The sequence below is a fragment of the Phyllobates terribilis genome, unplaced genomic scaffold (genome assembly GCF_046119375.1).
Source record: "Phyllobates terribilis strain yellow unplaced genomic scaffold, ASM4611937v1 Scaffold_305__1_contigs__length_2280687, whole genome shotgun sequence".
Taxonomy (NCBI): Eukaryota; Metazoa; Chordata; class Amphibia; order Anura; family Dendrobatidae; genus Phyllobates; species Phyllobates terribilis.
Genome location: NW_027363065.1, coordinates 549583 through 621671, shown reverse-complemented (window position 1 = coordinate 621671; position 72089 = coordinate 549583). Strand labels below are relative to the sequence as shown.

At 47.0% G+C, this 72089-nt stretch overlaps 1 pseudogene; it reads right to left on the bottom strand.

Moving 5' to 3' along the window:
• Positions 1-22502: 22502 nt before the first annotated feature.
• Positions 22503-60770, bottom strand: LOC141220975 (forkhead activin signal transducer 3-like; annotated as a pseudogene).
• Between the last annotated feature and the right edge of the window lie 11319 nt (positions 60771-72089).

Below are 72089 nucleotides of genomic sequence, written 5' to 3'. Positions count from 1 at the left end.
CATTGTGCGGCTGCATTTGTAGGTTAAGGAAAAGCCGACGCAAATTAATTGCCGTTGACTTGGCTGGTATAAATCCCGTCTGATCTTCTGCAATCAGGTGCGTAATAACCGCCCCCAATCTGGTAGCCAGGATCTTAGCTAGAATTTTTACATCTACCGAGAGTAAGGATATTGGCCTATATGATTCAGGGTTTAGGGCATCCTTTATAGGTTTAAGCAAAAGAACTATGTTAGCCTCCCTCATTGAAGTCGGCAAGGTCCCCCTCTCCTTTGCTTCCCTAAAGACTTCAAGTAACCTGGGAAGTAAAACCCCCCCAGCCTCCTTATAAATTTCCTCGGGAATCCCATCCGCACCAGGGGCCTTGTTATTTTGAAAATCTTTTAAAGCTTCCTGCATCTCCTCCAGTGTAATTGGTGCATCTTATTGTTCTCTTTGGCTATCTGTTAGGCATGGTATTTGCATATTATGAAGGTATAGATCTATGTCCCTTTGCTCGTTAGTCTGTTTGGAGGCATAGAATTGTCTGTAAAACTGAAAAAATTCTTCCATTATAGCTTTTGAGTCAGTAATTACCGCACCCCTAGTATCCCTGATGGCTGCAATCATAGGAGCCCCAGTCTGGGCCTTGGCTATAGTGGCCAGCAAGTGTCCTGCACTTTCTCCCTCCACATAAAACTGTTGTTTAAGAAAGAATCGTTTATATTCTGCTTGATTTAATATATGATCGTTCAGTGTATCCTGTGCCCGTATCCAGTGTTCCCTATTCTCTATAATTGGGGACCCAACATACCTCTGTTCCAGTATGTCTACTTCTCTCCGCAACTCCTGGGTACGAGCCCTGTGTCTGGATTTAACCACGGAAATCTCCTTAATCAGGATCCCCTGTAAGAACGCCTTCATGGCTTCCCATACCATATTTAAAGGAGCAGAGCCTATGTTGTCTTTAAAGAAATAATCTAATTTCCCTGCTAAATCCAACTGTTCCCCAAACACGTCCAGCCAGTAGGGGTTAAATCTCCACAATATTCTTTTATTTGTAATGCCGGAATCTACCCCCAAAACTACCAATAATGGGGAATGATCGGATAACATTCTTGTGCAGTATTCCACTTTAGTAACTAAAGGGACTAGATGACTATTTCCCAGAGCCAGGTCAATTCTGGACAGAGAAGAATAGGATGCTGAATAACATGAATACTGCTTAACATTTGGGAATCGAGCCCGCCACACATCTACCAAGCTAATTTCCTGTAGGACCCTTGCCAATGATGTCTCTTGAGAAGCCTCTCCCTTCACGTTACCCCTATACTTATCAAGCTCAGCGTGTAGGTACATATTAAAATCCCCGATGACTAACAGGGGTATGGTAGCAAATTCCGTTATCCATGGGAATATTTGGTGCAAAGTCTGTATAGAGAAAGGTGGAGGAACATATAGAGCGATTAGGCAAATTCTAAGCCCAGCCACTCTGCACACTAGACATACATACCTACCCTCCCTGTCACAGATACTTTTTTCACATTCAAAGGGTAAATTCGGATGAATCAATATACTAACCCCCCTAGAGTAAGTACTATGTATAGAATGATAGGCCGGCCCCCTCCAAAGCTTGCTCAGTGCCGTAGCGGCCTCCATATTGCAATGCGTCTCTTGCAGACAGATTATCGAGTCCCGATATTCCTTAAGATGTTTAAGTGCCGCAAATCTTTTGCTGTGATCTCCCATACCTCTGACATTCCAGGATACTACGTTAATCTGCCTGACCATGCTTCAACAATTGAAAATGGACTGTCACATGCACCCCCCCGCACCCACTCGTGCGTCTGACCATCAGGATTATAGTATTGTATTAATACACAGTTTGTACCAAGCAAATTAAATTCTGTTCTTTTACCCCCCCTCACTACCTCATTTAACATCCCCCCCTTTAATCAAATGAATACCAACAGCCGTACTATGTAGAGTCTGGTGTTTAGCCTCATGCAGCCTAATAAACCTTAAGCACACGAGGCGCCGCAGCATGAGTTGCATCAGAGACTCCCTCATTTCCGCCCCACACAACGCTCCCAGAACATTCAAATGGCAGAGTGTCTTATCCCTGCCTATACATTGTAGGTGAAACCAGCACCTCAACAACCATATAGGTATATTGGCCTGCCCGAGGTATATATGATAGCCAGGCTATAAGCAGTATACAATAACTGTAGGATAACAATCATAACATTTATGGACATAAATTCAGTAGGTAACAGAGGAGTATTATCCACTAGAATTCAAAATCCCTGGATTATTATATTATTTTGTCAAGGATCTTCTCAAAATTGACGTCAGCCCGTCCGGATCTGTCTCTCTTTTAAGTCCAGCCACTATACAGCCTCCTTTGATGAATCAAAAAAATGAGTTTCACCCATTGCTATGACTCGCAGCCGTGCAGGATATAACATTGCATAGGGTACTTGAAGTGCTCTCAATCTGCGCTTGACATCTTAAAAGTGGGCGCTTCTCCTTTGAACCTCCACAGAGAAGTCAGGATAGAAGGACACTCTCGCCCCCTCTATACATAAATCGTTAGTCGACCGCGCCAATTGCAGGATTTTATCTCTATCACGAAAATGCAGCATTTTAATTAAGACTGTACGTGGCATTGCCCCACGAGGTGGAGGTCTGGTGGGGACCCTGTGTGCCCTCTCAATAGCGAACATTTTAGAGAATTTATCTTTTCCAAAGGATTGCAGCAGCCATGTCTCAAAAAAATCCACCACCTCTCTACCCTCTGCTTTCTCAGGCACACCCACAATACGCACATTATTTCTTCTTAGGCGATTTTCAAAATCATCCGCTTTGTTGAGTAAGTAGTTGATAGAGTCAGTAGCTGTTTTAAGTGTTTTAGTCATAGGAGTCACAGTATCTTCCAAATCCCCCACTCTGCCTTCTGTTGCAGTGAGGCGCTCCCTTATTTTCTGCAAGTCATGGCGTATATGAGATATGTCCATTTTCACAGACCCTATATGTTCAGTGAGATCTGCTTTACTGTGTGAGATGGCCAGCAGCACATCCTTTAAAGTAGGCTCATCATCCTCTGTCACTCTGTCAGCATCACTGGTAACCTGAGCCTTTCTGCTGGGGGTAGTAGTTAAATTAGGAGTCTGTATTTTCCTTTGATGTGGCTTCTCTTGTGCCTCCCCCGCTGCCCTCTCCACATCCCCCTCCGTTACCGTGCTTTTTAATGACTGCACATTCTGATCGGGTGCAGGCTCCTCAGCTCCTCTGCCGTGTGCATATTTGGAAAGCCGGATCGCCGTCTCCATGCGCTTCTCCCGCTGCCTTGGAGTCTCGGTCCCCGCTTCAGAGGCCGCGGCGCCATTTTGGCCCTCGTGCTGCGATGTGCTGGCCGCCTGTCTCTGCTTGCTGTCTCGCCGGGTCATCCCGCACTGCACCGCCGATTGCTCCTCCGCACTCCTGAGACCCCAGGCCACCTGATATGTCCTCTCAAAAGCAGTAATTCCCTCTGGCAGGAAGGATTACAGGACAGGGTTACAGGAGCTCCTCTGCCTCACGTCTGCTCACATACTCGGCCAGGCCACGCCCCATAACAGACTTTTTTAAATAGATATAATTGCGGCTGAACAGTGAGCGACACACTCAAACTGTTTTTTTTTTTTAGATACAAATGGCCCAAAAGTGGATAATGCAGAGATTTGACCCGTGGAACTGCAAAACCACACTGGGATTTGGCGAGCCTACACCAGACTATTTTCAACAGATATATTTTTGTGTCACAACAGTCAGGAGACACTACTGTTTTTCTTTACGTAAAAAATACCAAAACCTGAATAATAGAGATTTTTTACCGTGGGATGGCAAAACCACAGTTATTGTTTACTGGTGTATACCAGACTTTTTAAATAGATATAATTGCGGCTGAACAGTGAGCGACACACTCAAACTGTGTTCTTTTTTTTAGATACAAATGGCCCAAAAGGGGATAATACAGAGGTTTGAACCGTGGAACTGCAAAACCACACTTCTGTTTCTCTAGCCTACACCTGACTATTTTCAACAGATATATTTGTGTCTGAAAAATCAGAGACACCCTTTTTTTTGGGGGGGGGGGGACACCAAAAGGTTAATAAGACGGGTATTTGTACAGTGTGAAGGAAGAAAAAAAAAAGAGGATTTAGATGAAAAAAAAAGGATTTTTCCTGGCCCCCGAGACCTGGAGCTAAGTCTAGCAATTTCAGCAACAGGAGCAGCACACAGGACTGTAATGCAGCGTTTGCTGGTATAACCACTGCGTCTCCTATACAGCCTGCCTGCCTGATATCTGGGATGGATATTAGTCCTGAGAAGGACTGTTTGATCTGGCAGCCTTTACAGACCCTACACTAACTATTTCGCAGTTTATATCTCTCCCTAAATCAGCAGCGCTGTCCCTACACTGTCTGATCCGGAGCGACTGTGTCCAAGATGGCGGCGCCCGGTTTTAAATACTCGAGGTGACGCTGTGCGGCCAGCCAATCACTGTAATACCCACAACCAACATGGCTGCGGCATTACAGTGACTGGCTGGCAATCCCTGCATGTTCATGCAGGGCGGAGACCCGAGCTCCCGCCCGAGTAACCCGGAAATGCTCGGTGGTCACCGAACATCCCGAGTAGCGTGATGCTCGGGCGAGTACCGAGCAGTGTCGAGCATGTTCGCTCAACACTAGTGCATAGGCTTTCCATGTTGAGGGTGGAGGAGAGCGCAGCTCTGGCAGTTTCAGTCCATATTTTGAGTTATTGATCAATTAGCGCGAATGATTTTTGCTCATTTCCATTGAGTGGATTAGGAGAGCCCTCAGAACATGGATAGATAGACCAGTGGCTCCCTGATGTAATTCACGTATATTATTTCTTGTAGACAGAAGGGACAGCAAGGATTTCACATATGATCACTAGTAAATGCTGCTACAGTATTGTTATATTACCAGAGTCCCTTACTACCTAGTGTGGCAAGACGACTCGCTCGGCTCTCCCGGAGGCAGACTCAGGACACACGTTCTCAGGTTACCTTTCTGCTGCTTTATTATCTGGCATAAACTCATGAAGGGTTCCGCAGGAAAAATAAACAAGACCCCCCTGGGTTAAAGAGGAAAACAAAACAAAGTATAGCTCAGTCCATAGGTGAGCGGGTTCCGCCCGCTCTCGGTAGCATAAACTGCACAGGTAAAGTCCAGGTAACAAGCTCTGCAGCTTCCACAATACTGTCTGGAGACTTCCCTCTCCAGACCACACTCCAGAGAAAAAAAAAAGGACTGAGCTTTTACACATTGCTCAGCCACACCCTGAGGAGAGTTAGGGGGAATGGTGTCCCGCCCTCTTTGCCATTCCCATAAAACCGCACACCCTTTAACAGAGTAAACCTACCAGCATATAACGCGCTGGCAGAAAAATAAAGTAGGTCTTAGTTCACACAGGAGAGCATCCTGAGTGACACCTACCTCCCCTCACATATAAAACCAGTGACACTGTCACACTAGCTACAACTATCACTAATAGAGTGTCACTATACTGGTCTTAGATGCTGCACTGGCAAATTATTTCTAGAGTAGAGGTCTCAAACTAAATTGGAGTCCATGGAGACTTAGAAATATCCTGTCAAGGTGTGGGACTCCTTGTAAAATTCAGGCTATGGCTACTTTAACCTTGATAAAGACAAAATCCCCAACCCTCTGAATACAGATATGCACCACACCATTAATATATAGATAGCCACTGTATAACCCACCATTCAGGTGATAAGCCAGCATTGTGCTCCACATTAACTATAGCGACTCTTCCCCTGGCCAATAAAAGTATACATTAATTAGCCCCTGTGCCTTTCCCACTCCCTAATTCATTTTAAGTCCCTACCCCCCCCCCAAGTCATTGCAGTTTCATGGCCAATCTCCCCCACTCACCCCCACTCATTACAGTTCCATGGCCAATCTTCCCCACTCACCCCCACTCATTACAACTGCATGCCCCACCCCCCAAAATCATTACAATTACATGTCCTCTCTCCCATCCCCACACCACCTGCCCCATGCTCTCCCCAACTGTGTGACTTGCCTCTGAACGCTAGCCCCCATTGCATTCATTTTATCTATCCTTGGCTACAGTCCATTAGAAATTACTTTGCGGGCAGGGTCTAAAACACGGGGGCCCCATGCAGCCCTGAGGCTGCTTTATGCGGCCCGCAGGCACAGACCCCTTGATGAACCTGACCATGTCCAGGAGGAGCCGCCGACAGCAGCGCTGAATTGCCACACAGAGACAGTCTCCCAGCACAGCATTTCCAATGCCAGCCGCCGGCCAATCAGAGGCCAGCAGCTGATATCTGGGTCCCAGCGCAGCGGCGTATGACGTCACTGCCATGCGCAGATATCAGCTGTTGGCTTCTGATAGGCCGGCGGCTGGCATTGGAAATGCTGTGCTGGGAGACGGTCTCTGTGTGGCAATGCAGCGCTGCTGTCGGCGGCTCCTCCTGGACAAGGTCGGGATCGTCAAGGGGTCTGACTCTGTGGTGCCTGCGGGCCACATCTGCAGGAAGGATGCCGAGGGAACGGAGGACAGGTGAGAATCATCTTTTTTTTTCTATTTTATATGTGTGAAGAACAGCACAGGGGGCACATAGCCACAAGATGTGGACCTGAATGGGGCACATAGCCACAAGATGGGGACCTGGATGGGGCACATAGCCACAAGATGGGGACCTGGATGGGGCACATAGGCACAAGATGGGGACCTGGATGGGGCACATAGCCACAAGATGGGGACCTGGATGGGGCACATAGACACAAGATGGGGACCTGGATGGGGCACATTAGTACAAGATGGGGACCTGGATGGGGTACATAGCCACAAGATGGAGACCTGGTTGGGGCACAGAGCCACAAGATGGGGACCTGAATGGGGCACATGGCCACAAGATGGGGACTTGGATCGGGAACATTGCCACAGGATGGGGACCTGGATGGGACAGATAACCACAAAATGGGGATTTGGATGGGGCAAATAGCCGCAGGATGGGGACCTGGATGGGGTACATAGCCACAAGATGGGGACCTGGATGGGGCACATAGCCACAGGATGGGGACCTGGATGGGGCACATAGCCATATGATGGGGACCTGGATGGGGCACATACAGTTAGGGCCATATATATTTGGACAGAGACAACATTTTTCTAATTTTGGTTCTAGACATTACCACAATGAATTTTAAACAAAACAATTCAGATGCAGTTGAAGTTCAGACTTAAAGCTTTCATTTGTGGGTATCCACATTAAAATTGGATGAAGGGTTTAGGAGTTTCAGCTCCTCAACATGTGCCACCCTATTTTTAAAGGGACCAAAAAGTAATTGGACAATTGACTCCAAGGCTATTTCATGGACAGTTGTGGGCAATCCCTTCGTTATGTCATTCTCAATTAAGCAGATAAAAGGCCTGGAGTTGATTTGAGGTGTGGTGCTTGCATTTGGAAGGTTTTACCGTGAAGTAAACATGCGATCAAAGGAGCTCTCCATGCAGGTGAAACAAGCCATCCTTAAGCTGCAAAAACAGAAAAAAAAACATCCAAGAAATTGCTACAATATTAGGAGTGGCAAAATCTACAGTTTGGTACATCCTGAGAAAGAAAGAAAGCACTGGTGAACTCATCAATGCAAAAAGACCTGGGCGCCCACGGAAGACAACTGTGGTGGATGATCGCAGAATAATCTCCATGGTGAAGAGAAACCCCTTCACAACAGCCAACCAAGTGAACAACACTCTCCAGGAGGTAGGCGTATCAATATCCAAATCTACCATAAAGAGAAGACTGCATGAAAGTAACTACAGAGGGTTCACTGCACGGTGCAAGCCACTCATAAGCATCAAGAATAAAAAGGCGAGACTGGACTTTGCTAAAAAACATCTAAAAAAGCCAGCACAGTTCTGGAAGAACATTCTTTGGACAGATGAAACCAAGATCAACCTCTACCAGAATGATGGAAAGAGAAAAGTATGGCGAAGGCGTGGAACAGCTCATGATCCAAAGCATACCACATCATCTGTAAAACACGGCGGAGGCAGTGTGACGGCGCGGGCATGCATGGCTGCCAGTGGCACTGAGTCACTGGTGTTTATTGATGATATGACACAGGACAGAAGCAGCCGAATGAATTCTGATGTATTCAGAGCCATACTGTGTGCTCAGATCCAGCCAAATGCAGCCAAACTGATTGGTCCTCGTTTCATACTACAGATGGACAGTGATCCAAAACATAAAGCCAAAGCAACCCAGGAGTTTATTAAAGCAAAGAAGTGGAATATTCTTGAATGGCCAAGTCAGTCACCTGATCTCAACCCAATTGAGCATGCATTTCACTTGTTAAAGACTAAACTTCAGACAGAAAGGCCCACAAACAAACAGCAACTGAAAACCACCGCAGTGAAGGCCTGGCAGAGCATCAAAAAGGAGGAAGCACAGCGTCTGGTGATGTCCATGAGTTCAAGACTTCAGGCAGTCATTGCCAACAAAGGGTTTTCAACCAAGTACTAGAAATGAACATTTTATTTACAATTATTTAATCTGTCCAATTACTTTTGGTCCCTTTACAAACAGGGTGGCACATGCTAAGGAGCTGAAACTCCTAAACCCTTCATCCAATGTTAATGTGGATACCCTCAAATGAAAGCTGAAAGTCTGAACTTCAACTGCATCTGAATTGTTTTGTTTAAAATTCATTGTGGTAATGTCTAGAAGCAAAACTAGAAAAATGCTGTCTCTGTCCAAATATATATGGGCCTAACTGTAGCCACAGGATGGGGACCTGGATGGGGCACATTTGTACAAGATGGGGACTTGGATGGGGAACATTACTACAAGATGTTTGCCATTATTACTATATGATGCTAATTGTAAGACAATATTACTGTATATGTGGCCAATTGGGGGAAACAAAATTGTAAAAATCAAAAAAATTAAAATAAAGCATGAAAAAATATTGGGCACTAAAAATGCTGTTTTATATGTAAACTAAACACAAAAAAGTGCACGTTTATTATCGCCACATCCATAACGACCCAAGCTATAAAAAAATAAACACGTAAAAAATGTTCAAAAGGTGTATACAAAAAAAATGGTATCACTAAAAATGTCACATTGAACAAAGAATGTGGCCCCCCCAAATTAAAATTTTTTCCATGTGCGGCCCATATACCCAGCCGAGTTTGAGACCCCTGATCTATAATCTATTTATCTATTATCCATCATCTATGTATAATCTATCATCTATATAAATACCAGTATGTGTAATAATTTTTGTTGTATTATTGTTCATATTTTATATATAATTTGTGAAATACTCACTTTAAAGAGCGTTTCCCTGCATGTAATAGAATTATGACAGAATAGACTGAATCCATTGCATTTCCCTTATATTCAGACAAATCCCATTTCTCGCCTTTGGTTCCTCCGGTGTTTAGTGCAGCAGCAGACGGTGGTGGCATCCCGCGCATGGCGGTAATAAATGATAGACATATCAGAGACTGTGTGACAACCAACAAACACCGGCCGAAAGCCAGGCCGAGATATGAGAGTAAATCTAATGCCCAACATTAGTGTTGAGCGAACATGCTCGACACTGCTCGGTACTCGCCTGAGCATCACGCTACTCGGGATGTTTGGCGAGCACCGAGCATTTCCGGGTTACTCAGGTGGGAGCTCGGGTCTCCGCCCTGCATGTTTGGCAGAGCCAATAAACATGCAGGGATTGCCAGCCAGTCACTGTAATGCCGCAGCCATGTTGTTTGTGGGCATTACAGTGATTGACTGGCCGCACAGCGTCACCTCGAGTATTTAAAACCGGGCGCCGCCATCTTGGACACAGTTGCTCCGGATCAGACAGTGTAGGGACAGCGCTGCTGATTTAGGGAGAGATATATCCTGCAAAATAGTTAGTGTAGGGTCTGTAAAGGCTGCCAGATCAAACAAACAGTCCTTCTCAGGACTAATATCCATCCCAGGTATATCAGGCAGGCAGGCTGTATAGGAGACGCAGTGGTTATACCAGCAAACGCTGCATTACAGTCCTGTGTGCTGCTCCTGTTGCTGAAATTGCTGGACTTAGCTCCAGGTCCCGGGGGCCAGGAAAAATCCTTTTTTTTTATCTAAATCCTCTTTTTTTTTTCCTCCTTCACAATGTACAAATACCCATCTTATTAACCTTTTGGTGCCCCCCCCCCCCCCCCAAAAAAAAAAGTGTGCCTCTGATTTTTCAGACACAAATATATCTGTTGAAAATAGTCTGGTGTAGGCCAGAGAAATAGAAGTGTGGTTTTGCAGTTCTATGGGCCATTTGTATCTAAAAAAAACAGTTTGAGTGTGTCGCTCATTGTTCAGCCACAAATATATATATATTTTAAAAAGCCTGGTATACACCAGTAAATTATTACTGTGGTTTTGATGTTCCACGGAAAAACATCTCTATTATCCTGTTTTTGGCATTTTTTGCTGTATAAAAATAATAAGTGTCTCCCTGATTTTTCAGACACAAATATATCTGTTGAAAATAGTCTGGTGTAGGCCAGAGAGTCAGAAGTGTGCTTTTGCTGTTCCACGGTAAAAAATCTCTATTATCCTGCTTTTTGCATGCATTTTTTGCTGTAAAAAAAAAAATAGCGTCTCCCTGATTTTTCAGACACAAATATATCTGTTGAAAATAGTCTGGTGTAGGCCCGAGAAATACAAGTGTGGTTTTGCAGTTCCACGGTACAAACCTCTGTATTATCCACTTTTGGGCCATTTGTATCTAAAAAAACAGTTTGAGTGTGTCGTTCACTGTTCAGCCGCAAATATATATATATTTTAAAAAGCCTGGTATACACCAGTAAATTATTACTGTGGTTTTGATGTTCCACGGTAAAACATCTCTATTATCCTGTTTTTGGCATTTTTTGCTGTATAAAAATACTAATAGTTTCTCCCTGATTTTTCAGACACAAATATATCTGTTGAAATAGTCTGGTGTAGGCCCGAGAAATACTAGTGTGGTTTTGCAGTTCCACGGTACAAACCTCTGTATTATCCACTTTTGGGCCATTTGTATCTAAAAAAAACAGTTTGAGTGTGTCGCTCACTGTTCAGCCGCAAATATATATATATTTTAAAAAGCCTGGTATACACCAGTAAATTATTACTGTGGTTTTGATGTTCCACGGTAAAACATCTCTATTATCCTGTTTTTGGCATTTTTTGCTGTATAAAAATAATAATAGAGTCTCCCTGATTTTTCAGACACAAATATATCTGTTGAAAATAGTCTGGTGTAGGCCAGAGAGACAGAAGTGTGCTTTTGCTGTTCCACGGTAAAAAATCTCTATTATCCTGCGTTTTGCATTTTTTGCTGTAAAAAAAAATAAAATAGTGTCTCCCTGATTTTTCAGACACAAATATATCTGTTGAAAATTGTCTGGTGTAGGCCCGAGAAATACAAGTGTGGTTTTGCAGTTCCACGGTACAAACCTCTGTATTATCCACTTTTGGGCCATTTGTATCTAAAAAAAACAGTTTGAGTGTGTCGCTCACTGTTCAGCCGCAAATATATATATATTTTAAAAAGCCTGGTATACACCAGTAAATTATAACTGTGGTTTTGCTGTTCCACGGTAAAATATCTCTATTATTCAGGTTTTGGTAGTTTTTTCCGTAAAGAAAAACAGTAGTGTCTCCTGACTGTTGTGACACAAAAATATATCTGTTGAAAATAGTCTTGTGTAGGCCCTACATCCCAGTGTGGTTTTGCAGTTCCACGGGTCAAATCGCTGTACTATCCAATTTTGGGCCTTTGGTATCTAAAAAAAAAGCAGTTTGAGTGTGTCGCTCACTGTTCAGCCGCAAATATCTCTATTTAAAAAAGTGTGGTATACCCCAGTAAACAATAACTGTGGTTTTCCTCTTCCACTGTTCTAATCTACTCTTTATTACCCTTTTTCCATTGATAGTGCAAGTGTAAGCTATTTTACTTCATTTACAATGTGCAAGGCGCGTGGCAAGGGACGTGGAAGTGGACGTTCTGGTGATGGTTCGTGCAGAGGACGGGGCCGTGGCCAAGGTGAAAATGTGCCACAACCAACAGCCACATCTTCTCGCTCCCACTTCTTGACCGAATTACTAGGGAAGCACAGAACAACACCAGTATTGAGAACTGATCAGTGTGAACAGGTTATTAATTGGATAGCAGACAATACTTTCAGTTACCTGGGCACCACCACCTCCGGTCTGTCTTCCACACGGTCAACTCTTAGTAGCCGTGAGTCTCGACCGCATACTCCTCCTCACCCTGATGCTCCTTCCTCCCACCATGCCGAGTGTCGTGAGACAGCAAGTGATCCCACACTTGGACACTCTGAAGAGCTGTTCACTGGTCCATTTCCATATTTGGGCCCCTCGCCTGATACGCTTGAAGTGGTGGAAGAGGAGATCCCATGTTGCGATGCCCAAATATTTGAACAGCCACGGCCACAGGAAGTCGACGTTGGCAATCTGTCACAAGAGGTGGACGATGACGAGACACAATTGCCAGGAAGTGAGGAGGAGGATCGTGGTGCGCAAGTGGAAGAGGAGGAGGTGGTGGATGATCTAGTAACTGACCCAACGTGGAAGGAGGACATGCAGAGTGAGGCCAGCAGCACACAGGGGGAGGGAGGCAGAGTACCCCAACAGGCAGGAAGAAGCAGTGTGGTGGCCGCAGACAGAAGGCAGGCAACCGTTCCCCGTAACACCAACACGAGGGACGTTGCCAGTACAAGCGGTAGGTCTTCCAGAGTCTGGAATTTTTTTAAAGACTCTGCTGATAACCCCAAAAAGGTCATATGTTCCACCTGCCATGCCAGCATCAGCAGGGGTGACAAAACTACCAGCCTGACCACCACCAGCATGATCAGGCACATGGCAGCAAAGCACCCGACTTTGTGGGGCGAAACCCAGGGTCCACGACCAGTGTCAGCGGGTGTCACCACTGCTTCTTCCACTGTTGTGCGTGCAATAGAACCCCCTGTTGTGTGTGCAAGGCAATCCCCTGTCCATACTGCATGTAAAGATGCCCCCTCCTCTCAGTCTTCACTTGTTATGGCAGTTTCTCAAGAAACAGCATCAACGTCCACGTCCCACCGCAGCGTTCAATTGTCCATATCCCAGACCTTTGAACGAAAGCGGAAATTCGCAGCTAACGCCCCACAGGCCACAGTCCTAAATTCGCACATTTCACGACTGCTTGCATTGGAAATGCTGCCTTTTAGGCTGGTGGAGACGGAATCCTTCCGCAATCTTATGGCGGTGGCCGTCCCTCGGTACTCGGTCCCCAGCCGACACTATTTTGCCCGGTGTGCCATCCCCGCACTACACAAGCACGTGTCCCAAAGCATCTGCCGTGCCCTCAACAACGCAGTTACTGGGAGAGTCCACCTGACAACGGACACGTGGACAAGTGCTTGTGGCCAGGGACGGTACATCTCTCTGACGGCACACTGGGTAAATATAGTGGAAGCCGGGACCCAGTCGGACCTTGGGACGGAACACATCCTTCCCACACCGAGGATTGCGGGCCCTATGTCAGTCAGAGTTGCCCCCACAGTGTACAGCTCCTGCGCATCCTCCTCCTCCTCCTCCTCATGTTCAGCCTCCATCTCAGATATCACCACATCAGTTACAAGCTGGAAGCATTGCAGTACTGCCTCCGCCAAGCGGCAACAGGCTGTGCTGAAACTCATAAGCTTAGGTGATAAACCTCACACTGCTTGTGAGTTGTGGACAGCTGTGAAAGAGCAGGCAGATCTGTGGCTGAGACCGCTGAACCTACATCCCGGCATGGTCGTGTGTGACAATGGCCGTAACCTGGTGGCGGCTCTGAGGCGAGGTGAGATCACACACGTACCATGCCTGGCTCATGTGCTTAACCTCGTGGTTCAGCGGTTTCTTAAATCGTACCCCGAGTTGCCAGATCTGCTCGTGAAAGTACGCCGCCTGTCAGCTCATTTTCGCAAGTCGGCTACAGCTTCCGCCGCCCTTGCTGTGTTGCAGCAGCGTTTTCAGCTTCCGGCACACCGACTGGTGTGTGATGTCCCCACACGTTGGAACTCTACCCTCCACATGTTGCAAAGGATTTGTGAGCAGAAGAGAGCAGTTGTGGAGTACCAGCTGCAACAAGGCCGTCGATATTCAGGTCAGACTCCACACATAAGACCTCAGGAGTGGACCTGGATGTCTGACATATGTACCATCCTGACAAACTTTGAGGAGGCCACCAAGATGGTGAGTGGCGATGACGCCATCATTAGTGTCAGCATCCCACTTGTCTGTCTTTTGCAACGCTCTCTGCATAGAATTAAAGAGGAGGCATTGCAGCCAGAGTATGATGAGATGGATCAAGAAGCCGTAGCGAGCGATTACACACAGCCCAGCCTCATCTCATCCCAACGTGCATTGGGGGACAATGAGGGAGAGGAGGAGGAAGAACAGGAGCTGCTATCATGCGTTGTAGACGGTAGTACCTGTACATGTGTCATACCGTCGGTTCAGCGTGGGTGGCCTGAGGACAGGGGGGAGGAGGAAGAAGAGGAGGAGAGCATGGTCAGTCGTCATCTTGGTGAGGACACGGAAATCTTGCCCGTTACTAGTCTGGCACGCATGGCTGACTTTATGTAACGCTGCCTTAACCGTGACCCTCGGGTTGTCAAAATGTTGGGTGACAGTCATTACTGGTTGGTGACACTTGTAGACCCCCGCTACAAGGAGAACTTTCACTCTCTTATTCCTGAGCTGGAGAGGTCTACAAAAATGGGGCAATACCAGAAGGCCCTTGCTGCAGAACTCTTAAAAAAATTCCCATCTGAACACGCTAGCGGCAGAGGTCACAGTTCGTTGCCTAACCAAGGCGTACAGGCGAGAGAGATGCAACTCCAATCCAGCAGAGGCAGGGGAACACTGTCAACGTTCTGGGACAGTTTTCTGACACCCGCCCAGCTTACAGGCCCTGAGGCGCGGGGTACTCTCACAAGGAGTGGAAAGTTTCAAAAGATGGTGAGTGAGTACCTTGCCGATCGTACCAGCGTCCTCCGTGATTCCTCTGTGCCTTTTAATTATTGGGTATCCAAGCTGGACACTTGGAATGAACTCGCTCTGTACGCCTTGGAGTTCCTGGCCTGCCCTGCCGCTAGCGTGTTATCGGAGCGTGTTTTTAGTGCCGCTGGGGGAATTATAACTGATAAGCGCACTCGCCTGTCAACTGACAAGCTGACCCTTATCAAAATGAACAAGGGCTGGATTGGGCCAGACTTCTCATCACCACCAAATGACAGCAGACTAACATAAAGTCAAATCCACTGTGTTATTTCGGGAGGTGTATTCACATGCACCGCTTCACACCCACACATGGGCATACGCTTCCTCGTTTCGGATGTTTAATCTTCTTCTCCTTGTCCTCAGCCTCCACCACCACTATACCACCAGGGTGCCAGCATTGCAAGTTCCTCCGTCCTAATTTTTGGCAGCTTTTGCTGGGAAAGCATAAGCAAATACCATGGGACACCCACTACCCAATAATGGGACTTATGTTTGTAATATGCTGTACTGCATGGCTCTTGTAAGGGGCATTGCAAGTTGCTCCATCCTAATTTTTGGCAGCTTTTGCTTGCAAGGCATAAGCAAATACTATGGGACACCCACTCCCCAATAATGGGACTTATGTTTGTAATATGCTGTACTGCATGTGACGCGCCCCCTGGGCCGTGTGTACACGTGTGTGGGATACCCGGTGCCGGGTCTCTGGGGTCTGTAGTCTCCGTGGCGGTGACCCGGTCCCGTGGCTCAGGCTGGTCAAACCAGTGGCAGTCTTTCTTAGGTTTTGAGGTTAATTGTCCGACTGCGCCACCCGTGGATTGCGGTCAGGGAGTACCACCGCTGCGAGGCAGACCGCTGAAGCTGGTGTTGTGTACGCAGCATAGAATGGGATAACTCCCCTCGGGAGGAGTATAGCCTCAGGGCAGTGAGTGTGGATGATGGGGGTGATGGTGCACGAGCGCAGCAGGAACGACTCAGAGTCTTTGCAGTGCAGTTCAGGGTCTTTACTGATGATTATAAGGTAGACCCTCCCGGGAGTACTGGCTAGCATAAGAGGCCTGGTCAGTCTGTGAGCAAGCAGGAGTTCCCCTGGCCAGGTGAAGTTGTAGGCCTCCCCGTCTGTCTGCACTCTTCCTGGCTACCTTGCTGTAAGCGGGTAGAAGTAGCCCACGTCCCTGAGTGTACCGTGTAGTGCTCACCCGTATGGCTGGTGACTTGGGGCCTTCTGTTAGCCTCCGCTCCACGACGGCGGTGCTGCTCCCTTGCTTGTGACTGAGCCTCCGGGCTTCTATGGCCAGAGGACCTGAAATCCCCTGCCGGCTGGTTTCTGCTGCTGGATATATAAGTCCTCACAGCTTCGGACCCTCGCATTGTCAAAATGTTGGGTGACAGTCATTACTGGTTGATGACACTTTTAGACCCCCTCTACAAGGAGAACTTTCACTCTCTTATTCCTGAGTTGGAGAGGTCTACAAAAATGGGGCAGTACCAGAAGGCCCTTGCTGCAGAACTATTAAAGAAATTCCCATTTGAACACGGTAGTGGCAGAGGTCACAGTTCGCTGCCCAACTAAGGCATACAGGCGAGAGAGACGCAGCTCCAATCCAGCAGAGGCAGGGGAACACTGTCAATGTTCTAGGACAGTTTTCTGAGACCTGCCCAGCTTACAGGCCCTGAGGCGCAGGGTACTCTCACAAGGAGTGGAAAGTTTCAAAAGATGGTGAGGGAGTACCAGCGTCCTCCGTGATTCCTCTGTGCCTTTTAATTATTGGGTATCCAAGCTGGACACTTGGAATGAACTCACTCTGTATGCCTTGGAGGTCCTGGCCTGCCCTGCCGCTAGCGTGTTATCGGAGCGTGTTTTTAGTGCCGCTGGGGGAATTATAACTGATAAGCGCACTCGCCTGTCAACTGACAATGCTGACAAGCTGACCCTTATCAAAATGAAAAAGGGCTGGATTGGGCCAGACTTCTCATCACCACCAAATGACAGCAGACTAACATAAAGTCAAATCCACTGTGTTATTTCGGGAGGTGTATTCCCATGCATCGCTTCACACCCACACATGGGTATACTCTTCCTCATTTCGGCTGTTTTTTGCTCTTCTCCTTATCCTCAGCCTCCACGACCACTATACAACCAGGGTGACCGTGGTCCATGTTGCCAGCATTGCAAGTTCCTCTGTCCTAATTTTTGGCAGCTTTTGCTTGGAAGGCATAGACAAAGACTATGGGAGACCCACTCCCCAATAATGGGAATAATGTTTTTAATATGCTGTACTGCATGGCTCTTGTAATGGACATTGCAAGTTCCCCCTTCCTAATTTTTGGCAGCTTTTGCTTGGAAGGCATTGGCAAAGACTATGGGAGACCCACTCCCCAATAATGGGAATAATGTTTTTAATATGCTGTACTGCATGGCTCTTGTAAGGGGCATTAAAATCGTCTTGATAAGCTACTGTGACCTCCACGTCTCTTCCAAGGGTCGTTAATATTGTCTTTTTTTTCCACTGCGACCTCCACCACTTTTCCAAGGGGCATTAAAAGAGTCTTGTTAAGCTACTGTGACCTCCACGTCTCTTCCACAGGGCGTTGATATTGTCTTTTTATTCCACTGTAACCTCCACCACTCTTCCAAGGGGCATTGATATTGTCTTTTTATTCCACTGCGACCTCCACCACTCCTCCAAGGGGCATTAAAACCATCTTGTTAAGCTACTGTGACCTCCACGTCTCTTCCACGTGGCATTGATATTGTCTTTTTATTCCACTGTAACCTCCACCACTCTTCCAAGGGGCATTAAAACTGTCTTGTTAAACCACTCTGAACTCCACGTCTCTTCCAAGGGGCATTAAAACCATCTTGTTAAGCTACTGTGACCTCCACATCTCTTCCAAGGGGCATTAAAACTGTCTTGTTAAACCACTCTGAACTCCACGTCTCTTCTAAGGGGCATTAAAACCGTCTTGTTAAACCACTCTGAACTCCACAGCTTTTCCAAGGGGCATTGACATGTTGTTTTTAATTACCTCTAACCTCCACGACTCTTGCAACGGGCATTGCATTTCCTCCTAATTTTTTTCAGCTTTTGCTTTTCAATGCATAGGCGAACACTAAGGGAGACCCACTCCCCAATAATGGGTAGAAGGTTTTTAATATGCTGTAATCCACATCTGTTTCAAGGGGCATTGCAGTGCCTAATCATTTTTGGAAAGCCTTCCATTCCCTGCTTAGGCCAACAGTGTACAGGAGACCCAGTTGCTATAAATGGAAAAAAACGGTTTAGTTAAGGCCCTCTGACCTCCATGTCACTTCCAAGGGGCATTGGAGTGCCTCGAAATTTTTGGTTGGCATTGCATTCACTGTATGCCTTATAACTGTGTAGCTGAACCGCTCCTTTTGGTACTGAAACATATCCTACAAGACATGTGTGGTTGGCTGGCCTGATATTGATGTGAATGGTCCCTGTTCCTCCTGCTCTTTCTCCTTTGCAACCACCTCATCCATCATTCATCACCTGAAGCTTTGTTTTAACGGGAGTCATAGAACTGGGATAGTAGCAGGAAAACATCCAGCAATCCTCGAAGGAGGTAGAATATGCGCCAAAACGCTGACCACCTCAGGCCTAGCTGCTACTACATACATGCGCTTGCATTCCAAGGAACAGAAAGCTAAGGAGGTGGATGGCCTCATGATCATGAATAATTTACTCGTTGTGTAGGAGGCCGACCACTGCTGCTGTCTACCTTCTGAACTTTGTGTTGAAGCCTGATTGACCCAGGACCCACAATCCTCTATGTCTGGAGGACGTGTTGCATCCCAGTGCCCAACTGTGTCCCGGCTTCCACAATATTAACCCAGTGTGAATGCGTCAGTGAGATGGACCATTCCTGGCCACATTCACTTGTCCACGTGTTTGTGGTTAGGCTGTCCTTCCCACTAAATGCACTGGGGAGGGCACAGGTAATGTTTTGGTATGCGCGCTTGTGTATAAGGCGCACCGGGACAAATAGGGGCGGCTGGGGACCGTTTATGGACACCCGGCCACCCCCGCGCGGCTGGGGACTGTGTGTGGGCACCCGGCCGCGGGGCGGCTGGGGTCTGAGTATGGACACCCGGCCGCCCCCTGGCGGCTGGGGACCAAGCGTGGACACCCGGCCGCCGGGCGGCTGGGGACTGAGTATGAATACCAGGCTACCGACGCAGCCATGACGTGGTGGCCAAATTCCACCTCCACATGCCTAAAAGACCCAATTTCAAGTGCAAGCAAGCTAGCAGATGGTATTGCAGCCTGGGGGTGGGTGGGTGGCAGGCTGCATACTTGCGCTTGTATTGCAAGTTATGGGGGAGGTACAATTGAACACTGCCCTGGGACAAGGACTTGCACGGGGATAGTTGCAAGTCTGCATCTTCTGATGCGGCAAGGATCACTTCTGATGGGCACACTTTTAGGCAGTGACCTGGGTGTCAGAGATGCTTCCAGGGGTCTTCCCCATGCTGTTCTCATGTCTTTTTAGCACTGTATGCATGTGTCACACAGCACATGGCCAGATAAGGTTGTAAAATGTTAAAATGACATTTCCCGGTGAATGCATTTGTCACGGTTGAAAGCAATACAAAAGTGGAAAAACGCATAAAAAATGCTACTTGTGAACATAGCCCAAGGTGTGGAGGAGTATTTTTGTTTTTGGTTATTTATTTTACCTTATACACAAGTCTTTACCCTGGAAAGGGTGTTCCTTAACCCCTTTCCGACCTGGTCAGTAATAGTACGCACCAGGTCGGGAAGGCCGGTTCAGCGGGGGCTCCGGCGGTGAGCCCGCACTGAAGCGAGCACATGTCAGCTGATTATTGGAATCGCAATCCACCCGCGGCTGTTAACATGTTAAATCTCTGACAGTGGCATTTAACTCGCGCTTCCGGGAGTCCTAAGCCCCGCCCATCAGTGACCCCGTCACGTGATCGCGGGTCACCAATGGGTGGGCATGACAACTCAGGGTCTGCAGCAGATGCCTGTGGTTGTCATGTCTCAATTGCTATGAGCGCCACCTAGTGGTCAGCGCTCATAGCAAGTGAGCATTTCTCCTGCATACAAGCGATCTGCTCATCGCTTGTATGCAGTAGAAGCAATCAGACAACTGCTGCTTCTAGTCTCCTCTGGAGACTATAGAAGCAAGCAGAAAGTGTAAAAAAAAAGTTTTTAAAAAATATATAAAAGTTTAAGTCACCCCCCTTTCGCCCCATTCAAAATAAAATATATATATATAAAAAAAAACACATACACAAATTTGTTATCGCCGCGTTCAGAATCGCCCGATCTATCAATATAAAAGAAGAATTAATACAATCAGTAAACGGCGTAACGAGAAAAAAATGTTAAACGCCAGAATTAAGTTTTTTTGGTCGCTACAACTTTGCAATAAAATGCAATAACGGGCGATCAAAACATCGGATCTACCCCAAAATGGTATCAATAAAAACGTCAGCCCGGCACGCAAAAAATAAGCCCTCACCTGGCCCCAGATCCCGAAAAATGGAGAAGCTAAGGGTCTTGGAAAATGGCGTCATTTTTTTGTTATTTTTAGCAAGCTTTGGATTTTTTTTCACCACTTAAATAAAAAAGAACCTATACATGTTTGGTGTCTATGAACTCGTAACGACCTGGAAAATAATGATGGCAGGTCAGTTTTAGCAATCTGTGAACGTGGTAAAAAAAGGACCCAAAAAACAACTGTGGAATTGCATTTTTTTTTGCAGTTTCACTGCACTTGGAATTTTTTTCCCATTTTCCAGCACACAATATGGTAAAACCAGTGATGGTGTTTAAAAGTACAACTCGTCCCGCAAAAAATAAGCCCTCACATGGCCATATTGAACAAAAATTAAAAAAGTTCTGGCTCTGGGAAGAAGGGGAGCAAAAAAGGAAAACACAAAAACAGAAAGACCCATGGTCGTTAAGGGGTTAACATATTTCACAGGAAAGCACTTTCGTTTTTGAACGTTTTATTGTGAGCCTGTAAAAGTGGCTTAATACCTCTGACCACGTTGTTGACAGCAGTGACCTGGGGGTCAGAAATGCTTCCTGGGGCGATCCCCATGCTGTCCCCATGTCATTTGAGCACTGTCACTATCGTTTTGGGCACTTTTTAGGCTTTCTACAGACTGCCGGGGGAGCCGCCGCAAAAATGTTCGGGTCTCCGATAGACTAACATTGGGCTCGTTGCTCGGCCCGAGCTTCGAGCACCCGAGCATTTTAGTGCTCGCCCATCACTACCCAACATGTCTGCCTGGCTGATAATCGACTTCTCCCTGCTGAATGAATGGAGCGGACGGGTCTGGATAATAAAACTGCCTTATCTGTAACACTTGATCCGTGTCCCCCGTGTCTGCACTGAGGGTGATAAGTCCTTCACTCTATCAATAAATCCGAGACCACCCAGGAGTGAATGCAGGTAATATAGTACTATAGTATTCTGTCTATCGGATGGAGAGAGAAAGACCTTAGAAAGATGGATGATGGATGGAGATGGAATAGATAGAAATATGTCGATAGATAGATAGATGTAATAGAGATAGATGTAATATAGCTAGATAGATATAATATATAGATAGATACGAGCCAAATATATAAATAGATATATAAATATGGATATGTAATAGATTGACATAGGATAGATCTTAGATAGATAGATAGATATGGGATAGATAGATAATAAATAGATAGATGATACATAGATCAATAGATAGATGGATATATAGATGTCCAAATATTTTTTTCTTAGATATATAGATGGATAGATAGATAGATGTAATATAGATAGAGATAGATGTAATAGATAGTTAGATGTAATAGATGTACATAGATATGGAATAGATATATAAATACGGATATGTAATGGATAGATATGGGATAGATAGATAGATAATAAATAGATATATATGGGATAGAGAATAGATAGATATATAAATGAATAGATAGACATAAAATTAAAGGTGAAAAAGTGGACTTTATTAACTCATACGTGCCACACCATATAAGCTAATGAAGTCCACTTTTTCACCTTTAATTTTTGGAGTGCTGCCTGCTTTTATTTTTATTTGTATTACAACTGGACAATTGTTTGGGAGGCTTTGCACCCATAGTTCTTTTTGACGGTGCTGATCCAAGTTTCTGGATAGATAGATAGATAGATAGATAGATAGATAGATAGATAGAGATACAACTACCCTACCTAATCTGGGTTCAGATCTTCAGTTCACTCAAAGCTTCCCTGAGAAATGTGGAGACCAGAAGATGGGCAGCGTGCTCTTTCTATTGAATACATATTGCGTTCTGTGTGCTCCCAGACATGAGCTGTCCGGTGCCGGTCTCCCGATCAGTCCGGTACCGGTCTCCCGAGCAGTCCGGTGCCGATCTCTCGAGCTGTCCGGTGCCGATCTCTCGAGCTGTCCGGTGCCGGTCTCCCGAGCTGTCCGGTGCCGGTCTCCCGAGCTGTCCGGTGCCGGTCTCCCGAGCTGTCCGGTGCCAGTCTCCCGAGCTGTCCGGTGCCGGTCTCCCGAGCTGTCCCGGTGCCGGTCTTCCAGTCCCTCCGAGCTGAGCACTTCTTGGAGGTTTCAAGAAACGGACATCCCCAATCTGCTTGAAATTAAACATAAAATATAAAATTTTCAGCACAAATGTTTAGTTAATCTATAAGGGCAGAATTCACATCCTCTTCCTGTTGCTGCAATTTAGGCACTTTTGTATGGATATATGTTTGTTTAGATACCATAGGAGCTATTGATATAGTAGTCACCATGTTTTTTTCTCTGTATGATGTTTTAAAAAAAAATTCCAAAACTAATTTCGTCTCTGAGATGAGAAAAATGTAAAATAATTAAGAGACCTCAGAATTTATTTATAATTATAATTTTCATAAACATGAATATATAGATATAAATCTACATGTATATACAGTACAGACCAAAAGTTTGGACACACCTTCTCATTTAAAGATTTTTCTGTATTTTCATGACTTTGAAAACTGTACATTCACACTGAAGGCATCAAAACTATGAATTAACACATGTGGAATTATATACTTAACAAAAAAGTGTGAAACAACTGAAAATATGTCTTATATTCTAGGTTCTTCACAGTAGCCACCTTTTGCTTTGATGACTGCTTTGCACAATCTTGGCATTCTCTTGATGAGCTTCAAGAGGTAGTCACCGGAAATGGTTTTCACTTCACAGGTGTGCCCTGTCAGGTTTAATAAGTGGGATTTCTTGCCTTATAAATGGGGTTGGGACCATCAGTTGTGTTGTGCAGAAGTCAGGTGGATACACAGCTGATAGTCCTACTGAAAGACTGTTAGAATTTGTATCATGGCAGGAAAAAAGCAGCTAAGTAAAGAAAAACGAGTGGCCATCATTACTTTAAGAAATGAAGGTCAGTCAGTCTGAAAAATTGGGCAAACTTTGAATGTGTCCCCAAGTGCAGTTGCAAAAGCCATCAAGCGCTACAAAGAAACTGGCTCACATGAGGACCGCCCCAGGAAAGGAAGACCAAGAGTCACCTCTGCTTCTGAGGATAAGTTTATCGGAGTCACCAGCCTCAGAAATCGCAGGTTAACAGCAGCTCAGATTAGAGACCAGGTCAATGTCACACAGAGTTCTAGCAGCAGACACATCTCTACAACAACTGTTAAGAGAAGACTTTGTGCTGCAGGCCTTCATGGAAAAATAGCTGCTAGGTAACCACTGCTAAGGACAGGCAACAAGCAGAAGAGACTTGTTTTGGCTAAAGAACACAAGGAATGGACATTAGACCAGTAGAAATATGTGCTTTGGTCTGATGAGTCCAAATTTGAGATCTTTGGTTCCAACCACCGTGTCTTTGTGCGACGCAGAAAAGGTGAACGGATGGACTCTACATGCCTGGTTCCCACCGTGAAGCATGGAGGAGGAGGTGTGATGGTGTGGGGGTGCTTTGCTGATGACACTGGGGATTTATTCAAAATTGAAGGCATACTGAACCAGCATGGCTACCACAGCATCTTGCAGCGGCATGCTATTCCATCCGGTTTGTGTTTAGTTGGACCATCATTTATTTTTCAACAGGACAATGACCCCAACACATCTCCAGGCTGTGTAAGGGCTATTTGACCAAGAAGGAGAGTGATGGGGTGCTACGCCAGATGACCTGGCCTCCACAGTCACCAGACCTGAACCCAATCGAGATGGTTTGGGGTGAGCTAGACCACAGAGTGAAGGCAAAAGGGCAAACAAGTGCTAAGCATCTCTGGGAACTCCTTCAAGATTGTTGGAAGACCATTTCCGGTGACTACCTCTTGAAGCTCATCAAGAGAATGCCAAGAGTGTGCAAAGAAGTCATCAAAGCAAAAGGTGGCTACTTTGAAGAACCTAGAATATAAGACATATTTTCAGTTGTTTCACACTTTTTTGTTAAGTATATAATTCCACATGTGGTAATTCATAGTTTTGATGCCTTCAGTGTAAATGTAACAAGAGGGGATTGTAGGGAGAGAAAATAGGAAGCGCAGGCTTCTAAGTGTAGTAGTTAGATTCCAAGGGTATATACTCAGTATAAATCCACTCACCTATTTGGTATCTTGAGGTAAAGCATGTAAATCCAATCAGTGGATCACTCCATTCCTCTTTCCATTCAGTTTGCTGCAGAAATCTGGGAGCTGATGAGAGCACTGGACAGAGCTTTCATAGGCAATACCACTTTGTAAATGTTTTTTCCCAGCAATATGCGCTCCTGAAGTATGATGATGGAACTTGATATTCACATTCAAAGAATTTTTATTTCAAACTAAAATACAACCGGTTTCGACTTCTTTGAGTCTTCCTCAGGTATAACATCATGCATATAAACAGATCTATCTACACACATTTTATAGCAGATATCCTTGCTTGTCATTTTGGGTGGAGACTGAAAGATCTGTTTTTCAGACACACCCAGATACTCAGATATGCAGGATTTTGCACTCTGAGGAATCTAACAAAACCCATATACTAAATGACTTTCATACAGTTTAAAAAAAAAAAAAAATTTTACACACAAATTTTTTCTTTTTTTTCTCCTTTCCTTCCTTCCTTCACACAGAAAGTATTTTCTTTTCTAAAAACACTATAAATATAATTATAATTTTACCATATATAAAATGTCTTCTAAAAAAGAAAATACTTTCTGTGTGAAGGAAGGAAGGAAAGGAGAAAAAAAAGAAAAAATTTGTGTGTAAAATTTTTTTTTTTTTTTAAACTGTATGAAAGTCATTTAGTATATGGGTTTTGTTAGATTCCTCAGAGTGCAAAATCCTGCATATCTGAGTATCTGGGTGTGTCTGAAAAACAGATCTTTCAGTCTCCACCCAAAATGACAAGCAGGGATATCTGCTATAAAATGTGTGTAGATAGATCTGTTTATATGCATGATGTTATACCTGAGGAAGACTCAAAGAAGTCGAAACCGGTTGTATTTTAGTTTGAAATAAAAATTCTTTGAATCCGAATATCAAGTTCCATCATCATACTTCAGTGTAAATGTACAATTTTCATAGTCATGAAAATACAGAAAAATCTTTAAATGAGAAGATGTGTCCAAACTTTTGGTCTGTACTGTATATATTTTTTTTTCCACATTTAGATAAAGCAATACATTTTGTTTAACACAATTTATGCCAAATAAATGTTCTTGTTTGTTCCCAGCTTTTAATCTGTCGTTTTCTCCCAATTCACAGAATATAGGATTCATCGGGATTTCCTGATTGATCAGTTCTTTAATAGCCTCAATGATTCTTTCTAATAAATTATAAATCTTTGGTCATTTCCAGACAAAATTGATAAATTCTGCAAAAAGGAATAATCTGAAAAGCCTCACTGTGTGAATGGAGCTGCAGAGCCAGAAACGTGTCAGATCACAATGATCTTTAATCCTTGGATATCCCTTTTTTTAACCAGATGAAATAAAAATGAAGTTTTCTCTACGGATGTGCTGATCCAGTTTTCCTTTGGATAAATTCTGACTATTCCTGGCCACATTTAGGACAAACTTTTTTTTAACTATATTAAAGTTTGTGAATTAAGAAACTGGATTAAACAATGAGAACATTGTAATATCCGATTAGATTTTCTTTAAAAAAATTTGTCTAATGACACTTTTACATAAATTTCCCATTTAATTTATTTTACTATAAAATGTATATGTTTCTATCCCTGACACAGGGAAGTTGTAGTAGAGGCTGGAGATATTGGAGTGTAACCGAAGAACAATCCTATCGCTCAGTTTCCCCCAGATATGTTTAATTTGTAAATCGCTGTATAATCCAGAATTATGGATATAAACCCCTTTGTGCCCCATGATATATTACTTCATGATGAGGGTATGTTGAGGGCGCAGGAGCTGGTACTGTCTGCGTTATATAACTGACACCTGCTTCTAACCGCAGCGATCAGAGCCAGGTCCGATCAGAGCCAGGTCCGATCAGAGCCAGGTCCGATCAGAGCCAGGTCCGATCAGAGCCAGGTCCGATCAGAGCCAGGTCCGATCAGTGCCAGGTCCGATCAGAGCCAGGTCCGATCGCTGCTCTTAACTGTCACTGTCATTTTAAGAGTAAAGCGTCGTAAACAAGATGGGGCCATTCAGACGTCCATTGTTCTTCCTGCGGGGTGAACTATTGCAGTATAGAGACAAATCGACCAAATCATTGTAGCGTCAAGTCAGCAAGAGAGCAAAAAAATAAAAAGTAGACATAATAATAATAATCTTTATTTATATAGCGCCAACATATTCAGCAGCGCTTTACAATTCAGAGGTTCATATTCAACAATCATAAGTAACATAGCTAAAGATAATACAATATTTAAAGCAAAAATAATGACGACCCTGCTCGTAAGAGCTTACAATCTACAATGAGGTGGGGGTGACACAAAGTACAATGACTTATATACAATGATGGTCCAGCCATCTTGAGGGGATGAGGGATAGATAAAGGCTGCATGAGCTCATCCCCAGCCAGTATCTGTAGTGCTTTTGGGTTCGGTGGAGACTTATGTTTGGAGAAATAAGGGACGGGCTGTAAGAATATAAAAGGACTTCGATTAGGGAACGTGATAGGCCGCCCTAGACATTTATTTTAACCTCTTTCCCCATTTAACCCCTTACCGCTGAAGCTTGCTTTCACCTTCCTGACCAGGCCATATTTTTTCATTTTGATCAGAGTCACTTTATGTGGTAATAACTCCAAAATGCTTCAACATATCTCAGTGATTGAGACCATTGTTTTGTGACACATTGTAGTTCATATTGGTGACAAAATTAGGTCAATTTGTTTTGCGTTTATTTATGAAAAAATTGGAAATTTGATGAATTTTAAAAAACTTATCAATTTTCAAACATTTCTATTTTATGCCCTTAAAAGAGATGGCCTTACCACTAAACAATACTCCTTCCTTCCTTCCTTTCCTTCCTTCCTTTCTTTTTCAGACTTTTTTTTAAGGAATATAGAAGGGTTTAAATTTAGTAGCAATTTTTCATTTTTCCAACAAATGTACAAAACCTATTTTATTAGAGACCATTTCACATTGGACCTTTAAGGGTTCGAATGTAAAAATACTACTTTTTGGCACAATAGGGGCTTTGCCAATATGACATGGTACTTCCGAACCATTCCAGCAAAACTTGAACTCCAATATGGCGCTTCTTCCCTTCTGAGCTTTGCACTGTCTCGGAAAGGTAGTTTTTGATGACATATGGGGTACTGGCGTACTCAGGAGAAGTTGCATAACAAATTCTACTGTTCATTTTCTCCTATTGGCCCTTTTTAAAAATTAAAAACTTGGGCCAAAGCAACATTTTAGTAGAAAAAAAAGTTAGTTTTCCATTTACTAAGCCTAATGTTATATAATTCTGTTAATCGCCTGTAGTAGTTCTCCACCGCATATGGGGTATTGGTCTTCTCAGGAGAAAGTGCACAATAAATTGTACAGTACATTTTCTCCTGTTACATTTCAGAAAATTAACAATTTTGGCAAAACCAACATATTCGCAGGAAAAATTTATTTTTTCATTTTCACGACTCAATGTTATAAAATTCTGTGAAGCACCTGTGGGTTTAAGATGCTCACCACACCTCTAGATAAGTTCCTTGAGGGGTGTAGTTTTCAAAATGGGGTCACTTCTGAGGGGTTTCCATTATTTAGGCACATCAGGGGCTCTGCAAACACGACATGGCATCCGCTATTGATTGCAGTCAAATGAAGCTGCGTCCCTTCCGAGCCCCATCGTGCCACCAATCAGCAGTTTTCCACCACATTTGGGGTATTGTTGCAGTCAGGAGAAATTGAACAACAAATTATACTGTCCATTTTCTCATGTGTCCCTTCTGAAAGTGCAAAATTTGATGCTAAATCAAAATTTTTGTGGGAAAAAGTTAAAGTTCCATTTTTTTTTTCACATTGCTTTAATTCCTGTGAATCACCTGAAGGATTAATTAACCTATTGAATGTTTTTTTGAGCACTTTAAGGGGTGCAGCTTTAAAAATGGTGTCACTTTTGGGTATTTTCTGTCATATAGGCCCTTCAAGGTGACTTCAAATGTGATGTGGTCCTTAAAAAATAGTTTTTGTAAATTTTGTTGGAAAATTGAGAAATTGCTGATCAAATTTTAATCCTTCTAACTTCGTAACAAAAAATTAAGTTTAAAAAATGATGCAAGTGTGAAGTAGTCATGTGAGAAATGTTAATTATTTACTATTTTGTGTGTTATAACTATCTGGTTTAAGGGCATAAAAACTAAAATTTTGAAAATTGCTAAGTTTTCCCAAAAGTCAGATTTTTTTTCACAAATAAATGTTAAAAATATCGGCCTAAATTTACCACTACCATACAGTACAATGTGTTGTGAAAAAAACATTCTCAGAATCACTGGGATATGTTGAAGTGTTCCAGAGTTATTACTACATAAAGTGGCCAGGAAGGTGAAAGCAGGCTTGGGGGTGAAGGGGTTAAGAGGCTAAATGTTAGGCGTCGGTCTGGTGCTGGATTCGAAATGGGTTCAGGACCTTCTGTGGTCTCCCATTCTGGTCCAGCCAGGGCTGATGCTGCTCAGCATCACCGTCAGCCTCAACACCTAGCTGGTCCGCGAGCACTGTTTATTTCCCAGGTAGCTGTGCCTAGCAATGTTAAGCCTGGGTTGCAGAGGGAGACAGGGCTTGTGGAATCTAAGGCCAGGATTTGCCGCACTGAGCATGTTTTTTGACCTGGCGGATCATGATTGGTGGGTTGGCACCCACCTGATCCGGTGACCTGGCACCGCCTGATTGGTCCACGGGTAACGTCACCAATAGCGCGTCGGTGGGCAGGGCTTAGTCTTTAAAAGGCCTGCCCACAAACATGGCGATGCGCTCAGATCATTTGAGCAAGTGATGCCGTTGTGTGGACAATTCTGTTCCACGTGCTCCCTAGCTGTTCACTCCGTGACCTGCCGATGCCAGAGTTCGCTCGGCTAATTAGCACAGGTCGCTTAGGCAGGTTAGCTCCATAGAGGCAGGTAGCTTCGTCTAGCAGCCTGGCTCAGCCAAAGGGGTCGCCTATCACCCCGAGCAGCCTGCAGACGTCCTGTGCACGGCTAAGGCCTGTCCGTCATGTGGAGTTGAACCCTTCAGTCCAGTAGCACGCCGGCTGGGGGCACGTGTACCCGTTGGCGTAGTCACACACGCATCCTAGCTCCGCCACTGTAGTCCCTGTGCTGTAACAGAACTACAGATAGTTTTTCTCTGCCTATCTCTCGGGCAGCTAACGGAGATAGAGCATACCGCTATACCCGTTCCTGTGTGGAGAAACAAGGAAGGGTTTAATATTTAAGTTGTCGCTTTCCTTTCCACCCGGAAAGTGTTCGGCAGCAGTCCTCCAGGCTGCATTGCGGACCCCAGGGTTGGTTGCCTTCCATTAAATTAAAGTTGTTTGCAACCACCCTCCTAACAGTATCTGAGCGCCAGGGTCTTGCCGAACATGGCCAACAGTCAACAACTGCAACGTTATATACAGCAACTGGAGACCAGACTTAGAACTCTGGAACAAACTGCTCCAGTCTCTGATATCACTGCAGTAGCTTCCCAGGCGGCTACTCTAGCAGCCAATATCATTAACTCGGCTGCGGTGAATACTGCAACCACTGCAAGTGCCCCATTATCCCGGTTTGCTCTCCCGGAGAAATTTTCTGAGGATAGTAAACTTTGCAGGGGTTTTATTAATGTATGTTCCATTCATTTGGAGATGATGGAGGCACGGTTCCCCTCCAAAAGAGCCAAAGTGGGATATATCATCTCATTGCTTTCCCACAGGGCTCTGGAGTGGGCTACTCCTCTATGGGAGCGGAACGACCCGGTTGTAGTAAATGCTGGTCTTTTCCTTAAGACCCTAAAAAGTGTTTTCCTGGGTCCTCAGGTCACGCATGATACGGCTCTTAAGCTCCTTGCGTTGTTCCAGGGTCCGGCCACCGCCAGTCACTATGCCGTCCAGTTCAGAACCTTAGCGGCTGAACTGGATTGGTCTGAGCAGTCGCTTATTCCGGTGTTCTGGAAGGGTCTGGCCGGGCATATTAAAGATGCTTTATCTACCAGAGAGATTCCAACCTCTCTGGAGGAGTTAATATCTCTCGCTGACCGTATTGACTTGCGTCATGCAGAACACAGGTTAGAGCTAGAGGTTGGCAGACCTCAGTATCTGTTGGCACCAGGCGTCTTTAGATCCAAACCCAAGACTCTCGACCCGGAGCCTGAGGCTATGGATATATCCTGGACTGAGTCTAGTCCCTCTCGTTCCCGACCTGCACATCTCTTGGAGCACCCCGTAAATAAGGGTTCCAAGCAGTCGGTAAAACGAGTAGGTCTTACCACCGTTGGTGGAGGTATATTAAATTCCGAGTCTTCTTCCTCCAAGTTATCATATGATGTGACATTGTCCTTTGGTAAATCCGCAGTTACTGCCAAGGCTGGGGTGGACTCTGGTGCTGAGGGCAATTTTTATCATCTTCATTTGCCCAGAGGCATGCCATCCCTATTGAGCTACTCTCTACTCCAATGAACATTAGTGTTGCCAATGGTTCACTCCTGGATGTGCAAATCACCCATCAGTCGATCCCTCTCACCATGTCATTTCCTCAGGGTCACCGGGAGGTTATTTCTTTTCTTATTATTCCCGGTGGATTAGACGAGGTGTTATTGAGTCTCCCCTGGTTACATTGTCATACTCCACACATTGACTGGAATACAGGGAGAATTTCTTCCTGGAGTGAGAATTGTGCATCTCAGTGTTTGGTCAAAGTCACCCAGAGGGTAGTCTCTGAGCCTCCTATCATTGCAACATCCAGTACAGATTCCTTGTCTGTTACCAGGACCCGGGTCTTGTCAGATTATGTCGCAAAGAACTCTCAGGAAGAGAGGGTGGCTGCAGTGTCCTCCAACCCGGTTCCGTCGGGGAGGACGTTTGTTTCCCCTAATCTACGGAGTATGGTGCTCTCCTGGGCTCATGACCCTAAAACCGGAGCTCACCTGGGGGTCAAACGTACCACTAAGTGCCTTCAACGGTCCTATTGGTGGCCCCGGTGGCGCCAGGATGTCAAGGACTTTGTTCTCGCGTGTCCCGTCTGTGCGAGAGATAAATCTTTCCGCCAGGGACCGGCGGGTCCTCTCCCTCTGTCGACCGTGAAGGATCCCACACATAGAGAACCGGTTGTCACCTCTTGCCATCCTGCTTCCCTCCCTAAAAAAGGGTATCCTGTACACCGGAGGGGTCACAGTTTCGTGAATCCTCTCTGTGACCCGATGGACCACATCCTTGCTCCCTGGCTCATGGAGGAAAATGAGCGTCAAGTGGAGGGGGATAATGTTAGGCGTCGGTCTGGTGCTGGATTCGAAATGGGTCCAGGACCTTCTATGGTCTCCCATTTTGGTCCAGCCAGGGCTGATGCTGCTCAGCATCGCCATCAGCCTCAACGCCTAGCTGGTCCGCGAGCACTGTTTATTTCCCAGGCAGCTGTGCCTAGCAATGTTAAGCCTGGGTTGCAGAGGGAGACAGGGCTTGTGGAATCAAAGGCCAGGATTTGCCGCACTGAGCATGTCCGTGACCTGGCGGATCATGATTGGTGGGTTGGCACCCACCTGACCCGGTGACCTGGCACCGCCTGATTGGTCCATGGGTAACGTCACCAATGGCGCGTCGGTGGGCAGGGCTTAGTCTTTAAAAGGCCCGCCCACAAACATGGCGACGCGCTCAGATCATTTGAGCAAGTGATGCCGTTGTGTGGACAACTCTGTTCCACGTGCTCCCTAGCTGTTCACTCCGTGACCTGCCGATGCCAGAGTTCGCTCGGCTAATTAGCACAGGTCGCTTAGGCAGGTTAGCTCCATAGAGGCAGGTAGCTTCGTCCAGCAGCCTGGCTCAGCCAAAGGGGTCGCCTATCACCCGAGCAGCCTGCAGACGTCCTGTGCATGGCTAAGGCCTGTCCGTCACGTGGAGTTGAACCCTTCAGTCCGGTAGCACGCCGGCTGGGGGCACGTGTACCCGTTGGCGTAGTCACACACGCATCCTAGCGCCGCCACTGTAGTCCCTGTGCTGTAACAGACCTACAGATAGTTTTTCTCTGCCTATCTCTCGTGCAGCTAACGGAGATAGAGCGTACCGCTATACCCGTTCCTGTGTGGAGAAACACGGAAGGGTTTAATATTTAAGTTGTCGCTTTCCTTTCCACCCGGAAAGTGTTCGGCAGCAGTCCTCCAGGCTACATTGCGGACCCCGGGGTCGGTTGCGTTCCATTAAATTAAAGTTGTTTGCAACCGCCCTCCTAACACTAAACATATTTTATCTTTATTTTAGTGTTTTCAACCCCAACTAACTTTTTAAGCCCTGGGAGATTGTTTTTTCTTTTACCAATGTGCTTTTTCCTTCTCTCGAGCCATAATTTTTCTTCATTTATATGCCGTCGTAGCCGAATGAGGCTCGTTTGATACAAGTTGTAGTTTGGGTTTTGTTCTTACGGCGTACATTACATGTTGATGGAGCAGTTTAAGGGAAATTGTTTAAACATCAAAATTATATATCTACTGACACCACTTTGGAGCACATGCAAGATTTTGAACAATTTCTGCAGTGACCAAAAATTGACAGTTCTGTAGTTTAGATCTTGTTTCCCGTTTTGGTGTTCACAATTTGGGGTGAATATTTGAATAATTAGTTCAGGCAATTACACACACTACATGTGGACTAAGGTTTGCTGCCCGCATCCAATAAGCGTATATGGCCGAAAATGATACACAATAGAGCACATTATGACTTCGTCTGCATCATTATAGTCAACATCCTGAATCTAGTTTTGCAGGGGTTCGGACCTAAGTCTTGACGGAGCCACTCACAATAGTTGTAAACTGTAAACCCAGGCTTAGGGGAGGTGCACCAACCGAAAAATTTCAAATCTGGGGATTCAATTTATTTTTTTAACTTATGGGTTATATAGTTTAATATCTTGATTAGTGATGGGCAAGCACTAAAATGCTTGCGTGCTCGATGCTCGGGTCGAGCAAAATGGAATGCTCGGGTGCTCAACTCGAACAACGAGCCCAATGTAAGTCTATGGGAAACACAAGCATTTTCCAGTTGGCTCCCCCCGGTGGTCTGCAGAGGGCCTAAAAATTGCCCAAATCGATGGGAACGGTGCTCAAATGACATGGGAACAGCATGGGGAAGTCCCCTGGAAGCATTTCTGACTCCCAGGTCACTGCTGTCAACAACGTTGTCAGAGTATTACGCCACTTTTACAGACTCACAATAAAACATACAAAACTATCCCAGAACTTTGACAGTGTCCCCCTACCTCTGCTGGATGGGAGTTGTGTCTCTCTCGCCTGTACTCCTTGGTTGTCCAACGAACTGTGACCTCTGCCGCCGGCATTTTCTGATGGGAATTTTTTTAATAATTCCGCAACAAGGGCCTTCTGGTACTGCCCCATTTTAGTAGACCTGTCCGCCTCGGGTATAAGAAATAGAATGTTCTTCTTGTAGCGTGGGTCTAGAAGTGTCATCAACCAGTAATGACTGTCAGTAAAATTTGGAGAACGTGAGGGTCACAGAAAAGGCAGCGTAACATAAACTCAGCCATGTCTGCCAGACTGCTAACAGGCAAAACTTCCATGTCCTCACCAAGAGGACAACTGACCATGCTCTCCTCCTCCTCTTCCCTGTCCTCAGGCTATCCACGCTGAACAGATGGTATGACCCCTGTGCAGGTTGTACCATCTATCGCGCATGAAGCTAGCTCCTCCTCCTCTTTCTCATTGTCACCCAATCCACATTGGGATGAAATGAGGCTGGGCTGTGTGTAATCACCCTGTATGGTTCCTTGCTCCATCTCATCGTGCACTGCCTGCAATGCATCCTCTTTTATTGTGAGCAGAGAGCGTTTCAGAAGTCAGAGAAGTGGGATGGTGACGCCGCTCACCATCTTGGTGGAGTCCTCAAAATTTTGAAGCATGGTACATATGTCTGACATCCATGTCCACTCCTGAGGTCTTATGTGTGGAGTCTGAACTGAATACCAACGGCCTTGTTGATGCTGGTACTCAATAACTGCCCTCTTCTGCTCACAAATCCTTCCCAACATCTGCAATGTAGAGTTACAACGCGTGGGGACATCACACATCAGTCGGTGAGCTGGAAGCTGCAAACGCTGCTGCAACACAGCAAGGGTGACGGAAGCTGTAGCCCACTTCCGAAAATGAGCTGACAGGTGGCGTACTTTGACGGGCAGATCTGGCAACTCGGGGTTCAGTGGTTTTAGCCCTAGATCTGCCTTTTCTTTCAGAGCTGTCCACAACTCTTCAGCGTTTTGTTGGGTTTGTCACCTAAGCATATTAGCTTCAGCACAGCCTATTGCCGCTTGGCCGAGGCCGTCCTTCCAGCTTGCGACTGATGTGGTCATTTCAGAGATGGATGCTGAAGAGGAGGAGGTTCAGGAGCTGTACAATGTGGGGGTAATCCTGTTTGACCTAGGGCCCGCAATCCTCAGCGTCGGGAGGAAAGGTTCGGTCACAAGGCTCGACTGGGTCCCGGCTTCCACTATGTTAACCCAGTGTGCCATCAGTGAGATTTACCGTCCCTGCCCACAAGCACATGTCCATGGTTAGGTGAACTTTCCCAGTAACTGCGTTCTTGAGGGCACGGCTAATGTTGTGGGACACGTGCTCGTGTAATGCTGGGACAGCATACCGGGAGAAATAGTGGTGACTGGGGACCTGAGTACTGAGGTAGGGCCACTGCCATCAGGTTGCGGAAAGCTTCCGTCTCCGCGAGCCTAAAAGGCAAAAATTTCGAGCACAAGCAGTCGCAAAATGTATAAATTTAGTAGTGTGGCCTGTGGGGCATTAGCTGAGTATTTGCGCTTGTGTTCCAAGGACTGGGGTAGGGACAACTGACCGCTGGGGCAAAAACGTGGACGTGCTTGATGATGGTGCTAGTTGATAGTGTGCAACAACAGGTGCAGGACAGGAAGCATCTTCGCATGCACCATGGACAGAGGATTGGCTTGCACGCACAACAGCGGAAGAAGCAGTGGTGCCACCTGCAGACACTGTTCTTGGACTCTGAGGTTTGGCCCACTTAGGTGCTTTGCTGCCATGTGCCTGATCATGCTGGTGGTGGTCAGTCTGGTAGTTTTTCTACCCCTGCTGATCCTGGCCTGGCAGGTGGTGCAAATGGCCTTTTTAAAGAAACAACCATACCGGGGAAGACCTATCAGTTGTACTGGCAACTTCCGTCGTGTTGATGTTACGGGGAGCGGTTGCCCGCCTTCTGTCTGCGGCCACCACACTGCTTCTTCCTACCTGTTGTGATGCTATGCCTCCCTCCCCGTTTTGTTCTGCTGTCGTTACTCTGTATGTCCCCCTGCCAGGTTGGGTCAGTTACTATATCATCCACCACCTCGTCTTCCACTTCTGCACCCTGGTCCTCCTCCTGACTTTCTTTCAATTGTGCCTCATCATCGTCTACCTCTTGTGACAGTTTCCCACCGTCGCCTTCGTGTGACTGTGGCTGCTCAAATATTTGGGCATCGCTACATGCGATCTCCTTTTGCCCCACTTCAAGTTGACCGAGAGAGACCCGAATCTATAAATTGAAAATTGAACAGCTCTTTGGATTGTCCAAGTGTGGGCTCAGTTGTCTCCGGGCACTCGGCATGGTGGGAGGAAGGAGGATCAGGGTGAGGAATATGCAGTCCAGACTCACAGCTACTGAGACTTGACCGTGTGGAAGACAGGGTGGTGGTGGTGGTGGTGGCTAAGTGACTGGGAGCATTATGTGCTATCCAAGCAATAACCTTTTCACACTGCTCTGTGTTCAATAGTGGTGTTCTGCGGTCCCCTATTAATTGGGACAGGAAGGTTGAGTGAGAAGATGTGGGTGTTTGTTGTGGCACAATTTCAGCTAGCCCACGGCCTCGTCCTCGTCTTCTGCATGCACCATCATCACCATCACGTCCAATTCCTGGTCTCTTGCCACGCGCCTTGCCCATTTTAAATGGAGGACAATATTTTCCACATTCACTGCAAATGGCTGGATTTGAACCGCAGTGATATGTGATACGTGTATCGGAAAACCACAGTTTTAAATACCTGGCCTGTAGGTAACTATTTTTAGCAGCCAACTGGTGTCAATAACTTCGCTAATACACTGCACCGAAATTTCAATGGAGGCCAGAAATGGCAGAATTTACAGCGCACTTATATGTGATCCGTGTGACGGACAAACACAGTTTTAGATAGCTGGCCTGTAGGTACTATTTTTAACAGTAACCTTGTGTCTATAACTTTGCTAACACACTGCAACAAAATTTCAATGGAGGCCAGAAATGGCAGAATTTTCAGCACACATATGTGATCTGTATGACAGACAAACCATAGTTTTAAATAGAAGGATTTTTAGCGCTGTTATATGGAAATGATCTGGCTGTATTCTGCAGTGCCATCAAGCAAATGGAGCAGAAAAACGGTGTTCTCTGGATTGCTTTTTAAGCATATAATCAGGATTAAGATCCAAAAAAAAATTATTCCTGACCCCTGATACCTGGGGCTATTTCTAGAAATATCTGTAAAAGCACCAGCAGCAGACAGAACTGGAACTCTATTTTATTCTAAAAGTATAAAACAAACCATAAATAAATACTATACAAAGAACAAAAACACAAAACCCCAACAAAACACAACCCAAAGGAAACCCCAACAATTATAATGTCCAGTATACATAAAGCAAAAATGTCCCGCATAAAACATAAAATGTCCAGCATAAAACATAAAATGTCCATACTTCCACAAAAATCCTTATTCCCCCCAGCAAGGGAAGACCTTAACCTCATTTTTTTTTTTTACCCAGAAAAACCCCTTCCAACATTCACTCTCATTCATACCTATACATTTATAATTAACACCCCAAAGAAAATAACAAACTGGCCCACTGCCAAAAACTTAAAGAAAAAGGCCACCTGGCCGAAAACTTAAGACACAGCAAACTTTTTTTTTTTGTTTTTTTTTTTTGTTTTTTTCCCCACCACCATTTTTTAAAACACCCAAGGTCCCACGAAAGTCTGTGGCCTTATCACAGCAAGAACACATAACGGGTCCTTTTCCCCGCATCCCGTAGGACGTCCATTTTCCCTAAACCCCTCCCCCCACCCCCCCCTGAAACCTCCCACCCAACCTACACTAAACCCCCCCGCGCGCAAAACCACATACATAAAATACACAAAACTATACATGTATATACACTACACAACATAACCAAAGCAATAAACACAACATAACAATAATAACAACTGACCATAGCCATGAACCAAAAGTCAGACCCAAGTTCAGTGCTTGCAAGCCCTATATTCGGGTTTCCAATACCGTAAAACAAAAAACTATAATGTGAGGGGAGCAGCCCACCACCAGGAAACTGGAGACTACCGAGGCTCTCACCCTAATCTAACACACAACACCCTATCCCTCTCTAATAAAGAAAAAGGAAAAAACTGTCCCTACCACCCTACCAATCTTTCCCTACCTGTCCCTCACTGACCCTCACTACCAACCTAATGCTAACTACCTATCCCTGAAGACTGTCCCTGTCTGTTCCTCCCTGTCCCTACACATCTATCTGACCCTACAAATAAATATAAAATATAGAAAGGGAATAAACTAACCCTATCACAGACACACATACCCTAACTCTCCCTAGGGCACACTAAATGAGAACCCCCTCCATAGAAGGGAAGCCCTCCCTGCACCCAGCCTCTCAGACTCCAGCGAGCGCACTTTTGCCAGGTCACCCAGGATGTTCCTAATCACCCCTTCCCGAGGGAGGGCTTTCTGCTGGGTGGACACTAAACACCGTGCGTTCCACGTGTAAAACCTAGTCACTAAGCTAACTAAGAAAACTGTGCCCCGATCTCGGCCACCAAGGGACCTGAATGCCCCATAGGCCCACTCCGCATAGGAAAGGCCTGCCAGCCTAGGCCAGCCAATGGAAGCACCCACCCTACTGTAGACTTCTGTATTAAAGGGACACTGAAGCAGGAAGTGCTCCATGCTTTCAAGCATGCCACCACACTCCTCGCGGGAAAATCCCGGTCATCAGAGTTCCTGTACTTCAGGTTGCCCCTCACATACAGTCTCCCATGGAAGCAGCGCCAAGTCAAGTCCCAAAACTTCAAGGGGATCCGCTTATAGTTTAATAACCCGAGCCCTACCTCCAGATCCCGGCTTGGGCAATCCTTGAGCGCCAGGGGCTTCTGGAAGTGGGTCAACAGAACTCTATTGTCAAGTAACCTCCTTGACAAGGTTCTGATCTCCCACACTCCCAGATCACCTTCACAACCAGGGTAACATAAGCCGGTAGATGCCCATGAGGCGTGCGAAGGTCCTTCACCCGCCCTCCTGTCTCCCATTCCTGGAAGAAAGGCCGAAACCACCCCCTACAGGAGAATACCCACGGAGGAGCCCTCTCTAACCAGAGGTTGGTGATTTTTGCCTTAAGAAAGGTGTTTACTAGAAACACCACTGGGTTGACCATACCCAACCCTCCTAGTCTCCTCGTGCGGTACGTGACCTCCCTCTTTATTAGGTTCAGCCTATTCCCCCATAATAGTTGGAAGAACAGGCTGTAGACCCGTGTCCAAAGAGGTTCTGGCAAGATGCAGACGCTGCCCAGGTATATTAATAAAGGGAGCAAATACCCCTTGGCCAGGTTAACCCTTTCCCTCAGGGTCAAGGACCAACCCTTCCACTGATCCACCTTCTGGGCGGCAATCTTAAGTCTGCCCTCCCAGTTTTGCTGGGGATAGTCCCCTGGGCCGAAACTGATGCCTAAAATTTTTGCTGTGGCCTGAGGCCCTGGAAGGGTGTCCGGGAGATCAAAACTTGGATCTCCCCCTCCCAGTCAGAGACTCTCACACTTTTCCCGGTTGATCATGGACCCAGATGCCACAGAGTAGCGCTCAACCTCAGACATGACCCAGTCTGCCTCCTCTCTCGAGGATGCAAAAAGGGAAACGTCGGCGTACGCCACTACCCTCAAGGTAGTCTCTGGCTCCGCCCGGTCCATCCCGACTCCCACCAACGGTCCGCGTTCCACTCTCCTTAAAAAGGGGTCGATCGCGAACATGTATAACAGTGGGCTCAGAGGACAGCCCTGGCGGACACCAGACTTCACCTCAAAAGGGGGTCCGACCCAACCGTTCACAAGCGGAAAAGTCTCTGCCCCATTGTATAATACTCTCAATCAATCAATAAACCTCCCTGGCAGACCGTACCTCAGAAGGACGGACCAGAGGTACTCATGGTTAACCCGGTCAAAGGCCTTCGCCTGATCTAAGGACAGCAAGTACCCCTTCCAGTGACCTGCCCTGCTCTGCTCCACTGCCTCCCGGACACCGAGCACAGCACTAAGAGTACTGCGGCTTGGAACAGAGCAGTGCTGGGCCCCCAAAAGGAGCCGGGGTGAAAACTTCACCAACCGATTAAAAAGCACCTTTGCCAGAACCTTTCGGTCCGTATTGAGAAGCGCTATGGGACGCCAATTGTCAATACGGGACGAGTCTTTACCCTTCGACAGAATAATCAGGGCCGACTCTTTTTGAAGAGAGGGGTCATCCCCTGGCTCAGGGATGGTTTCAGCCAGGAAAGCCGACATCTCATCCCGATCTGGATCCCTCCTTCCCAAGAGGTGCGAGTAGAAGGATCTGACCACCTCCAGGATCCCTGATTTGGATCTGTTCAGGGAACCCGTACTGTCGATCAGTCCTGTTACCATCTTGCAACTCACTGACATCCTGCAGTTCCTGTAGGGGTCGGGCGAGCGGTACCTCCCGAAATCCCTCTCAAAAACTAAGGATGTGTGCCTATCATACTGGCACTCCCTGAGCAAGGCCTTCACCCTTGAGATTTCCTCACGGTCCCCTCCAGTCGAGACGAGCTGCTCGAGTTTCCTCCCCAGCTCCCGATACAGGCGGTACCTGTTCAGGCCTCTGAGGCTCGAGAGCTGACGGAAGAACCCCGCAACCCTTCTTTTGAAGATCTCCCACCACTCAGACTTACTGCTACAGAGACCCAAGAGAGGTACCTGGCCCTGAAGAAATTCCTCAAAGGATTGTCTTACATCCGCCTCTTCCAACAGGGACGAATTCAGCTTCCATAGGCCTCTCCCTATCCGGGGAGTCTCAGTAACATTCAAGGAAAAGAAAATGAAACAGTGACCGGAGAATTCCACCTCAACAGCGGACACTGCAGAAGAGACGGCTTCCTCCTTTAAAAAAAACCTATCTATCCTAGACCTACAACTACCCCTATGAAAGGTGAAACCCCCGTGACCTGGGGTGTGCCGGATGTGGACATCCACCAGGCGAGCTTCGCTTGCTATGCTATTAAGAGTATTACTATCAAAAGCCAGCCTTCGGTCTCCGGGGCCTCCCCTATCACGGGATCTAGTTATAGTATTAAAGTCCCCACCGAAGACCACCTGCCGGCTGGTAAAAAGATAGGGCTTGATCTTCAGGAAGAGACATTTACGGTCCCACTTTGACTGTGGACCATAGATGTTAATGAGCCGGAGCTCCTGTCCCCCCATGGAGACGTCAAGGACCAAGCACCTCCCCATTTCTACCTCGATCACCCGTCTGCATTCCACCGAAGCGGCCTTAAAAAGGACCGCTACCCCGCTATACAGCTCGGCCACAAGAGACCAGTATGAGGGCCCGCACCTCCACTCCCTCCTTGCTTTGTAAATGGCCCCCATGTCCGTTAGTCTGGTCTCCTGCAAAAATAAAATGTCAGCCTCAACTCGGTTGAAAAAATCAAAGGCCATAAATCTGGCCGTATCTGACTTTATACTGGCGACATTAATCGACGCCAGAGTCAACGGGGTAGGTTCCGCCATCATGGGTGATTGAGTTAGATGCCCTTCTTTTTACCGTACCCCCAGATTTTCTCCTCTCACCTTCAGAGGAGGAGCCAGACTCTCCCCTCCTCTTTAGTGACACCGAGGTGTCCAAGGTTGTTGACACCTCCTTCCCAGTACTGGGTTCCTCACCCCTGGACCCCGGGGCAGTCCCCCCCCCAGAAGAAAGTGAACCCACCGGAGGACGGACCTCGCCGCTCCCTGAAGGCACCTCAGATGTTACCGCCGGTCCCTCACCCCCGACCTCCGACACAGCAGAGTCATCGAGGACATGGAACCGGTTGGAGAGGGGGTTCAGAGGGGAGCCGGTGAGCCCTTCCGTAGGCACCTTAGCGGCCAATGGGGGGCTTTAGATGTTTTTGCCCCTTTTCGGTTCCTCCTCCAACTCTTACCGGCCTTACTGTCACCTGATTTTTTAGGCTGTTCCACCACCTCCTCGTCCAGACTTTCATACTGGGAGGAATCATCAGAAGCAGCCACCTCCTCCCTCTCCATCCTCCTGATCTCCTCGTTCACCGCCTCCTCCCCCAGGGCCTCAGAGGCTCCGGCTGCCGCTTCTGGGGTGGGGACAGACATCACCCCAGTCGCCTGAGGCTTATCCTGCCCCCTACCCTCACGGCGCCTCACCTGTTGCCACTGGTGGGCAGATGAACTGGCCTCGCCTTCCCTCACTGGCCCCTCAGCTCCTCTCCCGCCCCCATCTCCAGCTCCAGCAGAGGATGCACCACCGGGGACCCCCCCACGGCTCTCCCCTGCCTGAGCAGAGATGGTGTTAGAAACGGAGCGGGGGCAGCGGCTATACGGGTGACCTAGGTCACCACACAGATGACACCTAATGTCACCACAGGCCGCGGCAAGATGACCTACCCCGCCACACAAGGCACATTTCTGCACCTTGCAGCCCGTGCTGAAGTGACGGGGATCACCGCACCTGTGGCAGACCTTCGGTTGCCCCTGGTAGAAGATCAGGATCCTGTCCCTCCCCAGAAATGCTGAGGAAGGGATGTGGGTGACAGTACCACCTGAGACCTTCAACCTCATCATGAAGGTCCAGCCCCCTGACCAAATACCAAACTCGTCCCTGTTTTTCTTTGGGACGTCCGTGACCTCCCCATAGCGAGAAAGCCACGTCACGATGTCAATGCCAGAGAGTGACTCGTTATTGGTTAGAACGGTCACTCTCTTTACTCCGTTCTGGCGAGACACCGCCTGCATGGCAAAGTCTCGCCAGCCGGGCTCCCCCTTCACCAGTTCAAAATTCGACCAGAAAAGCTCTAGGCCCTCCGGTCGAGCAAAGCTGATGTCGAAGATGGGGGTACCAAAAGGATGGATCAGGGCAAAGATGTCAGTTGCCCTGAAGTTCATCTTCAGGAGGAGCTCCACGACCCTCGCTCTTGGCGGGCACGCTTCACTGCCCCTCCACGGAAGACGGACTACATTCCTCCTGGCCACCCCCTGCCCGGCTGTCGGGAGAGACCACACTGTCTCCCCCTCCCTTTTATCTTGGAAGGCGGCCAGGCCGTGTCTATCCAGCCAAAAGGCCAGGTCCACCTCTCTTCCCTCTACCTGGATCGTCCGTTCTCCCTTTTTGAGGGCCTCCAGGAAACGGCGCCGCAAGTCACCATCCCTGAGGTCCAGAGGTGAGGAAGCCCCCCTAGAAGACCTCGAGGCCCCGGCTACTACCCCCGCAAAACTCCGGGGACCAGCAGCCGGGGGGGTAGATGGACCAGCCCCGTCCCCACTCCCCCCACTACCCACAGACATACCATTCTTACCTCCTGCAACCGACACACCAGCACTCGTATCCTCAACCACAGCCACATTCATACCCACGCCATCTGCATCCATGTCAACAGTCACCCCACTCCCACTCACATGCACACTGGGGTCACAATTTTTCATTTTCTGCAAACGTTTTTTTCCTGCAGTTTTTTCACTGCTGCCACCTGCTGGCAGCACCTTCCCTGCCGGGGGGTTTTGGGAGCCAGTTGCTGCTGGCAGTTTTGCCGGCGCCCCTGCCCCAGATAAGCCCACGGGCACAGGGGACACCGACAGGCAGGCACCATCTCTGCTGTCTGTTGCAGCCGTGGCACTACTGCTCCCAGCAGCTTCCAGCGCTAAGCCCCGCCCCTTTTGGGACGGAGCCACGCCCACTTTGGCGGGGTTTGCCTGCGAGGCCACGCCCCCCGTGCCAGGCAGCACGGTGGGGGCCCCAGAGGCCACTCCCACCGGTGCCGTGGGTGACAGGGAGACCAAGCCCCCCGCACCAGGCAGCACAGTGGGGGCCTCAGAGGCCACTCCCACCGGTGCCTTGGATGACAGGGAGGCTACGCCCCCCACACCAGGCAGCACAGTAGGGGCCCCAGAGGCCACTCCCACCGGTGCCGTGGGTGACAGGGAGGCCACGCCCCCCACACCAGGCAGCACGGTGGGGGCCCCAGAGGCGAATCCCACTGGCACCGTGGACGGCTGGGAGGCCACGCCCCCCGAAGCCGGCCGCGCCGGGACCCCCGAAGCCGACCCAGAACCGGGTCTACTCACAGGGGCCCCTGGACCAGCGGCACCAGCTCTCACGGGCATAGCAACCCCTACCGTCACACCTTTCACCACAAATAGCCTGGCCACCCCAGCTCCGACGGCCGGCCCCAGGCTAGGCCACTCCCCCTCGGCACCCAGCGGCGGTGGAGCCCCCCGCGCTGACCCATTACTGGGCCCCTGCGCAGGGGGCCCCGACCTCGCCACGGATTTTGCCAGGGGAGCAAGCCCCACCTTACGCTTATGAGCCGGCTCTGCCGGAGCCGCAGGCCCCACACCCTTCATCTTAACAGGTGTCTGGGTCCCTAAAAGTGATCCAGATTTTTTAGTGGATCCGTGTGTGAGGGACCCAGACACCCCAGCACACGCCGCCGGAGATGCGGCCCCGGCTGTCGGTGCGCCGCCGGCAGCGCAGGAGGCAGCGGCAGATGTACACGCCGCCCCCTGCACGCCATCAGGCGCAACAGGTGCCAGGCCAGACCCCCCTCTTACAGGGGATCCAGCACGAGCACCACCACTGATAACACCCACCGCCGGGCCGCCCTCCGTGCCATGCTCCATATCAGACACCTCTGACCCACTGCCTCTATTACCACAAACAGAGGCAGCGCTCTGCGTGCCATGGCCTATATTCTCCCCGCTCCCTCGCTGTGGACCCACAACAGAGTCCAAGCCGGGGTGGGTGGCGGGTGCCGCACAACGGGACAGGGGGGCCCCAGAGAGGGGGACATACACAAATTTATGTACAATAGATGTTTTCTTTTTTTTTTTTGCTTTTCTCTTCGTCCCCCTCCCGGGTGCCTCATCATCGCAGATCTCATCCCCGAACATAAGTTGACCAAAACGTACCGGGGACTCGATCTGCTGGATCTGCTGCATGATAAGGCAGCCCCCCTCACTGCTGCTACTCCCATCCTCCTCATCCTCCCCCTCGCTCCCGCTGCCCTCTGAAGGGCTAGAATCAGATGGGAGAGCCATCTGCTCAGGGGCTATCCCGCTATGCGATGCCTGGAGATCATTTACCAGGCCATCAGGCGGTGGGTAGGGTGCAACCTCCTCCACGCATGCCTCTTCCTCCTCCACCGCCTGGCCGGGGCCCTGCGACCCCTCCAGAGCCCGACCGGTCATGGCTCTGAACCGGTCATCGTTCATCAGCTTCTCCCGAAAGGGTCCACTGCCTTCCAATATGGTGCCTCTGCGGTCCTCTAGCTCTTCAATGGCCCGTTTGATTTTCCGGACCGCGGCGGATAGCTCAGGCTTCTTGCTGCCAGAGGCCCTCTCGGACCTCTCCTGAGCTACCCTCAACTCCCCCCAGAGGGAACCCAGCTTTTTAGAGGTGTCCTCATACTCGCAGAGGTGCGCATGGACACGGGAGGCATAGGTGACGGTTGCCTCCCTCGACACCTTGGTACCCCAATCAGGGGGCACCGCTGCAGCACCTCTGCTGGCACTCGACCTACCTCTGGAGGGAGGAGCCGCCGCGGTCGTAGCCTCGGGGGTCCTCCGGGTCTTCATGCTGGAACCCTTGCTTGTATGGCCAGATTTTGCAGCCTTAGCCATGTTGTTGTTCCTCCCACCCCCCGCCGGCTTAGACCGGGAGGTGGGAGCCGGGGGCCCAGCCCCGGAGGCCAGTCCCACTATTAGCTTCCTTTCCTGGGAAGGGGGCAGACAAAAAGTCCCAGATGGAAAAGATTACCTCCCTTCCCAGGAGCTCTCTCGAAACACACAGCACACTCAGCAAGCAGCACACGGCAGGCTCTGCCTCCACCACCTCCTGAATGAAGGTGCAACAGGCTGAACTGGAACTCTATTTTATTATAAAAGTACAAAAACACATATACAAAAACCAAACCACAGATACAATTATACAACAAACAAACAACTAACAACCAACAAAAACCCAGCAAGACATAACCTAAAATCTGAAATTATATAGAGTCCAACAAAGAAATATATGACGACACAAAAAGTCCAAGTCCTCCAGCAGACTCTCTAGGAGACCCCCCAGCAAGGGAAGACCCTACCATACCTCCAGGGTGCGCCCTAAAGCGCACCCGACCCCCAACATCCACAACATCCATACCTGCACATTCATACCTAACCCCCTAACAAAAAAGGAAAACTAAATAACTGGCCCATTGCCAAAAATAAAGAAATAGGCCACCTGGCAGAAAATTTAATACACAGCAACCCTATTTTTTTTTTTATATATTTTTATATATATATATATATATTTATTTATTTATTTTTTATTTTTTCCCCACCACCATTTTTTAAAACACCCAAGGTCCCACGAAAGTTTGTGGCCTTATCACAGCAAGCCACGAAAGTTTGTGGCCATCAAAATCCCAAATAATGGGTCCTTTTTCCCGCATCCCGTAGGACGTCCATTTTCCCAAAACCCCTCCCCCCTCCCCCCCTGAAACCACCCACCCAACCTACATTAAACCCCCCCACCCATACAACACACAAAACTATACACGTATATACATTACACAACATAACCAAAGCAAACACAACATAACAATAGCACAATATAAACAACTGACCATAAACATGAACCAAAACTCAGACCCAAGTTCAGTGCTTGCAAGCCCTATATTCGGGTTTCCAATACCGTAAAACAAAAAACTATAGTGTGAGGGGAGCAGCCCACCACCAGGAAACTGGAGACTACCGAGGCTCTCACCCTAATCTAACACACAAACAGCCTGTCCCTCCCTATTAAAGAAAAAGAAAAACCTGTCCCTACCGCCCTACCAATCTTTCCCTACCTGTCCCTCTCTGACCCTCACTACCAATCTAATGCTAACTACCTATCCCTAAAGACTGTCCCTGTCTGTCCCTCCCTGACCCTACACATCTATCTGACCCTACAAATAAATATAAAATATAGAAAGGAACTAAACTAACCCTATCACAGACACACATTCCCTAACTCTCCCTAGGGCACATTAAATGAGAACCCCCTCCATAGAAGGGAAGCCCTCCCTGCACCCAGCCTCTCATACTCCAGCGAGCGCACTTTTGCCAGGTCACCCAGGATGTTCCTAATCACCTCTTCCCATAGGAGGACTTTCTGCTGGGTGGACACTAAACACCGTGCGTTCCACGTGTAAAACCTAGTCACTAAGCTAACTAAGAAAACAGTGCCCCGATCTCGGCCACCAAGGGATCTGAATGCCCCATAGGCCCACTCCGCATAGCAAAGGCCTGCCAGCCTGGGCCAGCCAATGGAAGCACCCACCCTCTTGTAGACCTCTGTATTAAAAGGACACCGAAGCAGGAAGTGCTCCATGCTTTCAAGCATGCCGCCACACTCCTCGCGGGGACAATCCCGGTCATCAGAGTTCCTGTACTTCAGGTTGTCCCTCACATACAGTCTCCCATGGAAGCAGCGCCAAGCCAAGTCCCAAAACTTCAAGGGGATCCGCTTAGAGTTTAATAACCTGAGCCCCACCTCCAGATCCCGGCTTGGGCAATCCTTGAGGGCCAGGGGCTTCTGGAAGTGGGTCAACAGAACCCTATTGTCAAGTAACCTCCTTGACAAGGTCCTGATCTCCCACACTCCCAGACCCCACCGGCGGATCGCCTTCACAACCAGGGTAGCATAAGCCGGAAGATGCCCATGAGGCGTGCGAAGGTCCTTCACCCGCCCTCCTGTCTCCCATTCCTGGAAGAAAGGCCGAAACCACCCCCTACAGGAGAATACCCACGGAGGAGCCCTTTCTAACCAGAGGTTGGCGATGTTTGCCTTAAGAAAGGTGTTTACTAGAAACACCACCGGGTTGACCATACCCAACCCTCCTAGTCTCCTCGTGCGGTACGTGACCTCCCTCTTGATCAGGTTCAGCCTATTCCCCCATAATAGTTGGAAGAACAGGCTGTAGACCCGTGTCCAAAGAGGTTCTGGCAAGATGCAGACGCTGCCCAGGTATATTAATAAAGGGAGCAAATACCCCTTGGCCAGGTTAACCCTTTCCCTCAGGGTCAAGGACCAACCCTTCCACTGATCCACCTTCTGGGCGGCAATCTTAAGTCTGCCCTCCCAGTTTTGCTGGGGATAGTCCCCCGGGCCGAAACTGATGCCTAAAATTTTTGCTGTGGCCTGAGGCCCTGGAAGGGTGTCCGGGAGATCAAAACTTGGATCTCCCTCTCCCAGCCAGAGACTCTCACACTTATCCCGGTTGATCATGGACCCAGATGCCACCGAGTAGCGCTCAACTTCAGACATGACCCAGTCCGCCTCCTCTCTCGAGGATACAAAGAGGGAAACGTCGTCGGCGAACGCCACTACCCTCAAGGTGGCCTCTGGCTCCGCCCGGTCCATCCCGACTCCCACCAACGGTCCGCGTTCCACTCTCCTTAAAAAGGGGTCGATCGCGAACACGTATAACAGTGGGCTCAGAGGACAGCCCTGGCGGACACCAGACCTCACCTCAAAAGGGGGTCCGACCCAACTGTTCACAGGCGGAAAAGTCTCTGCCCCATTGTATAATACTCTCAACCAGTCAACAAACCTCCCGGGCAGACCGTACCTCAGAAGGACGGACCAGAGGTACTCATGGTTAACCCGGTCAAAGGCCTTCGCCTCGTCTAAGGACAGCAAGTACCCCTTCCAGAGACCTGCCCTGCCCTGCTCCACTGCCTCTCGGACACCGAGCACAGCACTAAAAGTACTACGGCCTGGAACAGAGCAGTGCTGGGCCCCCGAAAGGAGCCGGGGTGCAAACTTCACCAACCGATTGAAAAGCACCTTTGCCAGAACCTTTCGGTCCGTATTGAGAAGCGCTATGGGACGCCAATTCTCAATACGGGACGAGTCTTTACCCTTTGACAGGATAATCAGGGCGGACTTCCTCATTGAACCGGGAAGAATGTCCGAGGAGAGACATTCATTAAAAACCTCAGTCATGAGGGGGACCAAAGAGTCCCTAAAAGTCCTGTAAAACTCGGATGTTAAGCCATCCGGACCGGGCGATTTTTTGGGCCGGAGCCCATCAATGGCCCGTCTCACTTCCTCTTCCCTGATTGCTTCTGCCAAACCATGAAGAGAGGGGTCATCCCCTGGTTCAGGGATGGTTTCAGCCAGGAAAGCCGACATCTCATCCCGATCTGGATCCCTCCTTCCCAAGAGATGCGAGTAGAAGGATCTGACCACCTCCAGGATCCCTGATTTGGATCTGTTCAGGGAACCCGTACTGTCGATCAGTCCTGCTACCATCTTGCAACTCACTGACATCCTGCAGTTCCTGTAGGGGTCGGACGAGCGGTACCTCCCGAAATCCCTCTCAAAAACTAAGGATGTGTGCCTATCATACTGGCACCCCTTGAGCAAGGCCTTCACCCTGGAGATTTCCTCACGGTCCCCTCCAGTCGAGACGAGCTGCTCGAGTTTCCTCCCCAGCTCCCGATACAGGCGGTACCTTTTCAGGCCTCTGAGGCTCGAAAGCTGACGGAAGAACCCCGCAACCCTTGTTTTGAAGATCTCCCACCACTCAGACTTACTGCTACAGAGACCCAAGAGAGGCACCTGGCTCTGAAGAAATTCCTCAAAGGATTGTCTCACATCCGCTTCTTCCAACAGGGACGAATTCAGCTTCCATAGGCCTCTCCCTATCCGGGGAGTCTCTGCAACATTCAAAGAAAAGGAAATGAAACAGTGATCGGAGAATTCCACCTCAACAGCGGACACTGCAGAAGAGACGGCTTCCTCCTTTAAAAAAAACCTATCTATCCTAGACCTACAACTACCCCTATGAAAGGTGAAACCCCCGTGACCTGGGGTGTGCCGGATGTGGACATCCACCAGGCGACCTTCGCTTGCTATGCTGTTAAGGGTATTACTATCAAAAGCCAGCCTTCGGTCTCCGGGGCCTCCCCTATCACGGGATCTGGTTATAGTATTAAAGTCCCCACCGAAGACCACCTGCCGGCTGGTAAAAAGATAGGGCTTGATCTTCAGGAAGAGACATTTACGGTCCCACTCTGACTGTGGACCATAGATGTTAATGAGCCGGAGCTCCTGTCCCCCCATGAAGACGTCAAGGACCAAGCACCTCCCCATTTCTACCTCGATCACCCGTCTGCATTCCACCGAAGCGGCCTTAAAAGGACCGCTACCCCGCTATACGGCTCGGCCGCAAGAGACCAGTATGAGGGCCCGCACCTCCACTCCCTCCTTGCTTTGTAAATGGCCCCCATGTCCGTTAGTCTGGTCTCCTGCAAAAATAAAATGTCAGCCTCAACTCGGTTGAAAAAATCAAAGGCCATAAATCTGGCCGCATCTGACTTTATACTGGCGACATTAATCGACGCCAGAGTCAACGGGGTAGGTTCCGCCATCATGGGTGATTGAGTTAGACGGCCTTCTTTTTAACCGCACCCCTCAATTTACCTTTTTCACCCTCAGAGGAGGAGCCAGACTCTCCCCTCCTCTTTAGTGACACCGAGGTGTCCATAGCACCCGTCACCACCTTCCCAGTCTTACCGGGTTCCTCACCCCTGGACCCCAGGGCAGTCCCCCCCCCAGAGGATAGTGAGCCCTCCGGAGGACGGACCCCGCCGCTCCCTGAAGGCACCTCAGATGTTACCGCCGGTCCCTCACCCCCGACCTCCGACACAGCAGAGTCATCGAGGGCATGGAACCGGTTGGAGAGGGGGATCAGAGGGGAGCCGGTGAGCCCTTCCGTAGGCACCTTAGTGGCCAGGGGGGGGGCCTTAGATGTTTTTGCCCCTTTTCGGTTCCTCCTCCGACTCTTACTGGTCTTATTGTCACCTTTTGTTTTAGGCTGCTCCACCACCTCCTCGTCCAGACTTTCATACTGGGAGGAGTCATCAGAAGCAGCCACCTCCTCCCTCTCCATCCTCCTGATCTCCTCGCTCACCGCCTCCTCCCCCAGGGCCTCAGGGGCACCGGCTGCCGCTTCCGAGGAGGGTACAGACATCACCCCAGTCGCCTGGGGCTTATCCTGCCCCCTACCCCCACGGCGCCTCACCTGATGCCACTGGTGGGCAGATGTACTGGCCACGCCTTCCTTCACCGGCCCCTCAGCTCCTCTCCCACCCCCACCTCCGGCTCCAGCAGAGGATGCACCGCTGGGGACCCCCCCATGGCTCTCCCCCGCCTGACCAGAGATGGTGTTAGAAAAGGAGCGGGGGCAGCGGCTGTACGGGTGACCTAGGTCACCACACAGATGACACCTAATGTCACCACAGGCCGCGGCAAGATGACCTACCCCGCCACACAAGGCACATTTCTGCACCTTGCAGCCCGCGCTGAAGTGGCGGGGATCACCGCACCTGTGGCAGACCTTTGGTTGCCCCTGGTAGAAGATCAGGATCCTGTCCCTCCCCAGGAATGCTGAGGAGGGGATGTGGGTGACAGTACCGCCTGAGACCTTCAACCTCATCATGAAGGTCCAGCCCCCTGACCAGATGCCAAACTCGTCCCTGTTCTTTTTTGGGACGTCCGTGACCTCCCCATAGCGGGAAAGCCACGTCATAATATCGACCCCAGAGAGCGACTCGTTATTAGTTAGAACGGTCACTCTCTTTACTCCATTTTGGCGAGACACCGCCTGCACGGCAAAGTCTCGCCAGCCGGGCTCCCCCTTCACCAGTTCAAAATTCGACCAAAAAAGCTCTAGGCCCTCCGGCCGAACAAAACTGATGTCGAAGATGGGGGTACCAAAAGGATGGATCAGGGCAAAGATGTCAGTCGCCCTGAAGTTCATCTTCAGGAGGAGCTCCACGACCCTTGCTCTTGGCGGGCACGCTTCACTGCCCCTCCACCGAAGACGAACTACATTCCTCCTGGCCACCCCCTGCCCGGCTGTCGGGAGGGACCACGCTGTCTCCCCCTCCTTTTTATCTTGGAAGGCGGCCAGGCCATGTCTATCTAGCCAAAAGGCCAGGTCCACCTCTCTTCCCTCTACCTGGATCGTCCGTTCTCCCTTCTTGAGGGCCTCCAGGAAACGGCGTCGCAAGTCACCGTCCCTGAGGTCCAGAGGTGAGGAAGCCCCCCGAGAAGACCCCGAGGCCCCGGCTACTACCCCCGCAAAACTCCGGGGACCAGCAGCCGGGGGGGCAGATGGACCAGCCCCACCCCCACTCCCCCCACTAGCAACAGACACACCAGCACTCGCTTCCTCTACCACAGACACATCCATACCGACAGTCACCCCACTTGCCCCACTCCCACTCACATGCACACTGGGGTCACAGTTGTTTTTTTTCTCCACACACTTTCTGCCAGCAGGTTTTCCAACAGCATTACTACTGCTGCCACCTGCTGGCAGCACCTTCCCTGCCGGGGGGTTTTGGGAGCCTGGTGCTGCAGCTATTTTTGCCGGCGCCCCTGCCCCAGATAAGCCCGTGGGCACAGAGGACACTGGCAGGCAGGCACCACCTCCATTTTTAGCCACAGCTGTGGCACTACTGCTCCCAGCAGCTGCCGGCACTAAGCCCCGCCCCTTTTCGGGTGAAGCCACGCCCACTTGTGCGGGATTTACCCGCGAGGACACGCCCCCTGCACCAGGCAGCACAGTGGGGGCCCCAGAGGCCACTCCCACTGGTGCCGTGGGTGACAGGGAGGCCACGCCCCCCGCACCAGGCAGCACAGTGGGGGCCCCAGAGGCCACTCCCACCGGTGCCGTGGATGACAGGGAGGCCACGCCCCCCACACCAGGCAGCACGGTGGGGGCCCCGGAGGCCACTCCCACCGGTGCCGTGGGTGACAGGGAGGCCACGCCCCCCGCACCAGGCAGCACAGTGGGGGCCCCAGAGGCCACTCCCACCGGTGCCGTGGATGACAGGGAGGCCACGCCCCCCACACCAGGCAGCACGGCGGGGGCCCCAGAGGCCACTCCCACTGGCACCGTGGACGGCTGGGAGGCCACACCCCCCGAAGCCGGCCGCGCAGGGACCCCCAAAGCTGACCCGGAGCCGGGTCTACTCACAGGGGCCCCTGGACCAGCGGCACCAGCTCTCAGGGGCATAGCACCCCCTACCGTCACACCCGTTGCCACAAAAAGCCTGGCCACCCCAGCTCCGGCGGCCGGCCCCAGGCTAGGCCACTCCCCCTCGGCACCCAGCGGCGGTGGAGCCCCCCGCGCTGACCCATTACTGGGCCCCTGCGCAGGGGGTCCCGACCTCGCCACGGATTTTGCCAGGGGAGCAAGCCCCACCTTTCCTTTATGAGCCGGCTCTGCCGGAGCGGCAGGCCCCGCGCCCTTCACCTTACCAGGTCTCTGGGTCCCTGAAAGTGATCCAGATTTAGTGGATCCGCGCGTGAGGGACCCAGAAACCCCAGCACACGCCGCCGGAGATGCGGCCCCGGCTGTCGGTGCGCCGCCAGCAGAGCAGGAGGCAGCGGCAGATGTACAAGCCGCCCCCTGCACGCCAGCAGGCGCACCAGGTGCCAGGCCAGACCTCCCTTTTACAGGGGATCCAGCCTGAGCACCACCATAGATCACACCCACCGTCGGGCCGCCCTCCGTGCCATGCTCCATATCAGACACCTCCGCCCCACTGCCTCCATTACCACAAACAGAGACAGCGCTCCGCATGCCATGGCCTATATTCTCCCCGCTCCCTCGCTGTGGACCCACAACAGAGTCCAAGCCGGGGTGGGTAGCGGGTGCCGCACAACGGGACAGGGGGGCCCCAGAGAGGGGGACATACACAAATTTGTGCGCAACAGTTGTTTTTCTCTTTTTTTTTGCTTTTCTCTTCATCCCCCTCACGGGTGCCTCATCCTCGCAGATCTCATCCCCGAACGTAAGCTGACCAAAACGTACCGGGGACTCGATCTGCTGGATCTGCTGCATGATAAGGCAGCCCCCCTCACTGCTACTGCTCCCATCCTCCTCATCCTCCCCCTCGCTCCCGCTGCCCTCTGAAGGGCTAGAATCCTACGGGAGAGCCATCTGCTCAGGGGCTATCCCGCTATGCGATGCCTGGAGATCACTTACCAGGCCACCAGGCGGTGGGTAGGGTGCAGCCTCCTCCACGCATACCTCTTCCTCCTCCACCACCGCCTGGCTGGGGCCCTGCGACCCCTCCAGAGCCCCACCGGTCATGGCTCTGAACCGGCTATCATTCTGCAACTTTTCCTTAAAGGGTCCGCTGCCCGCCATGATGGTGCTCCTGCGGTCCTCCAGGTCTTGTATGGCCCGCTTGATCTTCCGGACCGCGGCGGATAGCTCAGGCTTCTTACTGCCAGAGGCCCTCTCGGACCTCTCCTGAGCCACCCTCAACTCCCCCCAGAGGGAACTTAGCTTTTTTGTAGCGTCCTCATATTCACAGAGGTGCGCATGTATACGGGAGGCATAGGTGACGGTTGCCTCCCTCGCCGCCTTGGTACCCCAATCAGGGGGCACCGCTGCAGCACCTCCGCTGGTACTCGACCTACCTCCGGAGGGAGGAGCCGCCGTGGTCACAGCCTCGGGGGTCCTCCGGGTCCTCATGCTGGAACCCCTGCTGTCTTGGCCAGATCTTGTCGCCTTAGCCGGCTTGGTGTTCCTCCCACCCCCCGCCAGCTTGGACCGGGAGGTGGGAGCCGGGGGCCCAGCCCCGGAGGCCAGTCCCACTATGAGCCTTCTTTCCTGGGAAGGGGGCAGACAAAAAGTCCCAGATGAAAAAAAAAAACCTCCCTTCCCAGGAGCTCTCTCCACAGCAGCACACAGTCCAGGAAGCACACTCAGCACAGCTCGCTGCAGGCTCCACCTCCACCACTTCCTGAAAGAAGCTGCAACAGGCTGAACTGGAATGGAGCCTGTTGCTATATGCACTGTTGTCTGCCACATACACTGCCTTCCTGCCTAGCACTGATATCTATGCAGCTGGATTAGTCCTCAGAAGGACTGTTAGTTGAGATGGGTATGTGAATAATATATGCTGGTATACCTACACTAACTAAGAAACAAGCAAATCTCTCCCTAGCTCAGCAGCACCTCTCCCTACACTGTCTGATTCCGGATTAGACTGTGATGAGCATGGCGGCGCCAGGCCTGATATAGACCTGATGACGTTGTGCGGCCAGCCAATCACTGTAATGCCACAACCAACATGGCTGCGGCATTACTTTGTGTGGCAGACAATCCCTACATGTTCAGGGAAGAGACCTGAGCTCCCGCTGAGCAATCCCGGAAATACTCTGCAAGCACCGAGCATCTCGAGCAGTGAGATGCTCGGGCGAGCACGCTCGCTCATCACTTATAACTAGCAAAGGCAAAACAGACAGCTACCGCTATGCACAGGCGCCAGCTGGTAAATTCTCTTAGTGACAGCAGGCGACGCTGATGACAGTAGTAGTCATCTCACCGATGGTAACCTTGTCCCTGCCAGTCACAGCTGTTGGTTCACATGCTGTCCTCTGTGTGACAGCGTGGGAACTGTGATACCCTGCAGCTGTGACCAGAGGTTATCACAGGTCAGAGTCTGTGTTTACCACACTGTCAAACAGAGGACAGCATGGGAACTGCCGGAAATTTGGGCCCCCCATTCATGGGTTTAGGTTCAAGTTTGGGTACCGTTTTGGTTTGTTATAAAGTTCGGCTGAACTTGACAGACCCAAACATCCACGGGTCCGCCCATCCTTATTAATAATGAGCCAAATATCAGTTCTAAATGGAGAGAGACAAGCCGTTCATACTGGTTCTCTGCGCCTTTGGTTATATTTGAAAACACAAAATCTCTTTACGAGAATTTGTCTGGAGATATTGACCCAAAATTACTAAACCTGGAATCTTACAGAGATAGTTGGCCAAATAGAACGTTCATTTCCATGGGGAAGCTTTACATTCACATTTACATATAAAGAATCAGGGTAATTGTATATAATGAAAAGCAGTTTAAGAGTAAAACAACAACCATAAGCGAACAACTATTTACAAAAGCCGGGGAAGCTTAAAGTGTCCTTGGTGGTCCCTGTATGGACCTTGGTGGTCCCTGTATGGACCTTGGTGGGTCAGGATCCCATCGTGTGTGGATCATCCTGAGATACCGAACATTGTTCAGTTTGGGGGGAAATTGACGGGAGGATGATTCATTTCCAGGGTATGTGGGGGAGAGGTAAATGTGGTCTTAGGGTAGAGGGGTTTTGGTAAGGTGAGTAAGAATAAGATGGGAAGGGGGGATAAAAGTTAGATGGTGATGAATAGTTATACTGGGGTATGGGTGGGAAATTTGGGTAAAGCGCAAGCGGTTGTACACTGGGAGGGGAAAATACATTAGGAGGAACAAAGCTTGAATTAGATGTAGGAAGGTTCCATAGGATCATTGGGAAAGACGATGCGGGGTTTGGAGATGAAAAAATGGATGGCTTAGCAGCTTCTGGTCTGAAGGGATCTGTGTCATTTGTAAGAGAAGCATGATGGTCATCTATAGGCCTGTAGGGATGTCCATGGATAATGAAGGGGGCCAGGTCAAGGTGGTAGATGTCCTGCCTGCTGACCGCCGTATTCTGAAGCTTCATGGCCTCTGGAGGAATCCGACTCACATCCACTATCCAGAAGTTCCCTTTGGCCTGAGTCTGTTTTGGATCCTTCAGCTCCTGAAATAAAGATTCAATAAATTCAGATAAAGGTTGAAATAAAATTCCAATTTCTGCAATATAAAGTCACTATTGTATATAGAGGTCACAGAAGAAATGATTATGGGATAAAAACTTTGGTAGAAAACTGGAATCTTGAAGTTTGTTTATAGGAGTCTTTAGGAGGTAACATTTATCAGTAATATTAGAATTGGGAAATGCATTTTTTCTGAAAATGTAATAGTGTGATACCTTCTAAAATAATGTCAAATCCTTTAAAAAATCTCATAAAAAAGACAACTAATATTAAGCAGATGAGATTTATGAAATAGAAAATTGTTACTTAGGCTATAAATATTTAGTGACATGAAGAAAAATCCTGCCTCATTAGAGATGAAAAACAGCGCTGTGTGTGATGAGGTTTATGGAGGAGAACCTAGAACCTACTAAGAGAGTCATTAGAGATGTAATTTACCCAATGCACCATTGTGATGATTTTACAATATTAATAAATTTCCCCTTATATGTAAAAACCAGCAATGTCCTTTAGAAGAGAGTCACCGCAGTAAATGACCACACGGAGTCCTCACCTTTCTGAAGCAAGCGTTAGAGGACAGGTTGTGTCTGACGGAGTCTTTCCATCCTTGGTATCGTCCGTTGAAGATGGGGAAGAAGTCGCTGATCTTTTCTAAAATCTGAAGGCCAAAAGAAAAAAAAAATTCAGTTCTGCAAATTAGCCAGGGAACCCCATTTATCCTAAATTGTGAATTCTCCTTTCATAATAAGTATGCGTTAAAAATTACAATTTATATGGAGGGAAAAGAACCAGCAATAAGTTTATAATTCTTTTAACCTGGATGTGTCTGGCTGTTATAACATGTAACAGTATATTCCCACAATGCGGGAAAGTCTTGTTATGAAAATTTAGCATTTTTTTCTGTGTATATGACTTAAAAAAAATGTAGCAAAGGTAAAAATGTATCCACTTAGCAGAAGTACAGTCTTAAAAGATTTGTTGTCCCCCGCTAGGTGTCCTAAGTCAATATCCCACTAACCTATTTCTTTATAAGATCGTTCTCTTACCTGCGACAGCTTCAGCTTCTTGTCTGGGGCACATTGTATCACCAGCGCAATCATGGCCAGGTAAGAGTATGGAGGTTTGGGGTATCGCTGGTAATTCTTCTTTTTTTCCCCAGTTTTCTCCTCTTGACCTGGTGTCATCTTTGGGTCACACTGTGCACTTGTATCCTCTCCTGGACCATCGTCCATTTTGGAGTCCATCTGCAGTATCTGCTCAATACTGAACACGTGGGGTGTTGGCATGTTGATGGTTTCCCAGGGTTGGAGATTTGAGTTTATGTCTCACAGATGCCAATATTAGATCTGATGAGACCCTGGACCAGGGAAGGAGCCTTGATAAATGGTGCTCACCCCACCTCAGGCTTTGTTATGTTAATACCCCCAAAATAAGATGGAGCCCATTGCTGGTAACATCTTAACTGTTATTGAAAGACCTTGATCAATAAAGACAATAGCTGTATGAATACACAAAGTTTCAGTCTTTGGGTGTGATCCATCCTTAAAACATCCTTTGTCATGTATAGCGTGTATATCTATAGTGTATACCATGTGGCCCCTTGTGTATTAACAATTATCAGTCGCATAGGTAATGCTGAGGCCAAAAAGGAAATAAACAGCCCATAGGGACAAAAGTTTGAGCCTTGACTGAAGATCTTACCTTTCGTGAGTATGTATAAATAAAGTCACTTACAGACCAAATTACCAATCATTTCTTTTAAATATATATTGTAATTAATAATCCTGTAAACTAATATATTCCACATTAATGGTTTTGGCTCTTCCCACTCCAACCCATTATTCAATATATTTGGATGAATATATATATATATTTTTTATACTTTGTCCTTGGTTTCATCATCTAAGTTTTTCTCCTGCTTCCGTCTATAATATTATTAAGGAGGCATTAGATTTTTAATTGGTTGCCGCAGTGTGACTTTTGGATACAATCTTATTACGTCTGACATCCACAGGCTAATGTATAGGTTTTTTTATCTTTAGTGATCTATAATGTCTTTATTATAAATCACTGAATACTCCATATTATTTAGGGGTGCCACCTACTCATTTTTATACAGCGATGCAATATACTCATTGACTATGTGAATGGTTACCCCAAACCCTGCCATGGACTAACTTGTAGTATCAGGGGAAAGGGGGGTAAGATGTTCCTAAAGACTGAACCCCTACACCGGACTTTGGAAACTTGAGTTCATGAGGTTCTTTTATTGTTTTGTCTCGTGGTTCCCCATTTTCAAGAAAATATTCAGATATTCATCTTTCCCTTGGATAAAATGATAAATGTAATGAATTCTGCCCTCCACCATTGGTATAGGACATTGTTATACACTGTGTGCAGAATTATTAGGCAAGTTGTATTTTAGAGGATTATTTTTATTATTGATCACCAACTATGTTCTCAATCAACTGAAAAGACTCATAAATATCCAAGCTTAATGTTTTTGGAAGTTGGAGTGGGTTTTTCTTAGATTTGGCTATCTTTGGAGGATATCTGTTTGTGCAGGTAACTATTACTGTGCAGAATTATTAGGCAACTTAATAAAAACCAAATATAATCCCATCTCACTTGTTTATTTTCACCAGGTAAGCCAATATCAGTGCACAAAATTTAGAAATAAACATTTCTGACATGCAAAAACAAAAACCAAATAAATTTGTGATCAATATAGCCACATTTCTTTATGATGACACTCAACAGCCTTCCATCCATAGATTCTGTCAGTTGCTTGATTTGTTTTCGATCAACATTGCGTGCAGCAGCCACCACAGCCTCCCAGACACTGTTCTGAGAGGTGTACTGTTTTCCCTCCCTATATGTCTCACATTTTATCATGGACCACAGGTTCTCTGTGGGGTTAAGATCAGGTGAACAAGGGGGCCATGCCATTATTTTTCTTCTTTTAGACCTTTACTGGCCAGCCACGCTGTGGAGTAGTTGGATGCATGTGATGGAGCATTGTCCTTCATGAAAATCATGTTTTTCTTGAACAACACTGACTTCTTCCTGTACCACTGCTTGAAGAAGTTGTCTTCCAGAAACTGGCAGTAGGTCTGGGAGTTGAGCTTCACTCTATCCTCAACCCTAAAAGGTCCCAAAAGTTCATCTTTGATGATACCAGCCCATACCAGTACCCCACCTCCACCCTGCTGGCGTCTGAGTCAGAGTGGAGCTCTCTGCCCTTTATAGATCCAGCCTCTGGCCCATCAAGAGTCACGCTCATTTCATCAGTCCATAAAACCTTTGAAAAATCAGTCTTAAGATATTTCTTGACCCTTTCTTGACGTTTTATGTTATGTTTCTTGTTCAAAGGTGGTCGTTTTTCAGCCATCCTTACCTTGGCCATGTCCCTGAGTATCGCACACCTTGTGCTTTTTGATACTCCAGTAACGTTGAAGCTCTGAAATATGGCAAAACTGGTGGCGAATTGCATCTTGGCTGCTTCTCACTTGATTTTCCTCAATTCATGGACAGTTATTTTGTGCCTTTTTTGGCCAACACGCTTCTTGCGACCCTGTTTGCTATTTGCCATGAAACGCTTGATTATTCGGTGGTCACGCTTCAAAAGTTTGGAAATTTCAAGACTGTTGAATCCCTCTGCAAGACATCTCACAATTTTGGACTTTTCAGAGCCCGTCAAATCTCTCTTCTGACCCATTTTGCCAAAGGAAAGGAAGTTGCCTAATAATTAAGCACACCTTATATAGGGTGTTGATGTCATTAGTCAACACCCCTCCTCATTACAGAGATGCACATCCCCAGATTTACTTAATTGGTAGTTGGCTCTCAAGTCTATGCAGCTTGGAGTAGGACAACATGTATAAAAAGTATCAAAGTGATCAAAATACGCATTTGCCTAATAATTCTGCACGTGGTGTACAATTTAATCTTAATAACTTTTCTCAAGTACATAAGTAAAAGGAATTACAGCCGGCTTGTGTTTGTCATTCCAAAAAAATCCAACCTTCCAGATCTTTGTTTTGAACCATTTGTCGGTGATTTGTTTGGTGAAATCAAACAATCGTTATTTTCACTGAAATAATAGACGATCGATTGTAGAGTGAAAATTGGCCATTTTGCTCTGCTTTCACCTCATGTGACCAACAACAGATATCATAGGACCCTAAAGACCTCCAGACATGTTATGTAGGTCACTGCTGAACAAAGCTTTGGCCAATCAGCTATGTCGGCTGTCTGTCCCTTGCAAAGAACCTCTTGTTATGCCGAGCATTCCTGTGTTCTCTATGAGAAGGTCACCAAAAGACGTCTCTACCAGCGGGATATATCCAGTAGAAGAAAGCCATTGGCAGTCCGAAATCGTTCGTGCCTGATAGACATTCCTCCCCCAAAGTTTATTTGGCTGGTGCCCCAATATATCTCAGAGTATCGGCCGAATCTTTTGATATCGGTGATTGTGGGTAACATGAGTCTGATATGTACGGGGGCTTCAGTCATTAAGATGCTGGAAAATGATTTATTCATATCTCCTCTAATTTACATGAACTGGGTTAAAAGTTAATTTTCCAATTTAATAACTATTTAATTTAAGAAAAGCGATTTACAATTTGAAATTTTAAAAATCTAATTTTTTTTTTCATTTTTAGATTGAAACTAAGAAGTTCTGCTCTTCTGGAAACATTTAGAAGAGCGTAATAAAATGTCTTGTATTTGGTATTTCCTATAAATGTACAGTAATACTCTAGAGATTAAATGAAAAATTACTTATTATTAAAAAAATATTTATTAAGAAGTTTATACCCTCAAAAAAACATTTAGAAAGTTAAATGCAACATTTACATATAAAATTCAGAAAACAACATATAAAAATGGACCTTGTCTCATTCATTAGGTAATATAAATTTGTAAAAATGTTAATTGACAATTTAGCAAATTTTACTCTTTAAAATATGATTTTTTATAACAGTAATTTTTGGAATTTGTTTTTCCTTTTTTTTTCTGTGATTTACTTGAGTAGACTTCTTTTTTTTTAATCATTTTCAGGTTGTCCCTAATGATATGATCAGAGAAATGTGCGAATTCTCACTGATCTTTTGATATTTGCACTTTTACATCAGTGATTGGGAAACTTTGCTAATACTTTTTTTTTCAAAATAGTTATCGCCCTGTGTAGAAAAGGGCCTTGAATGATAATTTCTCTGCAGCTTCACCAGAACCTTTAATTTGTTGGATTTCTTACAACTGATGTGGAATCTTCACCTCTACATGACAATAGTAACAGTAAAGCTGTGATTATTTTCTGTGTAAGATCTCCATATAAATCTACACATTATTTTAGTACAATTAGATTATTTTTTGCCATTGTCTTTTATTTTTTAGCATTTTCATCTGATCTAATATCGGAGATGTAAAATTCTTCCTCGTAGATGATTGTTACAGAGAATCATAGAATGGAGATGAGAAGCTGCAGGACATTTAGTAAAAGAACTAAAGAATTACAGAGAATGGCTGAAAAATCATTAAAAATATAATATATTGAAGCTTGTTTGTATTTAATAAAAAGGTAAAAAAAGAGAATTCTTAGTTTTTGATACTTTTTATTGGCCCCTAAAATATACCAGCCGCTGAGAGCTCTTATTTTTTTTTCATCACATAGAATTTAACATTGCACCTAAGGAAAGATATTACTGCACATACAGCATCCAAAAAGTCTAAATGTCAGCAGGAGGGGATTGTGCCTTCCTTCCCTTAAGAGTAACTAAACTTTGGCATTAAATTCTACATCTAATTTTGTCTTTAATTTCATGCAGATTGGTGGGTTCAGGTCTCAGATCACTCAAAGCTCCCCTGAGAAATGTGGAGACCAGAAGACAGGCAGCGTGTGCTTTCTATTGAATACATATTGATCCCAGGCAGGAGCTCTGCGCTGCCGGCCTCCTGAGCTGTGCGGTGCCGGTCTCCTGAGCTGTGCGTTGCCGGTCGCCTGAGCTGTGCGTTGCCGGGCTGCTGAGCTGTGCGTTGCCGGTCTCCTGAGCTGTTCGTTGCCAGTCGCCTGAGCTGTGCGTTGCCGGGCTGCTGAGCTGTGCGTTGCCGGTCGCCTGAGCTGTGCGTTGCCGGGCTGCTGAGCTGTGCGTTGCCGGTCTCCTGAGCTGTGCGTTGCCGGTCTCCTGAGCTGTGCGTTGCCGGTCTCCTGAGCTGTCCGGCGCCTGCCTCCTGAGCTGTCCGTCGCCTGCCTCCTGAGCTATGCGGTATCGGTCTCCTGAGCTGTGCGATACCGGTCTCCTGAGATGTCCGGTGTCGGTCGCCTGAGCTGTCCGGCGCCGGTCTCCTGAGCTGTGCGATGCCGGTCTCCTGAGCTGTGCGATGCCGGTCTCCTGAGCTGTGCGATGCCGGTCTCCTGAGATGTCCGGTGTCGGTCGCCTGAACTGTCTGGTGCCAATCTCCTGAGCTGTGCACTTCTTGGAGGTTTCAAGACTCGAACCTCCCCGATCTGCTTGAAATTAAAGACCAAAATATAGAACTTTCAGTACAATTGTTTAGTTAATATTTAACTGCAAAATGCCCAACATCCTCCTGTTGCTGCCATTTAGGCACTTTTTTATATATGGATATATGTTTCCTTAGAAACCATGATTTAGTAGCCGCTGATATAGTAGTCCTCTTTTTTTTTTTCCTGTTCTATGTTTTTAAAAAAAATTTCAAAACAAATTTTGTATCTTTGAGATGAGAACAACAAAAATAATTAAGAAACCTGAGAGTTTTTTAATTATAAATCTTTAATAAACATGTCCATTTATATGTAGCTTTTCTTTGTATTTCTCTATCTAAGCGACAGAAAAAAATTTTTTAGTTTAGCACAACCTCTGTCCAATAAATGTTCTTGTTTGTCCCTGGCTTATAAACTTCCGTTTTCTCCCAGCACATAATATAGGATTCATCGGGATTTCCTGCTTGATTACTTCTTTAATAGCCTCAATGATTTTCTAATAAATTATAAATCTTTGGTCATTTCCAAGCAAAGTTGATAAATTCTGCAAAAGAAAAAAACTGAAACGCCTCACCGTGTGAATGGAGCTGCAGAGCCTGAAACGCGTCAGATCACAATGATTTTTAAACCTTGAATATCCCTTTTTTAACAAGATGAAATAAAAGTGAAGTTTTATCTATGGATGTGCCGATCCAGTTTTCCTCTGGATACATTCTACATATATCTGGCCACATTTAGGATAAACATTGTTTTTTTTACCTTTTTTTTACTATGTGAGGTGTAAAATAAAGTTTGTGAATTAACAAACTGGATAAAGCGATGAGAATATTTGTAATATTTGATTGGATTTCCTTAAAAAAATTCTCTAATGACCCTTTTACATCAATTTCCCATTTCATTTATGTTACCATAAAATTCAGATGTTTCTTTCCCTGACACGAGAACGTTGTAGTACAGGCTGAAGATATTGGGGTATAACCACAGAACAATCCTAAATCTCTCCCTATTGCTCGATTTCCTCCAGATATTTTTAATTTGTAAATTCCTGTGTAATCCAGAATTATAGATATTAACCCCTTTGTGCCCTGTGATATATTATTATGTCATGATGCGGGTATGTTGAGGGCGCAGGAGCTGGTACTGTCTGCGTTATATAACTGACACCTGCTTCTAACCGCAGCGATCAGAGCTAGGTCCGATCAGAGCCAGGTCCGATCAGAGCCAGGTCCGATCAGAGCCAGGTCCGATCAGAGCCAGGTCCGATCAGAGCCAGGTCCGATCAGTGCCAGGTCCGATCAGAGCCAGGTCCGATCAGAGCCAGGTCCGATCAGAGCCAGGTCCGATCGCTGCTCATAACTCTTGAACTGTCAATGACCGTGGCAGTTAAGTGTCATCAACAAGATGGGGCCATTCTGACGTCCATTGCTCCTTGTTCATTGCTTGGTGAACTATTGCAGTATGCAGAGAAATCGATCGAATCATCATAGGTTCAAGTCCCCAGGGTGGCAAAAAAAAAATTAAAGTAATCATTTATTTTAACCTCGCTTTTCCCATTTAAGACCTTAACACTGAAGCTTTCACCTTCCTGACCTGACAGTTGATAACAAAATCTACTACCGCGCTCCTAGAAAAGATAATGCACATAAGGTATGGAGCAGAGTAAAGTTATGTGAATATACCGCATAGGATTGTGCTGGACATAAACTGGTGAGCCACCATGGACACGGGTGTGCTCAGTATACCTATGCCATGCTGTAGATATGTCCACTAACTATTAGGACACCCTGAGGAAGAAGGACTATGTCTCCCTTGAAGCTCGTCGGTTTGTGGCCGCACTGAGGTCCCGCAGCCTTTTTGGCAGTGACGTCACACCAGACATGCCCCCCACTCGTGCCGCAGTCTGTCAGCAACGTTTCTGTCCGGAGCGCGCCACCATTTGAACATCTCCTGACAGACACAGAGAGGGACATCCACGGGACTTTTGCTTAACAGAACCTTGCCGTCAGCACTTCGCCGATTTGGGAGCTGCATGACTGTTACCAGTAAGTCCCCACTCACAACAGTCACCGTAACTGTGCTATATTCACTGTCTAGAGCCGCACCGAAGCATTGTCCCTGCGGCTGATCAGGGGACACCTTCATGCACCTTTGATCCCCTAAAATCAATGAATAAATTTTATCTACTTTGGGCATATATTACTTTTTAATAAGTGGCGATATCTAAAGCCACTGGATTGTGCTACCCCACAGCATAGGGATACTGAGCACACCCGAGTCCTTGGTGGCTCACCAGTACGTGTCCAGCACAATCCTATGTGGTATATTCACAGATCTGATTTATTTTAATTTTACTCTGCTCCTTATCTCATGTGCACTATCTTTTCTAGTAGCGCATTAATATATTTTGTCACCACCTCATCCACTTTACTGACCGACTAACACGCAGAGCCGGCCCTACTACCAGCAGCTTCACTATGCCAGTACTTTGTGAGCGCCAGTGTGTTATTCTCTCTTTCTAATTTTGGTCAGTATCACTTTATGTGATTTGTGATTTCATTTTTTAAATTTAATGAAAATTTTCAAAACTCTGCAATATTCGAACATTGAATTGTTTTGCCTTTAAAACTGATGGCATTACCACTAAACAGAAACATCTTTCTTTCTTCTTTCACGTGTCTGCTTTACATCAGCATTATTTTTCAGACATATTTTTTTTAGGAATGTAGAAGGGTGAAAAGTTTAGCTGCAATTTTTAATTTTTCCAACAAATTTACAAAGCCTATTTTATTAAGAACAGCCTTACATTTGAATGTAAAAAAATAGTTTTTTTGGCCCCTCAGGGGTTCTGACAATGTGACATGGCACCCCCAAACCATTCCAACAAAATCTGAACTCCAATATGGCGCTCCTTCCCTTCTGAGCTTTGCACTGCGCCTGAAAAGTAGTTTTCGATGACATATGGGGTACGGGCGTACTCAGGAGAAATTGTGTAACACATTGTATTGTTCTTTTTCTCTCACCAGCCCTTTTAAAAAAAAACTTGAGGCCAAAGCAACATTTTATTGGAAAAATTATAATTTTCCATTTGCTCAACCTAATGTTATACAAACCTATGACGCCCTAGACAGTATCTAGAAGAAAAAATCATAAAGAAAACCTACAAAGAAAAAGGGTCTCCAGCAATGATAGAGATTAAATTACTAAATTTTATTGACATAACGAGGGATAAAATTCACTTAAAATTCAGAGATGCCAATAGCAGCAGACAGAAAATGAAAAAACACTGAGCGAGACTGGATCTAAGATGCACCACCCAGGGGTGCACTGCATTGCTGGAGGTCCTTTTGCTTTGTAGGTTTTCTACTGTTACACAATTCTATGAATTGCCTGAATGTTAAAAATTCTCACTACACCCCTAGATGAATTTATTGAGAGGTGTCGTTTCCAAAATTGAGTCACTTGTGGGGGTTTCTGCTGTTTTGGCATGTCAGGGGCTCTTCAAATGGGATATGGTTTCCGCAATCTATTCCAGCCAAAATTGGGCTCCAGAATTCAGTTGGCGCTCCTTCCCTTCCAAGCCCTGCCTTGTGCAAAAAAAGTAGATCACCACAACATATGGTGTATTGGCATACTCAGAAAAAAATTGCACAACAAATTATACTGTCCATTTTCTTCTGTTACCCTTGTGAAAATGCAAAATTTGGGGCTAAATGAACATTTTTGCAGGAAACAGTAAAAATTTCACTTTTTTTCTTCCACATTGCTTTAGTTCCTGTGAAGCACCTGAAGGGTTAATAAACTTCTTGAATGTGGTTTTGAACACTTTAAAGGGTGCCTTTTTTAAAATAGTGTCACTTTTGGGTATTTTCTGTCATATAAGCCCCTCAAAGTCACTGCAAATGTGATGTGGTCCCGAAAAATTTTGTTTTACAAATTTTGTTGGAAAATTGATGAACTTTTTAACCCTTCTAATTTAAAAAAAATGAATTATGTTTCAAAAAATCTACTGATATAAAGAAGACATGTGGTAAATGTTATTTATTAACTATTTTGTGTGATATAACTCTCTAATCTAAGGGCATAAAAGTAAAAGTTTGAAAATTGCTACATTTTTGCCAAAATTCTGACTTTTTTCACAAATAAATGTATAAAATATCGACCTAAGTTTACAACTAACATCAAGTGCAATCTGTTGCAAGAAAAGCCTTCTCAAAATCACTGGGATACTTTGAAGTGTTCCAGGGTTATTACCACATAAAGTGACACTGGGGTAAGTGCAGCAACTAAAAAATTCTATTTATTTTTTACTTTTCGGCATTCAACTTCTGGGTTATATAGTTTTATATATTGATAGATACAACTTCTCAACACAGAAATACCAAATATGGTTATTTATCTATTTCATTCATGTTTGAACGGGGAAAAGCAGAACTGTTTCTAATTTTAATGTTTTTTGTTTCTTTTTTTAGCATCAAATATATATTTTTCTTACTTTGCACTGAATGTTTTAGTCCCCTTGGGGCGCATAATCCAACCATTGTTTGACCACTTATTCTATATTATGTAATACTTCAGAATTGTGGTAGATTGTAAAACTCAGTCTCGTACGAAGCCCAACCTGTGACTGGGCTGCACAGGAGTACCAACATGGCGGTGACAAAGACCTTCAGCAGATGCCCTTATTTTTCTGTTTATTTTGTTTGTGGTTTTTCAAGGCAATGTGTATATAATGTTTGCATTTCAACAGTAAGGACAGAGAAGCTGGTCAGAGCTGATGAGAAGATGGATGGAGCTAAATACAGGACAATCCTGGAGGAAAACCGGTTAGAGGCTGCAGAAGACTTGAGACCGGGGCGTAGGTTCACCTTCCAGCAGGACAACGACCATAAACCTCCTGCCAGAGCTACAATGGAGGGTTTAGATCAGAGCATATTCCTGAGTGTGAATGGCGCAGTCACAGTCCAGACCCAAATCCCAGAGAATCTGTAACAAGACGTGAAAACTGCTGATCACAGACGTCTCCATCCGATCTCACTGAGCGAGAGCAAGTGTGCAAAGAAGGGGCAAAATGTCAACTCTAGATGTGCAAAGCTAGAAGAGACAGACCCCAAAAGACAGCAGCGGTAATGGCAGCCAGTGTCGGACTGGGGTGTCTAGGGTCCATAGGAGGAATTAGCTCCAGGGGCCCACCCTACAGCTATATGCAAATATCTGATAACTGATATCTCTATTATAGTGAATTGTCGACTGTAAAACACAGGCGGCTCCTGCACATCTACTATGTGCACCCACCATAACTAGGATGTACAATTACCGGTTTGCAGTAAAGGGCTTCTGTGGTTAAAACAAGTTATCACCGATCCATGGGCTCCACAGGATAGAGGATGACTGTTTGGGTCTGACCACTGGAAAATGCACCGATCGGAAGAATGGGGAAGTTTTATCGCTGTCAGGACACTTTTACCCTCATTTTAAAATGGAGTGGCAGGTGTGACGTCTGACCGTAGCTCCATTCATTCTCTTTGGGGCTTCCAGAAAAAAAACAAGAACAGCCACTGAGGGAATGAATGGATCAGTGGTCAAGTTGCACATGCCGCTCCAGTCTAATGGGGATTAAAGCTCCTCATTTTGTCGATCGGTGTGGTTCCCAGCAGTCAGTCCCCCACCAATCAATAAGTTATCACTTATCCTGTAGAGAGGATAAGGATTACTTTTTTCACCAGAGAATCCCTGTAAGTGCATCTTGTTCCAAGTATTTAATCACTAATGGAAAAAAAAGAATCTTCTCCTAATTAATATCAGAAAGAACAAATAACTGCCGTACACAACTCAGTCCACTATTTTAAAGACCAATAATACCACATACAAAGGACAAATACCCCCACACCATGACCAGACCACAGTGACTGAATAATACTACATACAAGGGAGAAATACCTTGACCAGATTACATATTACCACCACATAGTGACCAAATAATACTGCACAAGGGAGAAATACCGCCACACCGTGACCAGACCAAATGCTACCAGCATATAGCGACCAAATAATTCCACATACAAGGGATAAATACTACCACACCATGACCAGACCACATATTATGACATAGTGACAGAATATTACAATACTGATCACTAATATAAATGACAATACTATCAACACTGCTATTACCAATGATTAAATTATACACAGGAGTTCCATATATAGTGTATAGTGTACAGGTAATACAGGGATCGCCAGTGACATTATATACAGAAGCTCTGTATATAGTGTATAATGTACAGGTAATACAGGGATCACCAATGGCATTATACACAGGAGCTCTGTATATAGTATATAGTGTACAGGTAATACAGAGATCACCGATGAAATACACAGGAGTTCTGTATATAGTGTATAGTGTACAGGTAATACAGGGATCACCAGTGACATTATACACAGAAGCTCTGTATATAGTGTCAGTGTACAGGTAATACAGTGATCACCAGTGACATTATACACAGGACCTCTGTATATAGTGTCAGTGTACAATACAGTGATCACCGGTGACATTATACACAGCATCTGTGTATATATTGTCAGTGTATAGGTAATACAGGGATCACCAGTGACATTATACACAAGAGCCCTGTATATAGTGTACAGGTAATACAGGGATCATCAGTGACATACACAGGAACTTTGTATATAGTATATAGTGTACAGGTAATACAGGGATCATTGATGACATTATACACAGGAGCCCTATATATAGTGTAAATGTACAGGTAACACACTGACTCACCAGTGACGTCTATAGTTGAAGTCTTTCATCGCTTTTCTTCTTCATCTGGCACAGACCGCCATCCCTTCTTACAGTCAGGACTTGTCTCTGCAGAAAATAATAGTTATCTAGAGCACCGCTTCCAGGGCACATTCCCCAATTTTTCCCTGACTTATACACTACGCCAGTGGAAGAAAAAAGGTGACATAGTGCCGCCCTGCACAGTAACAGGGGCCCCCTTTTGTCCCCCCCCATGGAAAACAGTATTCTAAAAAGTAAATTATATTACTGTAGTAACAATGTCCCCTTATTGGCCCCTACAGTAATAATATCCACGACTTGCCACCATAAACTAATAATGTATGTTCCTCATTTTGGCCTCCATACAGTAATTAAGTCCCTCAACCTGGCTCCTTTAATTAATAATGTTCACCATCTTGGGCCCCATGCTCCTGGCTCCCATGTCCATGGTCCCCATGTCCCTCGCCTCCATGTCCCTTGCCCCGGACATGGGGGGCAAGGGACCAGAGACATGGGGGTCGGTGAGCAGAAACATGGGGGCCAGGGACCAGAGACATGGGGGCCACAGGCGTAGGGGCAAGGGACCAGAGACTTGGGGGTCAGGTACCAGAGACATGTCCATGGCCCCCATGTCTCTGGTCCATGGCCTCCATGTCCCCGGTCTTTGGCGTCCATTGCCTCCATGTCCCTGGCCCCCATGTCTCTGGTCCCCATGTCCGTGGCTCCCAAGTCTCTTGTCCCTGACCCCCATATCTCTAGTCCCTGTCCCCCATTTCCATGGCCCCCATGTCTCTGGACCTTGGCCCCCATGTCCCTGGACCTTGGCCCCCATGTCCCTAGCCCCCATGTCGCTAGTCCCTGGCCCCCATTTCTCTGGTCCCTGGCCCCCATGTCTCTGGTCCATGGTCCCCACGTCTGTTGACCCCATGTCTCTGGCCCTTAAAAAAGCAGACTACAACAACACGAAACGCGCGTCAGGCTATTGAATGTGTCCGTCTTCCATTCTCTCGCCCTCACCTTGGCGCATACATTTGGTAACAATCTGCCTCTTCTCCACCTGTCCCCTTTCCTCTGGCCCATTTTCTAGTACTTATTTGGGATTACTTGCCACTGAGCTTACCATTAAATCATATATTGTAGATATATATCGTTGGTATTTGAGGCCATGAGGTTAATGGGTATATTGCAATATTAGCTTCTATAGGTACAACATGGAGCAGAGGTATATGAATTATATATTGACATGTTATTCTGTTACACTGTGGTTTATTCTGTACATTTAAGCTTCTTTGGTGAACCTCCCTTTGCTTGTCCATTATCATTTTGTTCTTGTGATATTTTTCAATAAATGGTTACATTTGTTATCACCAACTTTTCTGCTCTTTCTACGTCTCTTCAGCTGTGTTCCTAGCAGTTAGTGTCCTTTGGGTGTCTCACTGTTATATGTTTGATAAAGTGTTTCCCCTTACAGTTTATTATAATATTGGCAACCCTTGTATATATAAAGTACTGACTCGGGGGGCTGAATACAAATGCACATCACAATTATCAGATTTACAGGTGCATCTCAATAAATTAGAATATCATCAAAAATTGTATTTATTTCAGTTCTTTAATACAAAAAAAGTGAAACTCCTATATTATATAGAGTCATTACACACAGAGGGATCTATTATATAGAGTCATTACACACAGAGTGATCTATTATAGAGTCATTACACACAGAGTGATCTCTTATATAGAGTCATTATGCACAGAGTGATCTATTATATAGAGGCATTACACACAGAGTGATCTATTATATAGAGTCATTACACACAGAGGGATCTATTATATAGAGGCATTACACACAGAGGGATCTATTATATAGAGTCATTACACACAGAGGGATCTATTATATAGAGGCATTACACACAGTGATCTATTATATAGAGTCATTACACACAGAGGGATCTATTATATAGAGGCATTACGCACAGAGTTATCTATTATATAGAGTCATTACACACAGAGGGATCTATTATATAGAGTCATTACACACAGAGGGATCTATTATATAGAGTCATTACACACAGAGGG